The 55,617-nt window shown below is 40.1% G+C and overlaps 1 protein-coding gene across 1 annotated transcript; it reads right to left on the bottom strand.

Moving 5' to 3' along the window:
• Window positions 1-7,143: 7,143 nt before the first annotated feature.
• On the bottom strand, window positions 7,144-53,358 carry LOC131253381 (SEC12-like protein 1). The gene is made up of 10 exons (XM_058254344.1): window positions 53,094-53,358; window positions 52,526-52,620; window positions 41,572-41,704; window positions 31,478-31,569; window positions 28,115-28,214; window positions 27,927-27,999; window positions 27,721-27,841; window positions 17,567-17,686; window positions 7,800-7,867; window positions 7,144-7,713 (listed from the first exon to the last, which is right to left on the bottom strand). The coding sequence occupies exons 1-10, from the start codon at window positions 53,247-53,249 to the stop codon at window positions 7,532-7,534; spliced, it is 1,140 nt and encodes a 379-aa protein (XP_058110327.1). The 5' UTR covers window positions 53,250-53,358; the 3' UTR covers window positions 7,144-7,531.
• Window positions 53,359-55,617: the final 2,259 nt, after the last annotated feature.

Below are 55,617 nucleotides of genomic sequence, written 5' to 3'. Positions count from 1 at the left end.
AATCTGAAAAACATTCTCTCCACTTCTTTGGAGAGGATTCTAAAAAATTTTGGAAAATATATTTTGGAAAAAAGCAGCAAAATACAAAATAATACATATTCTTCTTCTTCTTCAGATAAAAAAGTAAAAAGAGAAAAAAATGGAGAAGTCTCATACCTCATACTTATTCTTAATTTTCTTTAAAGAAATCAAAATCAGAAAGAAAAAAAAAAATCTTGCCTCTTGGTTCTTCTTCTTCAATGGAAGATTGAAAGAGGAAGGGGGAGGGAAAAAGGAAAAACTCTTAGAGCAGAAACTATAGAACAAATAGAAAATGGAGGGCCCACATTTTTTCCTCGTTATACTTTTTTTCCCTCTTAAAATTACAACTTCACTCTATGCAAGACTAGGTCGACCCATCATTTTGACTTGACCGAGTCAACCAGGTGTCAGGTAGATTTGGGAAACGAGGCCCAGGTCACACACTGACCAGTGCCCTCCCGATTTTCCCAACCCATTGACAGTGTGAGTGACATGGCGAGTCCCGGGCCAACACCTGCTGGTTTGCAAACTAGGGTGTACTAATAAGTAAAAGGTTCAACTTCATTCCATCCTACTCATACAATAAAGACAATTTTGTCACCTTTCTAGGGCCCCGTCCAATAGTCCATGATTCCCAAAAGCACGTTTCTCTTGCACAACCTCCATTTGCTTTGACTAACCGAAATCCCTAGATTAGAGAAACTACTCTGATGCTGATTCCATGACATGAGAAAAGAAAAATCATTATTTTTTCATTTAAACAGTGTCATTACTAAAAGTGTTTAAAAAAAAAAAAAACATCTAGCTGTATTGTAGAAATGTGGAAAACCTTGAAACATATGATATGAAGGAAAAGCAGTGAAATAAAAGCAGAGCGGTCAAGTATTAAGTGTAAGAATTGTATGATAGATTAAGTGAAGGAGAGGAGAGAAAGGTATCTCAAACTAGCAAAGTTAAGGGAGAGGAAAATAGAAACATAAGCCACATTGTGCCTCGGGTGAGGATAAAAGTGCCTTGATGAAAGAAGGTGAGTTTGGGGAGCATGGTGTGCCTTAAAGGCCGTTACGTAAAGGTAATGGTGGCAATCCTTACACGTTAAGGGGTTGTGATGGCCGTAACACCTGTTATGAAAATAAAATGACTTGTAACCGCCGTTAATGGCATAAAGGCCATAACAGCCCCGTAATGGTCTGTTATGGGGCAGATACATGTTTTTCGGACTTTTTTTTAAATCAATATTACAAGGTAGATACATGTTTTTCGGGTTTTCTTTTCAATAAAAAAAGAGAATATAACGGCCATTACGGGGGCCATAACAGCTGTTACAACTCGTATCTTATTGGTATCGGTGGTGGCCGTTATAGCCACCGTTACCGTTACGGAACACCTTGCTGGGGAGATATGTCGGCTACTTTCATAGCGAACATAGCCTTAGTGATGATGAAGGAAAGGCTATGGGGACTGGTATATTCGTACAGAAGTGTGGAAGTTATTAGGCAAAATCGGATTAGATTAGTTAACTGATCTTTTCAATATGAATTTGGAGGGAAAGAAAATGCTACATAAATGGAGGAGAAGCATTGTGATACTCTTCTAGAAGAACAAAGGAGATGCACAAAGTTGCAAAAACTATCAGGGAATCAAAGGTACGAGTTACACTATGAAGCCCTAGGAGAGGGTGTTGGAGCAAAGAATAAGATATGAAAAAAGGGTAGTAGAGAATCCATTTGGCTTCATGCCAAGGAGATCAACAACAATAGAAACTATTTTCTACATAGACAATTGATGGAAAAGTTTAGAGAGGAGGAATTTACACATTGTTTTTATTGACATGGAGAATGCATATGGTAGATTACATAGGGTGATTATGCGGTGGGTTATGATTTATGAGTAGGAAGGGGGCCCTAGGAAGACATTCATCATCATCATCATCATCATCATCATCATAATCTATGCTTGACTCCAACTAATTGGGGATGGCTACACAAATCCTATTCCACCATTCCACTTATCAAAGACAATACCCTCATTCCTCAGTTAAACAATAGGTCATCAAATGTTTTCTTAGTGCGTCCACCCACAGCTTTTTGGGCTTTCCCCTTGCCCTTTTAGAGCCTTCAACTTGAACCAACTCCTAAACGGTGCAGTTTCTTGGGTCCTAGGATGATATCTATCATTAGAGATGTGTATAAGAGTGTTGATACAAGAGTGGAAACTTCTCATAGTGATGCAGGTGCATTAGTGGCAGTGGTGTGTCTCAATTGGGTTTGACATTAAGCTTGCACCTTTTCACACCCTCATAAGAGATGAATCAGCTGCTGCTATCTGGGATGAGTTCCCTTGATGCATGCTGTTTTCTAGAGACATGGTTCTTGTTGATTATATTAGAGAGGGTTTCAATGCAAAATTTTGGATTTGGGGAAGGCTTTAGAATCTGTAAGTTTTAAAATTATTATAATATGACAGTATCTGAGGTGCATGCATTGTTCAGGACGATTTTGGTCAGGTCTTTCTATGGGCTCCTTAGAGAAGAAGACTATGGAAGTCATGGGGGCCATGCCTTTCACTTCTGGTTTTATGGAGCCCCGCCCAAGGTTGCTGTGTTCACTTGGTTCGTTGGAAGGGAGTCCTCACAATAGATAATGTTCCAAAGCAATCTTTGCCTATTCTACATATGCATTGCTCATGCAAGCAAGATGGCGAGTCTATTGATAATTTATTCCTTTCCTGCACATTTTCTTCTAAAGTGTGGGACTTCTTTCTTGTGGATTTTGGGGTGAGTTGGGATATTGTGGGCTGTGTTTCAAGTCTTCTTTGGGCTTGGGGGAGGGGGTTCAAAAGGCTGGGATGCTTGGCACCTTTTTACCGCCCGTGTGGTGGACGATTTGGGGCGAGAGAAACAGAAGACGCTTCCGCAACACTTCTAGATCACTTGAGGCTGTGGTGGAGGAAGCAAAAATTGTTGTTTCAGAATGGACTGCTAGCTGTTAATTGTTCTTTTTTCTCCTTGGGCTGACTTTTGTGTGTCACAGTGTTTTTTTCTTGCTTTTCTTTGGATTCTATTCGTCTCACTGCTGCGGGATGGTTGCTTTAATAAAAAATTTCCTTATCATCCAAAAAAAAAACAAAACAAACAAACAGCCAACTGAAGGGGATATTGGTCTTGCTATATGATATGAGCAGAATGTTGGGCAATTAAGAGGCAACACAAGCAGAACATGATCATTGTTGAGACTCGGATGTTGAGGTGGATGTCTGAGAAAACTAGGAAGGATGGAATTAAGAATGACAAAGAGCAGGGGGAGATGGTTAACAAAGACCGAAAATTCTCCAGGAAGGGAATGTTGATTAGGGCGGCAGGGCCTCAAAAGAGGATGAGAAGTTCTAAAATGAGTTGGCACCTTTTTACCGCCGTCTTGCAATGATGCCTGGGCTTGGGCTTTCTTGGAATGATGCCTGCAAAATGCTACATGGGAGATGGCATTGGAAGACATTTGATTTGGCGCCCTCATGTTTGTAGGGATGGTGATGAATTCGCCAACTCTCTTGTCAAGGCAAGTGGAGGCAAAGTGTCTTTATTTCACTAGGACAAGGCAAAAAAGAAAATGCCTCTTGTCAAGCACGTTCTTGGCATGCGTTAACACATGTATGAGATTTGGATACGATCATCTGTACCACAGATGGGCCATACACTAAAAACCCACACCAGTTGGGTGATCTTAGGTGTTGAAGCATTTTGCCGTTTAAATGTTAACGACGTCAAATCGTACCTCCTTGCCATTGATGAAGCTGATAACTGCATTAGATCGAAAGGGCGGAAGCACTTCGTTACACTCTCTTAGAAGAGGGATTGACGTGGACAGTGCATATGAGACATACTTTGCAACTGCCCAATTGTAATCTTCAGGGATTGTCTGATCAGTGAAGAGGGTTTAGCCAGCCTATTTTCATTTTGGGGTTTCACTAGTCCATGGTAGGGGCCGACAGATGAACAGTCCAGATCACCTTCGCATCACATGTAGTTTCCCTTTTATTGTGATTTACAGAGGCTGTAGTAGATTTTGAACTTGGTTTGGCCCATAGTAACCCTGCTTAAAAATTCTTTGTAAAAAGATTATGAACTTTCTGTGATTTTTTAGGGGGGAAAAAAGAATGCTTCTTGAATAATTTGAAAATATTTGTGATCTTTACAATTTATATAGAAATAATATGCCAATTATTTTCAAGATTGTTCATGGCATATCCAGTACTTCTCTATTGTCAAACCATCACCACCATTCAGGTGATTCATACTATCATTCTGGCGGGCCTTAACTGTGAGAAGCCACAACCCTAAAATTACAATGGTTGTAATGTTATGAACGTCTTGCAAGTAGGGGTGAAGAGATGGACCTGCTAGACCTAGCTGTGCCCATCGGCCTGTGTTTGGGCTGAGGCTCACGCCCCATCCGAATGGGCCTGAGCATTAGGTCTTTGGACAGAATAAAACCTCACTCGAACTGGGCATTTTACGCTGTCCTGATAGAGAAGCCTCACCCAGTCCGGCTTATTCAAGATTATTAAACTGGCTACTTGGCTGCCTTGCAGAGATGATTAAAGCTTACAGGTAAAGCCAAATGGGTGTGCTGGGCTGGGCTTGGCCAGGGTTGGACAAGTCTCATATGGGCAGGTACAAAAAATGACTACATGTAAATGCATTGATCGAATGATGATTATGATTTTGCTCAGTTAATGCAATATTGATGATATGATCTGCTGAATGATCCACTGGATGGACAGTCTAGATTGCCATAGATGGTTGTGCTTAAGGAGGAGATTGGAGGAAAGGCTAGGAAAGTATACTGTAAGCGTGATACGAGTCTGTCTTCAAGAAAAGGCTCAATTGGAGTTGCACCAATCACGCTTTTTATCCATCATTACTTGTGTTTTTATACACTCAGGGAGAGATCGGGTGCGTCCATTTCCATCGTAACAGCCATTGATTTTGGTCTGGGGCCAAATGTTGCCTTGATCACACAATCCTGACCACCTAATAAATGATAATTTCGGCCTTGATTGAATGCAGACTGTTCTCTATTGTTGTTCCCATTTGCATGCTACTGGTCAAAGGGACATCCAAAGTGGGATTCTTGGACCTTTAAATATTGAACTTAACGAATGCAGGGTTTTGGATCTTACCTATGAGTCAATAGATGGTCCCTCTCACATGAGATGATCAACTGGTTCAGAAAGAACTCATGTTTCAGTTAAACCATTCATCAGATTAGCACAACATTAGATAGGGTGGACCTGAAATCTCAGAGATTTAAGAGTTCCAGAGTGGGATGACATGAGATTTTCCTTCAGCATCCTCCATACACAGCCCATTAAGAATCCAGATCACGCAACCGTATAGCCTCACCTGTAGAGGGATGCGGCTTCAGTGGATCCCTGACTGTGGGGCCCACATTGATGTATGTGACCTACATCCATGCCATCCATCCATTTTGACAGCTCATTTTAGGACATGATCCCTGAAATGAAGCAGATTCAAATCTCAGGTGAACTCACATCACAGGAAATAGTGGTGATAGAATACCCACCATTAAAAACTTCTTCATGGCATTGCCATTCAACCCTGATGAAGGGACCAAATATCAGCTTGATCCAAATCTCTTGGTGCAGTCCACCTGAGATTTGGATGTGCTTCATTTTTGGGATCATGCCCTAAAATGAGCTGTTAAAACAGATGGATGGCGTGGATGTAATGCACATATGTCATGGTGGGCCCCACAGTCAGACATCCACTTAAGCCATGTCCCTTGTAGAGAGGGATCATCAGGACACCACCTGTTGGCGCACGCAGCCCATGCAAGGGCCTACATTCAGCTATGCAGATCACAAACCATTCATTTCATGGGACCCAACTTTCTTTTAGTCGCTAAATGCAGCAATCCTGTTCATGAAATTCTGAAACCCCTTGACGCCCAAACAATCTGGCTTCTGAGAGAGTAACCTAATAACTCAGGCAGTGCTTACACTTGATACGCAAGCATGCACATGGGATGCATTGACTCAAGTTAAACCATCTAAATAGTGGAACCCACTGCCACTACTTCAGTCCCAAAATCAGATTGGTTGAACAATCCTAACCTATGATTTGTGAGCACTAATGGTTCATGATACATCTAAATCATGAACAATCCTAACCTATGCATTGACTCAAGTTAAACCGCAAAAAAAAATGATAATAAAAATAAAAAAAAAGAAAAAAAGAAAAAGAAAAAGGAAATAGGACCATTGGATAAGTCCAATTATTGGTTCATGATACATCTAAATCAGGAATCATAATTTGGACAGCTTTAAGTGCCTAAGTATCATTTATCACACATTCAATCACTGCCCGAGTATCAGAGTTTTTCTCAAATACTAAACCATGCACATACACTCAACTTCCGAAAATTTATGAACTGCTTCACAAATTTCAGTTTCACATTTTTCCAAGAACTCGAAAAGAAGAAGAAGAAGAAGAAGAAGAAGAAGAAAGCAGACTGATGCAAACAAACTGTTTTGCAAATGCCAGGGTTTTGAACATAAAGGGCCTGTTTTGACAAGATTTCCAAAATTATTTTTCAAGCATTGATGTGTTTGCCAAACAATGTTTAAACTACTTTGAATCGAACAGGACAGAAATACTCATGTGGATGCAACAAACATGTTTCTTTCCAATACAATTACTAAAGAGCACCATTTTGCCTTTAAAAAAAATGTTTTTGTTAGTTCTACAGTAGAATCCTGAAACTCACAAATTATTTTTCTCCACTCCTTAAAGGGCCACAAGGCAAGTGCACCCAGAGGGCTTTCTCTGTCAAGCATGCCCCCGTGTCGCATATTTGTAAGAGATCCACGACATTAAAGCTCGTCCCCTAATCATATGAAGCCACATGTTGAATATACTATATTTTCCTAAACTGACATTGTGGAGCCTATTGGATCAATCAACCAGGTTCTCACATTGGGCAATGTTGGTGCATGTGTCATAAAGAAAATCCTCCACATTGCCAGTGGATCCCCCAAATCATCAGGCAATTCTCTCTTAAGCTATATTGCATGTTCATTATATCATATAGGTAACAATCAATATCAGTCCAAATGCTACTAGGCTGGAGGATTAAACACAACATCAATAAGCACAGTTACTGATTTTTCTCACTTAAAATACACGACTAGCAACAGCTAATTGCGTTTTCAAAACTTAAAACAGGGAATGAGAACAACACACCTGAATAGCATTTTGTTTCAGTAAATTTGTTAAAAGGCCAAGGATGCCTTTGATAGAATGAAATGGGAGTTACAGCCATAGACGTCGACTGAATCTTCCATGTATGGCACCACCAGTCCTCCAGAATCCTGGGATTCTGTTAAGTTTTTTATGCCACTAATACCTTATTTTCTACTCCACATTGCAGCTTCACTTTTCCGTCAATATTGATAAGCATGACATGACATCAGCTGACAACACACAAAATGTTCACCACACACTCTGATCATCTGAGGCCTGGGGATCCCTGAAAATGGCCTTGTATGACGGTTTTGCGGGCTGATCTCTCCCAAGAGGGAAGTTCCAAAATGAATCGGACTTCTGGAAGAATATATAAAACAAGACGGCTGAGATCAAGAAAAGTCCCAGAAGCAACATGTATATCTGCCACTCTGCATAGAAGAGGGTGAATGTCAGCCTCAAAAATCTGTGAGTTAATGTGGATGCATTATGACGTGATAACTGAGGAAGAGACGACCTTTCCATTCTTTTAGGTCGAGTTTTGTCACCACTGCACCCCATTCACTTGAAGTGGAAAGTACAAACCTGCGAAATTTCACCACCAACATGGGCAAGAATAATCAGTGCTGATGATTCAGAGGGATTCAAAAGAATATTAGAAATGACCAGAAAATGGAGTGTCCTTGTTACATTGGTGTAGGAGATGGCATCTAGAGAAGGGAGTGTCCTTGTTACATAGAGTAACATCAAGTAGGACTCAATCAGGGGTGCAATGGGCTGGGCAAGGGCCAAGCCAGGGTTGGCACTAGCCTGCCCTAATCCCCTAAGTTTTTTCTGTGTCCTCCATCTAATAACCAGTGCCATCCTATAAACAGTTTGGATCATTGAAACATGCCCTGGTGAAACAAGTGTCACATGTATGGTAAATGGGATAGATCATAAATGCCATTAAACCATCCATTCCTATTGTACAACGGCAATCCACTTGGTGATTAGACTTGGCTAGACCATTCATCATTGGCTCTGTTAATGCACTGATTTGTGCACCTTATTCGTCAATCACGTGAGTCCATGTGTCATATAGTCGGTTGAGCCCTTGGAAGCTGAAGCCCAAAGACACAAGAGGACGTGGAGCATCAATGAGCAAAGAACAGATATATGAGATGTCTTGGTGACCCAAACCCTTAACCCAAAACAACTTAATAAGTAAACTTGTTATTGATCATTCCTTAGCCTTAACAGTCTTAATTGAACATGCTTAGATTGGCTTTAGAGGTCCTGAGTTGCTGAAAAAATTGTACAATTTCAGCAACTTTCGGTCCCATCGAATCCACCTTCGGTGCGATCGAAATCGGCTAAAACAGGTCAGCGTGCTGTGACAAAAATCTAGGGTAATTCGGCTGCAATCGAAGGCCACATTCGGTCCCACCTAAGATCATGTTCAGTGCGACTGAAAGTGCCAAAATCTATCTAGTGGCTTTTTTGTCTAATTCGGTCTAACCGAAGACTAGTCGTTTCTACTCGTTTTATGACCGTTGGAACCTGATTCTTTTATATAAAACATTCGGTCCTTGGGTATTTTGATGGTTTTTTGGTGAAATAGAAGCTTAGGTGATTCCATGATCATGTCCCTCATCCTAAGCCTCTAAGTCCATAAGATTTAAGTTATCTTCCTTATGATTCATCACTTGAAAAAGGATTCCAACCTCAATGAAGAAGATGAACTTGATCTCCACCTTATTTTAGAGATTAAACTTGAACCAATATTTAAATCATTTTCTAAATCCTCTAAAACACCCATCTAGGTGAATCCCTTAGGATTACAATATTCTCATTAATTGTAGGAGATTCACCCAACCTCCAATCACCGAGGTTACCTTAAAGGAGCATTACAAGCAAGGTGTTCGATGTTGAAGCTGAAGCATCGACAATGCATCAACATCATGATCGGGGGAGCAATTGAGGATCGGATTCAAGCATGGGAGAGCTGTGAAGAAGCGACTCAAGATTGACGCATCAACGGGGCTCAATTCGACAAGTAAGGCTGTCATTTGTAGAGTCATGTATACTCATTCCTTGTGTAAGATTAAGTTTCAGAGTTTAATTGTCAAACTCGATTAGGTTTTTATGTAGGACCTTGGTTCTTGTGTAAGACCTAAATCAAGTCCTTGTGCAGGCCACCAACACGGGTGTGTACGTGTAGGTTCTTGTGTAGGACCGAGGTTCGTGGCGACCCTATAGAAAAACACATAAGTCTCTGAGGGAGCCGATCCTCATGTAGGATTGTAAAGGTTAGGGTTGAACATGATTTAAAACCTCCAATAATAAAATCTGGTACATTCATGGGTTGAGTGCATCCACCGAAAGTGGAGTAGGGAAACCAAACCATTATGCATGCTTGTGTTTGTGATTGTATTTAAGCACTTGTTTAATTATGCTTATGTAATTGATTAGTGAATTATATGTATGCATGATTAGATGAATACTAGGAGTTGATAGGTAGCACATACCATACACACACGTACACTATCATGTTTATATACTAGTTGCTTGATTGCCACATCTATTGTAGTCTATGTGATTGGACCCTCTATTGGCTTAAAAGTCTTAGAGTTAATTGCCTTACTTAGCTTTAATTGGAGATTAGTTTAAGCAGGCAATTGTGTGTATATTTTATTTGGTTCCTAATCACCCCCCTCTAAGGACATAACCTTCATTCTATAGCTCCGCGCGCATAGCCCATGGGCCCACCATGCGCAATTTCAATAGCGGGCTAGCCCGGCCCAACTTGGACACTGAGCCTAGATTTTGGGCCTGGGCTAGGCCCTTAGGCCAAGTTTAGGGGCCTAAGACCTAGCACTATAGGTTGAGCCACCTAGGCCAGGCCTCCCAACCCATTGCCACCTCTAAACTCAATATATTCATGACACGATTATTAAAATCTGGACTTTGGAGTGGTATTACAAGCTTGGACCATAACAGGTTCGATGCATTGTTGTAATTACATCAAAGGGGCCAATTCAAGAAGTAGTTCGGTTGATTTGAAAAGTTTTCATGTCCGCGCACTTATGGATGGAAGAATAGATCTTTGTATTCACAACAACAGTATGTGTCGTAGGCATGACCTTTAGTTGGAAAGAAATGGGCCTTTGGGGAATATAAAACAATGAAAAATTGGACATGCATATGAATTTACCAAGGAGTCATTTGAAAGCCTGTAACTTTTCAAGTTGTAAACAACCTACTCCTAAAAATGAGTTTCAGGAGTAACTTGTTTACATATTGTCTTTTGGCTGTGAATTGTAAACTACTTGCAATTACAGGTAAACAGTTTTTTGTGTTTGGATAACCTGTGAAGTGTTTCCATTACAGGTAAGAAAGTGAACATCCACACCAAATCAGTGGTAAATCACTCAAAAATTTTCAAATCATATAAAAAGGCTTAACAAAAGATCCGCTATTGGGTTGAACCTATCTAGATAAATCTTTAAGCCGATCCTCAGGCTAAACCAATCATTAGGTAAGCCACAAAACTGGACTCGTAAATTCAAATGATACTGGCAGGGTGTGATGGACGATATGCAGGCACTTGGAAATTAAGTATTCAAATTAAACTGGCTAAATTATCATTCCTAGTTTAGATGTATCATGATTCATGACCCAAAAACAACAATTCTCTTTCCACAAATAAGTGTACATGAATGTGTCCCACCAGGCAGATACCCTTGATGAGAAACTGGGCTGATTCACTAATCAATTGGGCCACAATTTACAAAGATTAAGCATACTTTGAATCTGAAAATCGGATGGGTGGACATTTATTGGATGGTTCAAAATGTAAAATATTCAGTGATCATATTTCCAGAAACAAGTGTCCACGAATCAAAGGTTAGAATTGTTCAACCAATTTGATGTTGGGATTGTTCAAAGGTTACATGTACGATTTCTGAGTGCATGCTACCTTAGTATGACATAACTCCTCTTTTAAAGGTGGGTGTCCTATCCCAATTATTCCCTGTCGTGTGGCCAACCTAATTAATCAATCAGCCCTAAGAGGGCATCATAAGACTCACATAATGAACGGATTGGACCTCCTGTGCACGTCAAGATGGGCAGCAAATCTAAGTGCACATATATCAACCATTGCACTCTGCTTGGGTATCAAAAGGGGGAGCTTTGCTAAGTGAACACGTGATGGGGACATCTCGTGCACATGCACCCCCCCCCCCCCCCCACGCAAGGAGGAGGGCCCCACCGTCGATCTGGATCGATGACGACGTTCAAGGAGGGCCCCCCCTAGTTAGAAGACTGAGTTTTGGTTTGTTGGAGTGGGCCCGATAGTCAAATAAAGCCCATCATGGGTTCTTAGGATCGTGGCCCACTAGTCTGATTAGTCTCATATTTTAGGTTTTGCTTATTAATGTCATTTAGAATATCATGGACGGTTTAAATTACTTTAATTAGTTATTATTTGTGTTTACTTCATCGCCAAGTAATAGGTTACGCACATGGCGCGAGTTTTAGGGATATAGGGTTTTCTTATAAATAAGCACCCATTGTAGGCTTTTTTCTCAATGAAGATTAATAAAATTGCTGCGTTTTCTTACTCCTTTCCGAGTTATGAAAACTAACTACCGTTATCCTGATTCGCTCCCATCTTCTACCATCCACCCTTCTCATCTCCCACAATCATCTGCGCTACAAATCTGTCCTTTATTGCATCAATTTACCTCTCTTCAATAAGATTCCATAATCTGGCCCTGTAGGAGGGCTGAAACTTCGGCAGAGCACCACGCGCGGACCGGACCTTAGATTAGGCTGAAACTTGGAGGGCGTGTGGCCCAGCCCTGACCGACCAGACCCAAGAAGGCATTTTTTTGGGTTTGTGGGCCCCACGCACGTGCGGCCAACCATCGGCGCGTGTGCGTCAGACCCAACCTGCTGTCTACACGCGCGGGCTGGCTACAAGTTCTCTCTCCTCTCTTTCACTCCTCTCTCACTTGATTTCCCTAACCCTAACCCTAAATTGTCTTAAATCCCAAATTTTATGCCATTTTCTTCAACCCTAGGGTTCCCCGAATTGAACCTGTGAATCCCTTGGATTGGGGAAATATTTTTGTGCATGTGTGGATGAATTTACTCTCCTTTGAGCATTGTTTGGTTTATAATTTTACTTGATCCAGCCCTAGCATGTGTAGGCTTGGATCCGCATAGATTCCCCTTGTTGAGTGCTTGACGTTATGTGGGATGTGAAATTTTGTGCGATTGTCTCTGAATTAGTGTGATCTAAAGCCTGAAAATCTTGCACATCATATTTGAATTTCATGTCCTACATCAACACGTGTGCGCAATAAAGCTCATGTACAATCCAAACATGTGCCTGCATGGCACATAGATAGGAGTTCCAATTCATGGACCAAGTTGGTCCTACCTTGTAAATGTTTCCCCAAAAATAAATCAGGTCCTCTCAACATGTGCGCTCCAATATTGGCAACAGGTGTATGGGTTAGAAAACTTCAGCCATAAATTTATCTTGCAAACTATGGGCCACCTGACAAATTCATCAACCTGATTCATAGGCTAGGGCATCAATATAGTGGCGTGGTTCTAACAAATGGATTGGATCTTGGACCTATCAGGCCATGTTGTCACATGTGCGATGTCTACATGAGCTTCATGGCACACGTGTGTGCGCTTGGCATAGCTTGAAAAGGAAAGGAGCCTTTTCCGTTTTCTTCTCAATCGCTACATGGGAGACAGTGAGGAGCTCGATAGAAAGTCAGAAATAGCCTACGGTCGCCAGTGAGGGAGCGAGGGAGGGAGGGAGAGAGAGGATGTTGTTGCAACTCTTCTTTACAGCCGATCTTTAAAAAAAGACTATTGCTAAGTATTCCCAATGTATCGCCAATATTTATTGATTGTGGAAATTCTAGGTGTCGCTTGTATCGGCAATATTTTCAACTGTGTAAATTCCAAATGTCGCTTTGTATCGTCAACGTATCAGCGATATTTCGATAATATCGCCAAAAATCTGTTTATTAAGAAATTCTATTTTAAATTTTTTTATGGGTGCATAGTTGTATGATGAAACGCATGTTTCTATGTGTGTATAAGTATGCATACATGGATGGATGGATGGATGGATCATGGATGAATGTATGTGTGTGTGTTCGTGCGTGTGTGTGTATGCATGCATCCATTGATGGATGGATCATGCATGTGTGTTTATATGTATGTATGTGCATGCATGAATGGATGGTTCATGGTTGGATGGATGGATCCACCATTTCCCCCAATGTTTCCCTAAGTCAACAATACATGCTTTTAGGCCCCATCAAAGGGAAGTTATTATTTGATTCCTAAATATGCAAATATGCGTCTTTTTCGCTATTATTTGATTCTTAAATATGCGAATATGTGTATTTTAGTATCCCCTGAAGTATCATTGAAAAATTTCACCATTTCCCCCATGTTTCTCTAATGTTTTCTTGAGTCAGCGTTACATGCTTTTAGAACCCCATTAAAGAGAAATTTGTTATGTATGCGTTTGTTTTCAATTATTTGATTCCTAATATGCAAATATGTGTATTTCAACATCTCCTAAAGTTTTATTAAGAAATTCCACCATTTCCTTGTGTTTTCTCAATGTCTCTTAATTAGCTATACATATTTGGGCATCAGCCATAATATCGCGATATCGATACATGTTTCCATATCCCTATCAACAATACATGTAACCATACCGATACTATTAACACTGCCACAAGTGAAATCTTTCCTTTTTCAAATGTTCACAAATGGGGCTTTTTCCTTACAACTTGCAACCAAGGTATTCAATAATGATAATAGTGGCTTGCTACCATTATGATATGGGTTAGTAACAGGTGTTACGATACGGGTCTGTGATGGCCGCTACAATATGAGTCTGTAACGGCCATTATGGGAAAAAAATTACAATGGCCTCGTAACGCATAACGATGCCCAACGTTATCGTCACATAGCAGCCGTAATGACCGTTACGCAACCATTTTTGGATACCATGCTCGTAACTCACAGGTGAAATTTGTCATCTAAACACTACCTATGAGTTACGTGTAAACCCTTTACAATTAACACAACTTACAACGCATCCAAATGACCCCTACGAGTATAACATATTAAATAACAAATAGCTGTCAGGTAGTCACTTTATTAAACTCAACAATAATTGTAGAAATAACCTCTTTCTGAAAAACTCATCATTATCTAAGCCTTATCCCAAATAATTGGGGTTGGCTACATGTCCTGTCATTCCCCTTTTGGTGTGTGTGTGTGTGTGTGTGAAACCAATACAACCGCTGGTTCTTTAGTATACAATGTTTCATTGGATGTCCAAGAACAATTGCCTTCAATCTCAAGCACCAAAATCAAAAGTAATCAATTGGAATGTCCCAAAACTATGAGTGTTATCACATAGATGCTGCTTCAAATCTTCATCTTTCTTGCTTCTATTTTGCCTCTTAAATACTACATTCTAACCATTTACCATTGGAAGGCCTTTAGCAAGACAGAACACAAATGGTTCCTACATAAATACATCTCATGAACCAAGAATTTTCTTTACACACCAAAATCCTCAATTTCCCTTCTCACCACCATTACTCAACGCATGGACCTTCAAAATCCAAGAAAACAAGGGGTCGTATTCCTTCATGAGACTCTTCAGGCCTGAAATGCTTAGGGCGTGTTTGGCGCATGGAATTAAGAGGCATTAGCTGGGATGGAATTTACAGGGTGTAATTACCACTGTGGGCAGATTGTTGTGGAATTGGTGGAATACCACCTAATTCCATTCCATGTTTGGAACGGAGGAGAATCCCACCCAAACCATCGATTCTAATGGTTACCGTGCTTGGAAATGCAATTCGTCAGTGGATTACTGAAACCCTTGTGTTTGGGTGGGGATGTGTGAACAAAACACCAACCCACACGATGAACAGTGGGTTCGTCTTTGACCCAGCCACATCTCTAGAGTCCGGTGGTCGGACGTGGATTGCCTACTGAAGCTGTTGGTAGCCCGCGATTGCTGGATAATGCTCTGTAGGGAAGAGGGAATGACGTTGAGGCAGAATCCAATCACATAGGCAGAGGCGGCGATTCGAGTGTTAGCACAGAGCAGTACCCTCTGAAACCATAGTGACAAACACTTGCAGTGAGACGAGAGAGAAATGAGATAGCCAATCTCCTCGAATGAAGAAATCCCAAAATCCCTTTCTCAATACAACATGATTCTAGTCCTCTTGGACTTCAAACGCCCAAACACATCTTCGTTTCTCGACGAGAGAACTTTCTTAGTGGGAGATGGCAGAGGGACCTCTCCAGGAACTTTCTCAATGGGAGATGGCAGAGGGAACTCTCCAGGAACGAGAGAGACGACGGCCTTCCGTATCCAGTGGAAATGGAGGCATATCCTGTAGTGGACTGTGGCAATCCCTCTTTTGTCGGTCGCTATTCCTTGGTGGATGGGAAAAGGAGTCGGCACAAAATCCTAGGTGAAAGGTGTTTTAATCCCTCGTCCCAAACGCAAGGTTGGCTAGATTTTCGAAACCTATCCCATCAAATCCACTCTAATACAATTTAATCCCACACGCCAAACACCCCCTTATGGATAAGGGCCCATTTGGTCAACAATCCTCCCTTTAAAATAATAATAATAATAATAAAAACCATATCCATGGAACTGATATCATGGGGTATCAATTCTTGAAAATTTATTTCCTCTTAAAATAATGTTTGATTGACCTCTTTGTTTTATTGTTTTTTCTAAACTGTGTTGTTTGGGAGGACAACATTTGTTCTAGGGAACAGATTCACCGCTTCCACGTCATTCTGAATACGTGGCACACATGATCATCTGAGAGTGGGCCCATTGTTTTGTGATCCAATCGTTGACTTGATGGATCTCATCAGATTTGAGGATCATTAACCTTCAATATTTGGAGTTCTCTCAATTGAATGAGGGTTGTTGTACTTTGTCTATACATTTGTTGGCCACCAATATAGAATTAAGAGTGTCCAATCTGGAAGATATCATATACATCCCTAATATACAGCAAGATACATTTGATCAACGGTATGGACCACTGAAAATGAGCCCCGCATGCTAATCCTATAATCACTAGATGTTTAATCACCAGAATAACCTCGTATCACCTTTCTACGATGACACACAACTTACACGATCTCAAGAACATCTTGTCAGAGAGAAACATGGCTAACAGAACTTTTCTTTTTTAAAGTAAAAAAACAGGTCATGTGCTATTTACTTGGGACAGGATTAAGGGGCTGATTCATTCTGAAAGAATGAGTTCATTTACCAAACACACTAATAGTGCTTGCTAGTTCTGCAAAAATGGGCAGAAAGCCTTGAAAATAAAAATAGTAGCAGTAATTGTAAGGTGCCAACTAGAAAGGCCCTAAAATGTCAAGAAACCCTTTTTTTTTCTTTCTTTCTTTCCTATTTTTCTTCCTTTTACTTTCTTGAGTTTTTCTTTTTCTAATGTCCATTGATAAAATCTGCAAGTACAGGCATTATTCCTACATGCTAGACTCGATGGCATAGTTGATATACAACACAATGGAACTTTGTCCCTGCATTTCTTTCGGGTACAGATTCTATGGTGTACTGCTCACAATGCCAGTCAGACTGAAAAATGTCAGCGATTCCAGATTCAGCACAGAGCAGTCCTAATTTAGCATTGAAAATGTATCCGTGGCACTTTGGAGATTTGGCACGGAATTTGAGTCTAGTGAAGGTCTGAAATTGAGCAAAGCACTTGACAATAAATACCTTGTCAGGATTTTGACTCATACTGTGAACTAAGTCCACCTAAGATTTACATATCAATCAAGTTTGAGAAGTACCCTGGAGCAATCTGTAGTTGCATTTTTGAAATCTTCAGTCTTCAAATTCAGCAAGCCACAATTCCACACATGATGACATGAATGTTTTCATGGTAGCCTAGGATTTTCTGTTCCTGATGCTTTAAAATGTATAACTTGCAGCCAATCAGAGAGAATAATCTACAATCGTTGACTAAAATGGACAATTTATGATTATATGTCAATTGTTTCCTTCTTTAAATTTTCTTCAAATATTCTCGTTCTGAATTTGTTAACTTCTAAAATATCATCAACATCTGTAATCCCTATTGAAAATGATTTTCATATTTAAAGAATAAAATAAATAGCAATAAGGTAGACAACTATTCCTACAACTGGAAGTATGTCTAGAATGCAAGTTACCTTTCACTGGGACAGAACTCTGTTGATGAAATGCATGTACCAAGATGAAGATTCTTGCTCAAGTGGCAAATCTCCATCTTCTTTACTTCAACCACACACAGATCACCATCGTTGCTTCCACTGCATAAGTAAGTTTAGCTGTCACATTCATGGCATGTTCACAAGTCAAATGCGCTACGTATTACATGCAAAGCAAAAATATGAAATCTTGTCCATGTTCCTAGCTCAAAAACACTGTTCCATGACAATTTGACAAGATAAGAGTAAAGATTCCATTCCATGCTTGTCAACAATTCAGCAGCATAAACTGCACTAATGGATGTATAAAATGATTAACTAGAACAAGATACAATGAATGAACTTTGTGCCAAAACCCCTAAAAAAACCCTACTAAATTTCATCCATTTAGAGAATTGCCCGGTTGATTTCCCAGTTCATTACCTGGTAGTCCACCACCACCAGCAACAGCAACACCAACAGCAGCAGTAACAACAACAACAACAATGATGATGATAATATCATCATCATCATCATTATCATTGTTATTGTAGTTGTTTTTTTTTATCCCACGAATTTATCAATAGGGAGGAAGAGAAATCCTCACAAATTACAAACAAAACCAAAAGGAATGAAAATAAGGAACAGATTGAAAGGGAGAGAGAGTCAAAGCCCAAGAAATGACGTTCAACTTAGCTTTCCTGAAGATCTCTTTGGGGGATTTCTGGCGATTGCAGAAGCACCTCGCATTGCGTTTAGTCCAAATCGACCACATAACTGCCACAAAAGATAATCTCAAGAGAATTCTCCCTCTATGACATATCCCACCCCCATGCCATGATGAGAGACGAGCTTCTATAGATCCCGGCATCACCCAACAACATTGAAGCAGATCTAGAAAGCAGTCCCAAATCGCTCTCGCGAAGGAGCAATAAATAAATAGGTGGTCCATGGATTCTACACTCTGCAAACACATATGCATGCATTGGGGATGATCATATGCCTCTTTTGAAGGTTATCCACCGAGCACCCTATTCTTCCCCACTAACCAAGCGAAAGCCACTACCCTTGGAGGGCCTTTATAGAGCCAAACCACCTCCACTAGGTCCCCCATGGCCCTCCCACCTGAAACCAAGATAGCTTCATGGAATGACCAAATTAAGAATCTTCCATTCTTCTCCCATTTCCACACCCATGTATCTAGGGCATTAGGGCCTGTTTGGTTCATCGTATTAGAACATATTAGATGGGATAGACTTTCTAATCCCACGTTTTAAGCCGAAACTTGTGTTTGGTCAGGTAGTCCTTTGGTGATAGTTTGAAGCTTTGGAAACCGTGCCAAAGCATTGAGGATTGAAGAGGGATCTGCTGTATCTATTTGGATTTGCAATATTCACCGCCATATCCATCGGCAAACATTTAGAGAGAATTTCGATGACGTGTTGCATGGTATGTCACCATGACGAATGTGTTATATCCACACCGTCCATCCATTTTACGAGATCATTTTAGGCCTTGGACCAAAAAAAGAGATAGATCCAATGCTCAAGTGGACCACACCTCAAAAGGTAGTGGGGATTGAATGTTTACCATTGAAAACGTCTTGGGAGCCACGAAAGGTTTGTATCAATCTGATATTTGCTTTTAACCCTTCATCCAGGTCTATGTGACCTCATGAACAGGTTGGATGACAAATAAACATCATGGTGGGCCTATTAAGGTTTCAGCGGTAGGAATCATTGCTCCCGCTGCTTTTTGTGGTGTGGTCCACTTAAGCTTTGGATTTGCCTCATTTTTGTGCTCATGATCTAAACTGATCTAACCAAATTGACAGACGGTGTAGATATAACACATATATCATGGTGGGGTTCATAGAACTTGGTGATGTAAACACACCACAAAAGTTGGTGGTGTGCGACACTCCATGCAATCCGCTTCCAAAAACTATCTCTACAAATGTAACATCCAAACATGTATTCTTAATATCTCTGGATCATTGTGCCGAAACTATACATTCCAAACATGGAGATGAGGTTTGGTGTGTTACTCCTAATCCACCGAAAATACGCGACACCCCATAATCATTACATTGTGACAATTCCATCCCACCTAATCCCATGCACCAAACACCCCCTTAAGGGATATCCACTTCGAGTAAAAAAGCTCCAAAAGCCTGATCATATCCTTTGACTCATTGTTTGAAAGTTCCTTCAACACAAAGGATCCCAAACCACATGACCCCCACCCTTTCAAAGCAAGCATAATCATGAGCCTCTCCTTATCTAGTGAAATATTAGCTAGACTAGGAAATAGCTCACGAAGACATCTATTAGTACAAGTGTCCGACCAAAAGTTTATGCAAGATCCATCACCTACTGAGAAAGAAGCACCTCTCTTGAATTTGCCAACCATTCTAGATATCGCTTTCCAAGCCGCGGAGGCTCTATACCGAGATGATTCCTTTGTAAACCATCCCCCTTGCACTTTCCCATATTTCAACTCTATCACCCCTTCCCAACAACAACATCCTCCAATTCGAATCTCCACAACATTTACCTAAGAGGGCCATATTCATTACTTTAAGATTTCTTATCCTAGCTCCTCCCTCCGAGTTGGTTTGCATTTGTCACTTCACTACATTAAGTGGATTTTTCACTTGTCATGTGAACCTTGCCATAGGAAATTGTGACATATTCTATCAATTCCGTCCAACATATTGATGGGACGTTGGAATAGAGATATGCAATAGATCAACATATTGGACAAAGCCACCTTTGTCAACATAATTAATTCTGCCTCACAATGAAAGGTATCTTCTCTTCCAACTTGAAAGCTTGTTTTTTATTCTCTCACTAACCTTGTCCGATAAATAATTTGTCAGCTTTCCGATGCACAAGGGTGTTAAATTTGCTCAATGACCCTCAATTGAGTGGTCCTTTTCTTATATAGAAATCATTTTCCCTACTTACAATATATCCCTTAATTACAGCATAACATCAACATTTATATCCCCTAATTATAACCCTTAATTACAGCATAACAGCAGCATCTATATCCCCTAATTACAGCCCTTAATTACAGCATAACAGCAGCATCTATATCCCCTAATTACAACCCTTAATTACAGCATAACAGCAGCATCTATATCCCCTAATTACAGCCCTTAATTACAGCATAACAGCAGCATCTATATCCCCTAATTACAGCATAATATCTCTTAATTACAGCAGCATCTATATCCCCTAATTACAACCCTTGATTACAGCATAACAACAGCATCTATATCCCCTAATTACAGCCCTTAATTACGGCAATATATGGAACAACAATATATGGTAGGTTTGTTGTCTATCCTACTAACATCCCCCCTCAAATTGATGTTGGTCGATTAAGAAGCATTAATTTGCCAACAAGAAATTGATGACGTAGTCGTGTCATAGCTTTGGTGAAGACATCCGCTATCTGAAGGTCGCTTGAGACATGTGGAAGAGAGATAACCCGAGTATCAACAGCTTCCCGAATAGAATACCAGTCCACCTCGATATGTTTGGTACGCTTGTGATAGACGGGATTGGTAGCGATCTGAATAGCACTCGTATTATCAGCATGAAGAGGAGTGAAAGTAGACTAAGGAAAACCTATTTCAACAAGTAAGCCACGGAGCCACGTAATCTCCGAGCAGGCTGCCGACATGGCATGGTACTCGGACTCGGTCGAAGATTTGGAAACACGATCCGGTTTCTTACTCTTCCAAGAGATAAGTGAATCACCAAGAAACATATACCACCCGATGACATACCGGCAAGTATCAGGACATTCTGCCCAATTAGTATCACTAAAAGCCACAAGGCGAAGATGAGTACTAGTAGAGAAGAACAAGCCACGGTGAGAGAAACCCCAGAGATATCGAATAATTCGACGGACTGTGGCAAGATGAAGGTGGCGAGGAGATTGCAGAAATTGACTGACTTGCTGGACAACAAAGGAGATGTCAGGCCGTGTAATAGTGAGATAATTGAGACTACCAACTAACGATACCAACAGAACGATACCAACAGAAGTCGTACGAACAAACAACGAAGAATCATACTGGCTTTGGATGAAAGAAAATTGAAGTAAGGTAGCCCGGAACTTATCAAAACAAGCCCGGGAAGCCTGTTTCAAACCATACAGAGAGCGCTTTAGCTTACACACATTCGACGTTGATGACGAGCAGAGGCTAGAAGGAGGTGTCATGTAAACATCTTCCTATAAATCACCGTGAAGAAATGCGTTCTTCACATCCATTTGGCAAAGGGACCATCCCTGAGAGGCTGCGATGGCGATAATAGTACGCACAGTGGTTATTTTAGCGACAGGAGCAAAAGTCTCCTCATAATCAACCCCATACTCCTAACAGTTATCAAGGGCAACCAAACGAGCCTTATAACGGTCCACAGACCCATCAGACCGAAGTTTCAAAGAAAAAACCCACTTACACCAGATTAGCTTGACATGAGAAGGACAAGGGACCATGTCCCAAGTCTGATTTTCTTGAAGAGCTTGAAGTTCTTCTTGCATAGCCTTTCTTCAACACTCATGTTTATCAGCTTGTGAGTAGGAATTAGGAATCGACACAGTTGATAAGGTAGCCGTGAATGAGGTACAAGGGAAACCATACCTATCTGGTTGATGAGAAGTACGACAAGATTGCCGAGGAGGATGCAAAACGGGATCAGGTGGCAGATCAGACACAGGAAGGGGTAGAGTTGGTCGACGGCGTTCATACACAAAACAAGGCTTGAAGCGATCAGGAGGGCACATCAAATCATCAAAGTGAGGAAGAATAGAAACTGCAGGAGATGATGTAATAGAACTAGGAAAGAAATATTGATGTTCAAAGAAAACGACATTACGAGATATATAAAATTTATTGGAAAAAGCATCATAGCACACATCCTTTTTGAGATAAGTTAATCCCAAAAAGACACATTGCACAGATTGCGCAGAGAGTTTGTGACGTTGATGCGGAGGTAGATGCACAAAATAGACACAGCCAAAAGTGTGTAAGTCAAGAAAGCTAGGGTGTTGTTTATGCAGATGATAGTATGGAGAGTCGAAATTTAGTACTTTAGAAGGCAACCTATTAATCAAATATACTGCTGTAGCTAAAGCTTCAACTCAAAATTTAGGAAGAACAGAAGATGCAAGTAACAAGGTCCTAGCAACATCTAACAAACGTCAATTTTTGTGCTCAGCCACGCCATTCTGTTGAGGCGTATAAGGACACGAGTAGTGAGAAACAATTCCTTTGTGACGAAGAAACTCAAGAAATTCAGGAGACATATATTCTCCACCAGAATCAGATCGTAAAGTCTTGATGCTAGTGGTAAATTGATTTTCAACATATGCTAGAAACGATTTGAAAACAGCAAAGACTTCAAACTTATAGCGCAAAAAATATACCCAAGTATGCCGACTATGGTCATCTATGAATGTCACAAAATATTTATAATGAGCATGAGAAATGACAGGAGTAATGCTCCATACATCACTATAAACAAGGTCAAAGCAATTCTTTGCCCTACTCCCCGAAGAAGGGAAGGGGAGAATCTTACTTTTTCTGATTTTACACGTAGAACAATCAAAAGACAAAGCATGAGGTAAAGAAGAATATTTTTTTTTCCAACGAACCAGAATTCAGCAAATGAGATAAAACAACATTGTTTGGATGGCCTAAACGTTTGTGCCATACTTCACAATTATTGGAGACAGTAGTACAAGCCAAAGAAATGATACTACGAATGGAAAAGTATAATGGAAACAGTCTCCCAACTTTAGGCCCCTTCGCTATTATCCTCCCTGACACCGGATCCTGCACATGACAACCATCACGAGAAAACTGAATATTATAATTATCATCCACTAGTTGTCCAACCGAGATAAGACTCATAGAAAGCCCAGGTGATACAAAAATATTAGTAAGTGATGGTGCGATATCACTAACCCCAGTAATCGGTAAACGATGGCTATTAGCAACTTGATATTAGAAGAACCAGTGTACTTACAAACATTGCTAAGCATATTAGGAGAACTGGTCATGTGATTGGATGCAGCGGAGTCAACAAGCCAAGATTGAGAGGGTATAGTATGTATGGTACCCTTACCTTGCAACCCCAAAGCGGAAAATGCCGATACAATCATTTGCTGCACCATTTCTGGTGTAAGGGCAGGTGTAGCAGCAGTGGAAGATGACACTGGAGTGAGATTTTGAGTGCTGGTTACCCCATCCGAAGTGTGGCCAGTAGCAGTAGCATGATAAGCATTCACAGGTCGATTTTGAGGACGTGTTGGGCATTCATTGATGATGTGCCCCTTCTGTTTACAGTAGCTGCAGAACTTTTTAGCACAATGGGCAGCAATATGCCCATAATCTTTGCAACTGTAGCACTGAACTGTACTTATGTCTCGAACCCTCCCTTTGCCTTGAGCAGCGTATGCGACAACATTCTCTTGCAGAAGCGAAGATTGAGTAAGAAGATGTTGTTCCTCTCGAAGAAGTGCTCCAAAACACACGTCAAGAGATGGTGAAGGATCCCTGTGCATCAAGTTGGAGCGAATAGACTCGAATTCTGGCCTTAGTTTCATTAAAAACTGGTCTCTTTTGCTAACTTCATGAACTGCTTGAACAGCAGAGAGAGACTCGGCCGACACGTCGGCATACACAATGTCGGAAAACTTAGCCCAAAGATTCTGAAAACCACAGAAATATTCCTGAACAGAGAGTGTACCTTGGGAATAGGCAGCAAGATCAGTTTCCAACTGAAATCGCCAGGCGGAATGATCGTGATGATAGACCTTTTTCAAGTACTCCCACATTGATTTAGCTATCTTGTGCGGCCTTAAATTGAGCATAAGCAGTGGATCAATAGACCCAAGAATCCAAGTCATCACGCGAGCATCTTTCACCTTCCATTGAACCAACGTCGTAGGATCGGTAGGTGCTGGATCACTCCCATCAACATGTCCCCACAACTCCTTTCCCATGACAAAAAGTTGAAACTGAAACTCCCAGACAGCAAAATTCTTCCTAGTAAACTGAGTTTGAAAGACTTCTGAGTTGGAGTTGTTAGCCATAACTAGATTCTCTCGAAATGCACAAAAAAAAAAAAAAAAAAACTGCAAACCAGAACTTGCACCCAAGAACCTTGAAAACCAGAGCCTAGAACCACAAAAATTAGACCAAATACAAGGTTGCAGAGAGTGGCTCTGATACCATGTCAGATTTGCTCAATGACCCTCAATTGAGTGGTCCTTTTCTTATATAGAAATCATTTTCCCTACTTACAATATATCGCTTAATTACAGCATAACAGCAGCATCTATATCCCCTAATTACAGCCCTTAATTATAGCATAACACTAGCATCTATATCCCCTAATTACAGCCCTTAATTACAGCATAACAGCAACATCTATATCCCCTAATTACAGCCCTTAATTACAGCATAACAGTAGCATCTATATCCCCTAATTACAGCCCTTAATTACAGCAATATATGGAACAACAATATATGGTAGGTTTATTGTCTATCCTACTAACAAAGGGGAGGCATAGATATGTTGATGGAAAATTACTTGCTTTGTATCTAAAGATTTTTGCAAGGTGTTTGACCTGTTCAAGTGGCATTCTTATCCCCAATATTTCACTTTTGTGAATGTTTACCTTGAAAATAAAAATGACTTCAAAGTGTTAGACGATTTTCCTAAAATTAAGAACCTAAACCTCATCACCATCACAAAAGAGGTTGTCGTCTACAAATTGAAGGTTAGAATTATGAAAGTCAACAATTTCCACCCTAAAGCCGTTGGCAAGCCCTGCTAAGCTTCCCTTTTCCAGCATTCTACTAAGCATCTTCGCCACCACCACAGACAAAAATGGAGAGAGCGGATCTCCTTGGTGACGGCCCCTCGAGCTTTTGAAGAATCCTTTTGGAGCTCCATTAACCAACATTGAAAACTTGACCAAACGAACACATTCCCGCATCCAGATTGTACATTTTGAACCACATCCCAATCTTGCAAGCATATAGTTCAAATAAAGTAATTATTTTGAACCACAACTCCTTTGCTTAGGTGTTAGGTCTATTTCTATTGGTTATTAGAATTAGGATTTCCTTTTCTCATTGGTTGTTAGTATTTGAAATCTTTTCCTGTTGGTTGTTTACTTCTAGAGTTTATTTTGATTGGTGAAAGAGAAGTGGTAAGTTCCTATTGGTTGTATTTATTAGTAAAAAGGCCCTCTCATGGAAAAGGTCATAGTCGTTATTGCTTCTCAAATAAAATTATTATTTTGTACATGTTTGAGTGTTTGTGAGATTGTAATTCTCCTACTCAAGCCGCTCGTGGAGGATTGATTTCCGAGTTTTTGGTTCCCTGTTGCTCTGTTGCTTGCAGGGTGTCGAAATTCTGCTCGATCAACGTGATTTGTTGCCAATGAATTTATTAAAAAGATGATGCGATCCCTAACTGGCATGTGAAAGAATATGAAACCTCTTTTGGCATGGAGAGATGAATGAAAAGATGATCGACTAACTCTACCACTTCTCCAAAAATCATGCACAGTGGGGAAAGCCATGTTGCACTTTTCAAGTTATCCAAAGTCAAGATTTTGTTTGCCATGGCTCTCTAAGCAAGAACTTTGATTCTTGGGGGGCACATGAGCCATCCAAAGTTTGGGACAAAGGGGAGACCTATGCTCCTTTGAAGTCAGCATCGAGTAAAAAGACTTGGCTGAGAATTAACCATTCGGTGATTACCTCCAAATTTTCCTATTGAAGTCAACAAAGAGTAAAAAGACTTGGCTGAGCCTGAGAATTAATCATTTGGTGACCACCTCCAAATTTTCCTATCCTCGGCTGATTTTATTTATTTTTAGGATATCCACCTCTGAAATATCAATACACACATCGAGTAATCTACCAAGTAAGTTCACATAAAGAGCCAATTATTCACCAAATAGATTTCTTTGCAAACTAATGTTCCGAACCACTTCGCCTCCTACCAATTCATACTGGTCCTGAACTTTTTCTTCCTTCTGCATGCGAAAAAAGAGTCCAATGAGATAACTCTGTTGGCATGCTGCCCATCATCTTACCAAAATTGGACTTTGACAGCCTTTCCAATCACAACCATATACCTTTGACAATTTCCATTCTGACTCCGATTGAGATGTCCCCGTTGGACCCTTTCCCATTGATTTTTAAGTTTAGCTTCATTGTTGTTTTTGCATAATCCAATCATTCGATTAATTATCATAAATTGTTAGATCTCTCTAACCCTTACTCAATTGTGCAACGCTTTTGCTTCTTTAATTCTCCTTTTGTGATCCAAGCTGCTTTTGAGGCTATTTGAGGTTCTCAAATTGCATCAAATTGCTATTAGAGCAAATCAACGTGGAGTCCCATCATCAAGCACTTCCATTAATGTAGGGCATTGGCTGAAAATTGCGAACAAATCTTTGATTTCAAAAAAAAAAAAAAAAAACCATGACTGTGACAGCAAGGATCATCTATTCGTCAAAGCATTAAGTAAATCTCTGACTCAGAATGAAAGGTGAAGCATGATGAAGATAATTGTCCCAACCATGGGAGATATCAAGACTTGTACTCTGTTGTACAAGAAAGATTAGAGATGGATTAGGATTTTTCAGAACGCTTCTTCCATGACTATCCACAGAATGAAGAATTGACTGTCAATAGAAACATGAAAACAGAATACAGAACCTGTGACTGTACACGAATGCATAAATAAAAAAAACACTAACCTTCACTTGACTGCATATGAATGCATAATTGTCAGAGGACTACGCTACTATGGTTATACATAATAAAACAAGACTTCATCTCTTAACAGCAAGAAGGCTTGGAATTTGGGCATTCATAGCTGGACGATACAACTTATGTAACATTGGCAATATGCTCCTCATTAATAATGTGCATTGCAGAATAAACTAACCACTATTTCAAATACCCAAAGGTTGCTACATAATGCTTTAAACCCCAATGCTGACTATATTAAGATTTCAATAGACAGGGCAGATAGACTTGCCTCTCCACTTGGTTAATCAATTGAGAAAAATAAACAATTATCAACAGAAATGATGATTAGAGTACTTACTATGCAAGATATTTCCCATCCATGCTGGTGGACAGAATTGAGATAGGTTTTCTCAATAGCTTCTTATGCCCAATTTTATTCCATGTACTAATATCCCATACTGCAGTAACCATTCTGCCACCTGCTTCATTGAGATTCCACATTCAGAAAATAGAATATAGCTGGAAAGAAGGAAAAGCAGAATCTGTTTACAAAACATGGTAGACCTTCTCGAACGGTACAAAATAGAAATGGTTTAGTCCCATCCCTAGAAAATCGACAACATTCAATCTTCTCATCCTGTAAAAAAGATAAAATATGCCAAACCCATAAATATAAAACCACACAAAACCATCATAGAAGATAACATAAATTATACCGAGCCACGAGTTGATGAAGATAAAATAATTTATACCGAGCCATGAGTTAATGAAGTCAATGGGACACCTTCATCTATCTTCCATATCCGTGCAGAACCATCCGTTGACGTTGAAGCTAAGAATTCTGAGTCTAAGCTGGCAGATAACCCAATTTAGTGAAACATCAATTGGACATGCTTATGGTAGGTGCAAAGTTAAGTAGATGGCTAAACCAAAAATATGCACGAATGTGTTTGCATGTTTCATGTATCCAAGTGGTAGGGAGGTTTGTATGGATCATACATTTTAATTTATTCCGTTTGGCTCAAATAGCCAAAACATTTTATAATAATGAAGGAGAAAATACAGGTAAAGGTGCTGAAATGTACCAGGTTTATTGACAAATATTATGCTACTTGAAACAAAGCAATCTTTTCCTTGAATGTTCAGAACAATAAAATTGAGAAAATTGCAGATATTTTTGAAAGATATCCAGAAAAAAGATTGTATCACGATGATATCGAGATATCTTCCCTATAATATCCTTTCTGTTGTCATTCAAAACCAGCAAACCTTTTTACTTTCTTGAGACCATGGTATTCCAAATCGGTTACGTGACGGCCATAACGGCCGTTACGTAACGGTAACGGTCATAACCGTTACGCATTACGGGGTCGAAACGGCCGTACCGGCCATTATAGAAAAGCGTGCGGTAACGGCCCCGTAACGTCCGTAACGGTCCAGGAAGTACATTTTTCATAAAACAAAAAATGGCCGTAACGGCCAATACGGGGGCTGTAACGGCCATTACGGCTTGTATCATAACGGTAACGGTGGTGGCCGTTACGGCCACCGTTACCGTTACGGAACACCTTGCTTGAGACCTCATGTTTCCTAACCCTCCTATTGTCTCACTCATGATATCCCTCTCCTCATTTTTAAACCTGATTTGTTCTCTACGTTTTCTGTTTTCTGCATTTTAAATTATTTTTATTTTCCATGAGACATTGCAGTATCTCCCCCAAGAAACCTCAAAATTTTTAATATATCCCAAAAAATTACCGTGATGAGAAATTACAACAAGGAGACCTGGCACTTTGTCGCAGAGTCCATGCTAATTGCATTAGTCAGAATGCCATGATTTAATTTCTACGTTTTTCTTATTTCCGGCCATTTTTTATTGGTATTGCTCAATGCCTTAGGGGCATTTCATTATAAATAATCATAAAAAATACCTCCTAATCAAATGTGAAAGCTAAGCTTGTGAAACCCTCTTTTGCGAAAAAGGCAGTTTCCCATTTTTTATCATTTTTAAAGAAATATATAGACATCCTCTCTCTCTCTCTCTCTCTCTCTCTCTCTCTCTCTCTCCCTTCTTCCTATTAGTTGATATGTGAGATCTAGGTCTTGCAACAATAAGATCTGGACTTGCTTCAAATGGTCCCTTGGTTACAAGTTACAAGTTACAATACTAGAGACCCTCCCCAATACAGTTTGGTGCATGGTATTGGGTGGGATAGAATTGCATTTGGTCCCATGCAAATTCCATAGGGCATTTGGAAATGATGGGAAGGATTGGATTAATCCTGATATCATATCATCTAGACCCAATAGTAGATATTGTAGGATTTATGGTAGATTTTGAAATCCATTGAATCTATGGGCCCCACATTGATACATGTATTTTATCCATGTCATCCATCCATATGTGCCCTTTACACGTGACATTCAAGTTGCATATGTGTACAGGTGACTGACAACAATTGTGAAATGTGGTCCGTTGATTACAATTCCATCGTCCACCAAACGCAGGCTTCACTTTCTTTTCTTTTTTTCTTTTTTTTTTCTTTTTTTTTTATTATTATTATTATTTTTTTTTTTTAAGGATAAACGCAGGATTCACTTAATAATGTGTATTTCCCTAGGGAAGGATTTGATCCCAAATGTGGGATTGGACGGTCAAAATACCATGGTATTTTTAGACATGTAATCATTGTGCAATAATGGTGTTAATTCTATCTAATGCAATTCCATACCACTTAATCCTGTGATCCAAACAAGCCCTAAAAGCGCACACTTTACGAGTTACCATCCACCAAATTTGAAACATGAAGGAAAATAAAAACAAACAAAAAAAGTTACTGAAAAAAAAAAAACATGAAATCTATCATCAAAGTATATGTTTAGAAGGATTAGAATACTTAATGTTTCCTTTTGGTATCTGATTAATTGGAAATACACATAAAGCAAGATAACAAAGCGACAAAAGATGTAAACCTTAAAAACATGGAGGAAAGGTCACTGATCTTTTCCAACAAAATAAAAGGTTTGCGAGGATTATTTTCACTTATAATTCATTTTATAGTGCATAATTAATTAGATATCTATCTCAAGGGGGAGTTTATTGAGTTTCTAACAGGAAAAAAAGGCAAAGAAAAATGACAAGAAACTTACCAATAATAGTTATTTTTATCTATTTCTTGAAAAACAAAAGTCAAGCTTGACTAAGTTTCAATTTATTGTTTTTACCTACCTATATCCAGTGTTTGACTAATTAGAACCTAGGGTTTTCAATAAACAATGTAGAATAAAAAATAAGGGAAATGATAAAAACTCAGATATTCCGGCAGAGTGCGATGACTGATAGGCAGGCACTCAGAAATCACGCACTTGGCATGCAAGTAACTCAAATTAAAGCTTCCAAATTGTGAGACCAGTATAGATAACTAAGAATCCAAAAATTATAATGATTTTGATTATGTAATCTGCGGATCAGTGGACATAATGGACGGTCAAAATGAAAAATAGGCAACTGTCCAAATTCACAAACAAGTGTCTGCAAATCCGAGGTTATGAATGTCAACAAATCTGGTTTTGGGGTAATGACCCATCTACACTCTACAGTGGTTCCTACAATTTGGACAGTTTAGTTTGAGTTAATGTATGCAACATGTACAATTTCCAAGTTCCAGAGTGTAAACAATCACACTCTACCAGAGTATCAAATAACTCTCCTAATGGAATATAATAGCTATCTGCAGGCTGTTAGAGAATGCTGTAGCTATCCCGGTCAACTCTCAATAAGCAACATAACGTCTCCTATTGGCAAACTGTACTGCCAAACTTGTTGGATCCAATCAAACTGAGTTGAACCATCTGGTCCAGTGAATGCAAAGCATAACATATTGTATAACATCGTGAACCAGGTGCATAACAGACAGAATAATCAAGTAATGACAATGATTGCTTGCTTAGGTGGGTTTGCGAGAGGCATTCTGAGCCAAAGAACAGTCTGCACATGGTTTGCAAACGATATGCATGTATGTTTATGCAGGTGCATGGATTATATGCATATAAATATGCATTATTTTATATGTACAAGCTTAGGAGTGGAAGGGATTTAATATTTCATGGCCTACCTAATATCCAAATCTCGGAAGGACTTGTGAGCTCTTGGCTCATCCAAAAGGATGCGCAGACTTGGCCACTCAAAAACTCTAAGATGCCCATCCTATACATAACAAAAACCCTCGTTAGTAAAATAAAATTCATGCTTGCATATTAATAAACCCATAGAGAAATTTTTAGTTACACCATCATCTATTATCATCAAAATTACGAAAATAGCCTTTAAAAGAATAATCATGATTTTTGAGATGTAAGAATATTCATGATAGATCATGAGGTTAGGATTTTTTTATTTTTATTTTTGAAAGATATGAGGTTAGGAATAAATTCTTGGTTGAAGAATGGAGTTTGTTAAGATGTAAATGTTGTAAATAAGTATTATGAGTAAATCTCTTAGTTGATAAAAACAAATATGAAGCAAAGTGATTGCCTCAAAAATAGCACGTTGCATGCCTTCTGCAGTTTACATGTATGCTCACTGATGCTAAATGAAATGCAAAAATGAACATATATGTCATGAGATCATAACTATCAAAACACTATAATCATCATCATCATAATCTAAGCCTTATCCCAACCAGTGTTCGAATTATCTTGGACATTATCGAAATATCTCCGATATTATCTTTATCTCCAGCTTAGCGATACCGATAACGCTGGTAGTATCAGAAATTCTAGGTATTAGCAATGTATCACTAAGTATCGCTAATGTAATTGTCAATATTTTTAACTATGTAAATTCTAAGTGTCGCTTGTATTGCCAATGCATTATTATCGCCAATGTATCACCAATATTTTTGACTACGTAAATTCTAGGTAATGCTTGTATCATAAGTGTATCGACGATATTTCAATGATATCGCCAACATATTGTTATTATCAAAATTTTGTTTAATAGAAAAAAAAATTATTTCAATTTTTTTCATGGGCATATGGTTTTATGTAGTGTTCAATTTGTCATTGATAATATTAATAATATCTCGATATTATCGATATCACAACATGTGAGTTATTGAGACCATAATCTTTTGTTTCCTTTCCAATTTTTGATGAGTTTTTGGTGAAATATTATGTGTTGTTGATATTTTGCAATATTAATGGATGTTTGGATGGTTAAATAGGCCAGAGGGGATGGTTGGACTGATTTCTTACAATAGCACGTGCTTTTAAGGCCCCATTAAATGGAAACTTGTTATGTATGTAGTCTTTATAATTATTATTATTATGAATTTTATTTTATTTTTTATTTCTAAAGATGCAAATATGTACATTTTAACATTTCCTTAAGTTTCGCTAAAAATTCCACCATTTTCCCCATGTTTCCCCGCATTTCCGGTTATTAGCAATATTATCGGCAATATCGATATTGTTTCTGTATCCCTGACCAACGAAACTTGTAGTGATACTGATACTTCAAACATTGATCCCAACTAATGGGTCGGCTACATGAATCATATTTTGCCATTCCAATATCAAGGACCATATTCTCAGTTAAACCGTAGGTCATCAAATCTTTCCTTACTACCTGCATCCATGTCCTTTCTGGCCTTCCCCTTCCCCTTTTAGAGCCTTCAACTTGAACCAATTTACTCTAATGCAGGGGCATTTTCACATCGAGCTCGAGTGGGGTAGCCCGTGGGATGCGGGGACACTCAGGGTGGGTGACCCATGTGATTTGGGGCCCATGGGGGAGATCTTGTGTTCGAGACTCCTCATTGGGGGTGATTAATTCGTATTTCACACCGGGCTCGAGTGGGGTAGCCCGTAGGATGCGGGGACACACTCGGGTGGTTGGCCCATGTGATTTGAGTCCCACGAAGGGGGTTCGGCCGAGGTCCTAACCCATGCGATGTGAGGCCTGTGCTATGAGATAAAGGGATTAATTCGCCATACTCTAACAGTTCGAGCTTTTAGAGTAAGTGGTTAATTGTCTTGCATCAAATTGGTAACAGAGCGGGAGGTCTCGTGTTTGAGACTCTTCACCAGAGGTGATTAATGCAGGGGCATTTTCATACCGGGCTCGAGTGGGGTAGCTCATGGGATGCGGGGACACACTCGGGGTGGGTGACCCATGTTATTCGGGGCCCACGGGGGAGATCTTGTGTTCAAGACTCCTCACCGGGGGTGATTAATGCGCATTTCACACCGGACTCGAGTGGGGTAGCCCGTGGGATGCGGGGACACACTTAGGGTGGGCGGCCCATGTGATTTGGGGCCCACGAAGGGGGTTCAGCCGAGGTCCTAACCCATGCGATTTGGGGCCTGGGCTATGAGATAAAGGGATTAATTCGCCATACTCTAACAGTTCGAGCTTTTAGAGCAAGTGGTTAATTGTCCTGCATCATACTCCTAACCAGTATAGTTCTTGTTCTCCATTGCGCATGGATAAACCTTTTAAGATTAATTTTGTTTTTTACCATCTAAGACTACTTGCGCTCATCTTATTACCTATTGGTGCTACTCCGAAGTTCTCTAGAACGCAGTCATTTCTAATTCTATACTTCCTAGTCTTTCCACTCATCCATCTCAACATCCTCATTTCAGCTACACCATCCTGTGAATACATTGTTCCTCAACTAGCCAACATTCTGTGCAATGTAGCATGACTAGTCTTATAGCTATCCTATAAAATCTTCATTTTAGTTTGATTGGTATGTGGCAATCTGATGCGGACACAAGTGCATTCAAGGTGTACCAACGAAGAAAGCGCCAACCACAAGTGTTGTCCTTGTGGATAGGCGACTATTGAGGAGCTGAAGACCTTTCACATGTGATTGGACATATAGAAGACCCCACTTAGGGAAGACACATGTGAAGGAAGATTGGAGAAAGAAGACCAAGCGCCCAAACTTTCCCATACTTATGTTATTTGCGCGTTTTTGACTTAGTTAGGGGTCTTTTAGTAATTTTATGTCTTTATTTGCTTATCCTAGGGGTATTTTAGTAATTTTATGTCTTTATTTGCTTATTTAAGTGGATTAAAGCCCTAAACTCGAATTTTAACTATTGATTAATGAAAAGCAAACCCTTTGGTTGCCTCCTTCCTCTCTTCTCTCTAATGGTGCTTCTTCTCTTCCCTTGATCTTCTTCTTCTAATTTCTTCTTGTGCTCCTCCAACTTCTTCAAGGTAATAATTTTCTTCCTTCTATTTTCCAGTTTTGGCTAATCCTTCTTCGATCAAAATCTTGAGAACCGATCGAAACCCTAAACCCCCAAATTCTCAAATCCCTAATCCGAGAAACTTCCTGGTTCTTCGGACTAGTGATCTTCGTTGATCGATTGGATGTGACCATGCAAGATCGGAGGTCTCATCCCTCGCCGGATCCAACCTAAGTAGTAATTGAATTCCACAATCCATGGTTGCGATGGCCCGCTCCATTGCATGTTTCCTTTATGATTTTCTTAGTTATGATGATTACTATTAGAATTTTAGATCATTTATTCCTTTTATTTCCGTTGTTTAATTGTGTCCATGAGCATGCATCATAATTAGGGTTGTCCTGCGTCAAATTTGGTATCAAAGCCTAGGCTTGCATGGTTTTTGTCTAGATCGAGTTATCAAATTAGGGTTTTGATTTTTAGGTTTAACTTAGGAAAGTTTTCAATTTTAGAAACTTTCCAATTTTAGAAAGTTCCTAATATGGAAAATTTCCAGATTTGAGTTGTTTCCTGTTTCAACTTAATTGTGGCAGTTCATAGTAGTTTTGCATTCATCGCATTCATCTTGAAAGTCATAACACCTAGTAGTCTAGTTAGGTAGAGTTTGGTTCAAGTCTTCATTGTATGCCCACGAGAAGAGGTAGAGGTTTCGGACTTCAACCTACCATGAATAACGAGCAGTTATCTGAGCAACTTGCTCAATTGATACAAAAGATAACCGCCCTAAAAGTGGGTCAAAGGCGTGAGTTTGCCCGCCTTGAGAACCAAATTACCACTACCATGACTAAGGTGGAGCAACTAGAGGCGTCCCAAAAGGAAAACCCCGCTGTAGGTGAAGATGCGTACTCCCAAGTGAAAGGAATCATTGAAGAACGTGCTACTACACGTGGTGGTAGTGAGGATAGATATCGTGGTAACGGTCGTGGTCTGGTGCGAGAGGCACGAGCCACATGTGGTCATCAAGACCGCTATGATCCAGATGAGCGTGCGATGAAGAGTGTGAGAGTTGAGGCCCCGAGTTTTGATGGGCGTTTGGATCCCAAGGCATTCCTTAACTGGGTTGCTGACATGGACCACTACTTTGAGTGGTATAGCATGTCGGAAAACCGTCAAATGCGGTTTGCTAAGATGAAACTTGTGGGTCAAGCCAAGCTCTTCTGGACCAACACTGAGCGTAGGATAGAGAGAGTTGGTAGAGCCCCTATCACACATTGGTATGAGATGAAAGAGAAGTTGAAGGAGAAGTACCTTCCTCTCTCATACCGTCAGAAGCTCCTTGACCAATGACAATCCTTACGCCAAGGGTCAATGCCTGCCGCTGACTACATCGCTAAATTTGAAGAGTATGTGATGCGATGTGATATCCGAGAAGACCCTCTAGTAACGCTCTCGCGTTTCAAGACGGGCCTTTGTGCGGATCTTCAGCGCGAGCTTATTACTCGGCCCTTAACGGACTTAGATGAAGCATATCAAGTCGTGCAGGAGTTAGAGCAATATCTGAAGGCTCCTGTCGTTCGTCGTTTTGAGTCCCGAGACTCCAGTGCTAGATCTAGTTCCCAAGGAACTAGACCTAATATTGGTAGTCAACCTAAGGCGAGTTAGAGCAATATCTGAAGGCTCCTGTCGTTCGTCGTTTTGAGTCCCGAGACTCCAGTGCTAGATCTAGTTCCCAAGGAACTAGACCTAATATTGGTAGTCAACCTAGGGCACAGGCGACCATTCCGCCTAAGCCTAGGGAGGACAAGGGTAAAGGGGTTCTTGGTGCCGGTCCTAGTAACATGAGCCAAGTGAGGTGCTATGAGTGTGGCAACCTTGGCCACATGTCTAATCAGTGTCCTATGAAGAGCCGTGGGAGAGCCTTAGTTATAGGCGAGTCCCACGAGGGTGGAGATGACCAGGGTGATTATGAAGTTGAAAAGCATCATCCTGAAGGAGGACTTACTGATGAAGAAGAAGCGGATGGAAAAGGAACGCTTGCAGTAGTTAGGCATGTGTTAGCTCAGTCTAGAAGTAGTGCTGACTGGCGTCAAAACACTATCTTCTACACTATTGCCAAGTGTGGTGAAAAGAATTGTAAGGTGATAGTGGACAGTGGAAGTTGTCAGAATGTGATTTCCACTAACACCTTAGATCGCTTAAAACTGAAATCCACACCTCATCCAGACCCGTATAAAGTTTCTTGGGTTGACAAGACATCCCTACCTGTCACCCAGCAGTGTCTAGTCCCCATCGAGTTTGGGTCATACAAAGAGTCTCTGTGGTGTGATGTTTTACCTATGGATGTAGGACATGTTATCCTAGGTAGACCGTGGCTATTCGATAATGATGTCACGATCTTTGGCCGTTCAAATGCGTGTACTTTTATGTATAATGGTACTTTTATGTATAATGGTAAAAATATCAAACTTAATCCCATGCCACCTGAGAATACACTAGGGAAGAAGAAGGATGAGAAGGCAAGTGAGCCTAGAGAAGTGGGGAAATCCAAACCTAAGTCTTTACATATAATCAGCGCAAGAGAGTTTGAAAAAAAGGCTAAGGAGGATTCTATGGTGTATGCCCTTGTGGCTAGAGAAATTACACCTGAGGTTCCATCAGAGTTGCCCCGTGAGGTGAACTCGGTCCTAAAGGAATACAGTGATGTATTTTCTGAAGACTTACCGAATGAGTTGCCACCTATGAGGGACATACAATATGCCATTGATCTTGTCCCAGGGTCTACTCTACCGAACCTTCCTCACTACAGGATGAACCCTGCAACGCATGCAGAGTTGAGGAAGCAAGTTGATGAGCTTCTGCAAAAGGGTTTCATCCAAGAGAGTATGAGCTCGTGTGCCGTGCCTGCATTGTTGACACCAAAGAGAGACGGCACGTGGCGCATGTGTGTGGACAGCCGTGCCATAAACAAAATTACTGTCAAGTATAGGTTCCCTATACCTAGACTTGATGATATGCTTGACATGATGGCCAAGTCCACTATATTTTCTAAGATAGACCTCAAGAGTGGATATCACTAAATCCGTATACGCCCAGGAGATGAGTGGAAGACAGCGTTTAAGACGAAAGATGGGCTGTATGAGTGGTTGGTCATGCCCTTCGGCTTGACTAACGCACCCAGTATTTTCATGCGGGTGATAACACAAGCTTTGAGGCCGTTCATGAAAAAATTCCTAGTGGTGTACTTTGACGATATTCTTATTTATAGTACCACTAAGGAATCACACTTTGAACATTTAAAGAAAGTTTGTAGTGTCCTTAGGAAGGAAAAGTTGTACGCTAATCTTAAGAAATGTGCATTCATGTCTAGCCAAGTTGTGTTTTTAGGATTTATAGTGTCATCTAAAAGGATGCGCGCAGACCCTGAAAAAGTTAGGGCCATAGTTGAGTGGCCAGAACCAAGTAACATTCATGAGGTGAGAAGTTTTCATGGCCTAGCAATTTTTTATTGTCGGTTCATTGGGGGTTTTAGCACGATCATGGCTCCCATTACCGAGTGCATGAAAAAGGTAGAGTTCGTGTGGTCTAAAGTCGCCGTCAAGGCTTTTAAAGAAATTAAGGGCAAGATTGTGGAAGCTCCTGTCATGCGTCTACCTGACTTTTCTAAAGTCTTTGTAGTAGCGTGCGATGCGTCTGGTGTCGGTATAGGTGGAGTGTTGAGTCAAGAAGGACACCCAGTGGCCTATTTTAGTGAGAAACTGAATGAGGCAAAACAAAAATACTCCACTTACGACAAAGAATTTTATGCGGTAGTGCAATCCCTGAGACATTGGCGACACTACCTCCTACCGCAAGAATTTGTTTTGTTTTCTGACCATGAGGCTTTGAGATATTTGCATTCTCAGAAGAAACTCAACCCGAGGCATGCCAAGTGGGTAGCGTTTCTTCAGGAATATTCGTTTGTTTTGAAACACAAGGCCGGGGTTGAAAACAAACCAGCGGATGCTCTTAGTAGGAGAGTGGCGTTGCTCAACTCCTTGAGTGTAGAGGTAGTCGTATTTGAGCAACTGAAAGATGAATACCCCATATGTCCTGATTTTGGGGGTACTTACGCGTCGCTCTCTAGTGACCAACATATTATGGGTGAATATGTTCTTAAAGATGACTTTCTTTTCAAGGGAGACAGACTTTGTATTCCCCGTATGTCCCTTCGTGAATTCCTCATCTGGGAGCTTCATTCAGGAGGGATAGCTGGCCATTTTGGTCGTGATAAGAGCATTGCCCTCGTGGAAGATCATTTCTATTGGCCAAGCCTCAAGCGAGACGTAGCCAAAGTTTTAGGACAGTGTCGAACATATCAGCTGGCAAAGCAAAGAAAGCAAAATACCGGACTGTACACGCCATTGCCAGTGCCACATGCTCCGTGACAGGACATTAGTATGGACTTCGTGATCGGGCTTCCCAAGACTATAAAAAAGCACGATTCCGTTTTTGTCATTATGGACCGTTTTTCTAAAATGGCGCATTTCCTCCCATGTTCGAAGACGTCAGATGCATCTCATGTTGCTCGTGTCTTTTTTGATGGTGTGGTGCGTCTCCATGGGTTACCTAAAACCATAGTGTTTGATCGTGATGTTCGATTTACTAGCTATTTTTGGAAGACACTGGCACATTATGGGAACTCGTTTGCAATTTTCTACTGCTTACCACCCACAAACAGATGGTCAAACTGAAGTGTAAACCGTAGCCTTGGAAATCTTCTATGTTGTCTAGTGGGTGAACATGTTAAGACTTAGGACCTAATTTTACCAACTGTTGAACTTGCTTATAATGGGTTAATTAATAGATCTACAGGGTTGAGTCCTTTTGAAATTGTAAGTGGGTATAAACCTAGAATGCCCATAGATCTCTTACCTATGTCTGTTACCCAAAGGTCTTCTGAGTTAGTCGATGCATTCACACGCCATATTCATGATTTGCATACACACATTAGACAGCGGTTAAATAAGAGCAATGATGATTATAAAGTTTCAGCTGATTCTCATCGTAGAATGCAAGAATTTCAAGAAGGAGACTGTAATGGTGCGAATAAGGTCAGAGCGATTCTCTCAAGAATCTGCAAAGAAATTACAAGTGCGTAGTGCTGGACCATTCAAGATATTACAAAAGGTTGGGTCCAACGCGTATCGGGTTGACCTTCCACCTGAATTGAGCATTAATCCAACTTTTAATGTGGAAGATCTAGTCCGTGCCCATACTCTCATTGTTGATACATCGTCCCTTTCATGGCCTTTTTCTGAGTTTGCTACCCAACCCCTTCCACCCTCTCCTCCACCCATTACCCATAAAGAAGCAATTGAGGAAATCTTGGATGACGAGATAGTATCCACGAGAGATGGGGGTTTCCAAAGGTATCTTGTCAAGTGGAAGAACAAACCATTGTCTGAATCTACATGGCTGTCGGGCGACGCATTGCAGGGTATTGATCCAGATCTACTCGAGCGCTACAAAAGTTTCAACTCGTCGGAGTCTAGTTTTTCTCACCCGAGGGGAATTGATGCGGACACAAGCGCATTCAAGGTGTACCAACGAAGAAAGCGCCACCCACAAGTGTCATCCTTGTAGATAGGCGACTATTGAGGAGCTGAAGACCTTTCACATGTGATTAGACATATAGAAGACCCCACTTAGGGAAGACACATGTGAAGGAAGATTGGAGAAAGAAGACCAAGCGCCCAAACTTTCCCATACTTATGTTATTTGCGCGTTTTTGACTTAGGGGTCTTTTAGTAATTTTATGTCTTTATTTGCTTATTTAAGTGGGTTAAAGCCCTAAACTCGAATTTTAACTATTGATTAATGAAAAGCAAACCCTTTGGTTGCCTCCTTCCTCTCTTCTCTCTAATGGTGCTTCTTCTCTTCCCTTGATCTTCTTCTTCTAATTTCTTCTTGTGCTCCTCCAACTTCTTCAAGGTAATAATTTTCTTCCTTCTATTTTTCAGTTTTGGCTAATCCTTCTTCGATCAAAATCTTGAGAACTGATTGAAACCCTAAATCCCCAAATTCTCAAATCCCCAATCCGAGAAACTTCTTGGTTCTCGGGACTAGTGATCTTCGTTGATCGATTGGGTGTGACCATACAAGATCGGGAGGTCTCATCCCTCGCCGGATCCAACCTAAGTAGTAATTGAATTCCATAATCCATGGTTGTGGTGATGGCCCGCTCCATTGCATGTTTCCTTTATGATTTTCTCAGTTATGATGATTACTATTAGAATTTTAGATCATTTATTCCTTTTATTTCCATTGTTTAATTGTGTCCATAAGCATGCATCATAATTAGGGCTGTCCTGCATCACAATCACATAAAACTTCAAGGGTACATCTCCACTTTATCCACTATGTGCTAATTTAGTGAGCAACATCCTTCTCAATTTCTTTATTCTCGTGAATTATCAACTCAGGATACTGAAAATGGTCAGTTTGAGGTACTTTATAACTAATTCCTCTTTTCCACTCCTATTATTACTAAAATTGCATTCGCTATCCTCTGTTTAGTTCAACTCATTTTAAAAACTTTAGATTCTAAAGCATCACTCCATAGTTCTAACTTTGCATTTACCCCCGTCTTGTCAATCAAAACTATGTCATTTGCAAACAGTATACACCACAGGACCTCTTTGCATAAATGCCTCGTCAATTCGTCCGTAACAAATGCAAAAAGGTATGAGCTCAATGCCGACCATAGGTACATAAGCCTACAGTAATTGGAAAATCACTTGCCTCTCCACTAGTGGTCCTCATATTTGTTACTGCTCTCTTGCACATATCTTTAATCATGTGAATATATCCACCTAAAACTCCCTTCTTTCTTAACACCCACCAGATTATTTCTATAGGTACCCAATCGAATGCTTTCTCTAAGTACAACTATCACAAGACTAGATAATTTAAATACTAGAAATCAAACATTGACATTAGAAGTACATATTGTAGGAAGTGTTCTTACCTGCCCACCGGTGGCAAATCGAGAACCATCAGCGCTAAAAACCAGGCATTTCTGCAGACCAGCATCTTGAAGAGGGGGAAGATCCTTGGTCAACATTTTTAGATTTTCTTCTTGGCCATACAGCTCAAGCAATCTGCATGTTCAAGAAAATGCCTAACTGAATGTGTACTTTAATAAATCAATAGTGATAACTCATTACCATGCAACAAGGTAACTGAATAACCTGCTCAAAGCTATAAAACAGGACAAACGGGACAGAAAATTTGTTTGTTGACAATAACAAAAAGTGGCGCTACCTTGTAGGATACTATTATTTCAATCAACTACAAAAATAAAATCATGCGGGAATATCTAAAATAAAATAATGCTGTAAAACATGACTAGATAAACCTTATGCTTACTAGGAGTGCCAAAAGAAAAGTATTAACAATGGGTTGATTGGTGCAAATAGTTATGTGATGCAGTATGCAGTAAGGCAATACTACAAGAAACAAAAGCTTTGTATTTAGCTACTTGCAGATGATTTAAGATTCTACTAGGGTTTGCCATTCAGGGGGAGGAGCACGAGTGACCAATGTATTCAATAACGGTAATAGTGGTTGTAACACCCAGTGTAATCACCATTACAATACGGGCCATAACGGTCGTTACAACTAATTTAAAATAAAATAAAATAAAAAACTTGTATTGGCCCCACAACGGCCGTTACGGGCCATTTTTCTGTAATGGCTGTTACGGAACTGTTTTTAATACCTTGAGCATGACTGATAAGGAAGTTAGAGAAGGGTAGTTGAGAGAGAGAGAATGTGAGGCATATAGAAGATCAATGTCGGCTCACCCTCATCCCAGTTATTTGGGTTAGTTTTTCTTTTTGGTTATTTGGTATCGGCTTTAATAATCCCATTCTACCAATGATATATGAAATATGAATTATCATGATTTCTTGGCAAAAGTGCTATGAGCAGGCTATTTCTCCATATTTGTCCTTCTCTAAGAGAGCTCATACCACAATGTGGTGGAGGCACAGATTTGTTTTCAGTTATGGAGTTTGACAAACTCACAAAAATTTCCCTTCCAATAGGGGAAAAATGGAGGCAGAATACAATACCTTCTTCATTTAGAGGGTATGTTCATATAAGGGTCTATTTTGGTACTTTTTGGTGTTCATGGATATCCAGCCAACGGAGCTACATTTTCTATTTTTTCTTTTTTTGAAAGACAGTAATTTTATTAAGAAGAGGCCGAAGCCTAAAGAATTACAACTCAGAGGAAACCAAAAATTTTCACCTAATACATCTAACACCATTGCCCATTCCATTACATTTAATTTTGCCCTATCAAACACCTCTGATACCCTCCCACACAAATTCCTGAAGCAACAACCATTCCTTTCCACCAAAATAAACCACAGATCGACCAACAATGCTTGTCTCCAAATTGCCTTGCCGACTTTACCCACACAACCTCCACGCCACACTAGCAAAAAACTCTCCATTGAAATCGGCAAAACACCATGACACCCCAAAGAGATTCAAAAAATTATCCCAATTCCTTTCACAAATGGGTAGTGGATAAAAGGTTGAACTGCCGACTCCTCGCTTTGAAAGCACATTACGTTTTCACCATGCTATTTCCACAAATTTCACACTACTCTTCTTTAGAGTTCCATTTTCATGAAAAGGTTAGGGATAGGCCTAAATTCTTAGTGATAGTTTAGGTATGCTCACTGCAGAGAATTGAGGGTTATTCTAGCTTATTAGTAATTACTATAAAATCATAAATAGATGGTATTTTCTCACTTAAGTGTTAGAAATAAAATAATAAACTAATTTATAAGAGAAATTTGTGTAGATTTGGGGTAAGAATAGGAAATAAATAAAGAAGGAATCATTTTATATAGTACCCGGATGCTTATGTATTAGGCTTGTTATACTGAAACTCATCTCTCATTCATGTCACAATATCTTTATACTATAAAAATTGTCGACTTCAATAATTTCACAAAATTTGTATTCTATAAAGATTAGAAGAAATACCTTTTTCAATAAAACTAAATAAAATAGGTCAAATATTTCAACTAAAAATTCATCATCACCATCCCTAAGCCTTATCCCAACTAATTGCAATCAACTACATGAATCTTTTTCCATCATTCCACTCTATCAAGGACCATAACTCTAGTTAGACCATAAATTATCAGGTCTTTTCTTACTACCTCCACCCACATCCTTTTGGGCCTTCCCCTTGCCCTTTTAGAGCCTTCAACTTGTACCAACTCATTACTTCTAACCAGTTTAGTTCCTACTCTCCATTGCACATGACTAGACCATCCAAGTCTGTCTACTTTCCCCCATCTTATTAGCTATTGGTGCTACTCATAAGTTCCCTCAAATGCATTCATTTCTAATTCTATCCTTGTCTTAACACTCATCCATCTCAATATCCTCATTTCAGCTACACTCTTCCTGTGAATATGTTGTTCCTTAACTGCTCAACATTCTATCCAACAAAGCATGGCTGGTCGTATAGTTATCCCATACAACGTTCCTTTTAGTTTGAGTGGTACACGACGATCACATAGTACTCCAAAGGCACATCTCCATTTCTTCCACCCAGCTTGAATTTATGGGCAACATCCTTCCCAATCTCTCCCTCATGAATTATAGGCCCAAGATATTGTTAGTGGTCATTTTCAAAAACTCCGTGGTCAATAATTTAATTAATTTCTCGTTCTCACTCCTAATGTTAGTAAAATTGCACTCCATACACTTTATTTTAGTTCAAGTAATTTTAAATCCTTCAAATTCTAAAGCACCCCTCCATAAATCTAGCTTTTGTGTTTACGCCCTCCCTCATCTTGTCAATCAAAACTATGTTATCTGCATACAAAATACACCATGGGATATCTTCCTACAAATGCCTCATTAACTTGTCCATAACCAATGCGAAAGGTATGGGCTCAGTGCCGACCCCTGGTGCAAACCTATAATCATTGGGAACTCACCTGTCTCTCCACTAGTGGTTCTCACATTTGTTACTACTCCCCCATGCATATCCTTAATCATGTCAACGAATCCTCTTGAAACCCCTTTCTTTCCCAACACCCACCAAATAAACTCTCTAAGGACTCTATTGTAAGCTTTTTCTAAGTAAATGAAGCACATGTGGAGATCCGAGATCCTTCCTCCTCTTGCTATATTTCTCCATCAATTGTCTACATAGAAAAATATATTCAGTGGTAGACCTCCCTAGCATGAAACCAAACTGATTTTTTGATATGCCTTAGTCTTTACTCAATCACTCTTTCCCAAAGTTTCATAGTATGGCTCATCAGTTTAATCCCACGGTAGTTAGTGCAACTTTGTCTCCTTTGTTCTTATAAATTGGTACCACATTACTTTTCCACCATTTGCTTGGCATCTTCTTTGATCTTACAATCTTATTGAATAGCTTTGTCAACCAAAATAACCTAGCATCTCCCACACATTTCCAAACCTCTATTGGCATACCATCTAGTCCTAGGGCCTTTCCTATTTTCATCTTTCTCAAAGTTTCATTCACTTCAGATATCCTAATCCCTTGAAAGTAACTATGGACTCTGACATCATTTGACTTTATGGTTTCCTTCTATCCATATGCTCTCAAAATGATTGTCATTTAACAAGTTTTGAAAATAGTTTCTCCACCTTTCATTGATTTCATTGCCCTTGACTAGTATCCTCCGGTTATCGCACTTGATAAATCTAACATGATATATGTGTTGGAGTGATAAAGTCCCTTGATATACACTGATACACCACACTCTGACAGCTTAAGCTTTTAGAGTAAATGGTTATTTGACATGGTATCAAAGCGAAAGGTCCTATGTTCGAATCTCGAGAGCAACAAATATGCCTTGCTAATATATTATTCTCCCACGGGGGTCAGGAAAATCAGGTCCGGCCCAGGGACCGAGAAATCAAGCCCGGCCTATTTATGGTGTGAGTGTCCCTCCACCCTTATCAGTATGTTCCCGTGCGGAGTTCCCACCTCGCATGTGTAGGGGGGTGTTGGAGTGATAAAGTCCCTTAATATACATTGATACACCACACTCTGACAGCTTAAGCTTTTAGAGTACATGGTTATGTAATAATATGCCCCTAATTTTCCCCACTCTTCCTCTCTCACATTTTTCCAAGTTTGAAGACATCTTTCTCACCTTCTCTTGTTCCCAATCTATTGTAAAAGATCATCTTAAGCCTTTACTTTAGCCTCACTTACTACTTTCTTAACAATCTTTTGGGCATTTTTATATTGTTCAAGATTTTCATTGTTTCTAGCCCATTACCAAGCTTTGAAACATGAACATTTCTCATTAATAGATTTTTTACATTGTTAATAGATTTATTTTTATAATTTCAAGTAAAAATTATAAAACTAAATACGAATAGCACATTACCAAAGGGGCAGTGATGACTGTATCCTTGAAATGGAGTGCATCTCTGAATTTGTGTCTTATTAGTACCCATAACTGGGAATTGCACATCATGTTGTGTAGGTTGAAATTGTGTTCAAGCTGGCTCCAAATTTGGGTCAGAATATAGTTATGGATCCTCAAGTCCCTAGGTTGGACATTTTGAATTCTCTGATTCTCTCTCATTTTACCTTTGCTTGAATCTTTTTTATTACAAAATTCCATCCACTTTAGGCGGCTGTTCCATTCACACATTGCACAGGTTCTCACTATGATTCAGAGAAGTTTTTGCAATGAAGAAGCCATTTGAATGGGGCATATCTTGATCTCAAGTTAGAATGGATTTTTATTTTATTTTATTTTTTTCTTTTGCCAATTCATGATCCTAATGATTCAAGTTAGGAGAATTATTTGGTCAGAGTAAAAAGCTCTACACATGGAGCACGGAATCTTCCACTTACCATGGTTAGTGAGGGAAGACATTAGTGTGATGTAATTGTCTTTCAGGTAAAACAAAGGGGATAATGTGGAAAAGCTTGCTGAATTTTGTTGGGATCATCTTACCCCATTGATAGTTGTTCCACACTTGGCCCATTAGTCGAGTAAGCAACCAATGACAACGCTTCAACAATTTGTTTCTCTGCTGAATAGGAGGTTGAAGTGAGAGACTATAGGTTTGAGGATCCCTCAACATTCTTACTGATGTGACAATAGCTGAGTTTGAGACAGTTCCACTATTTACCACACTCCTCTTCCTTGGTTCTATTTCATTCTATAAGAGTCTATTGCTAACAAGAACTGCCTATAGTGCATGCCTACCACGGCATCTATATTCATTAGTTCTATGAGGCACGTCTTGTTGCCTTTTTTTTTTTTTTGAGAGAGAGAGAGAGATGCTTCTTGTTGCCATTAAAAGCAAAACAAATGTTGAGGTGCCCCTTGTAGTCCCCTCATTCCTTAGACAACAACCATGTGATAGGCAATTTGCTCAAACATTTGGAACTTCATTACAACAATACCATCAAAAGGTACTTTATGCCTCTATTCCGGTGCCCGAAAACGGTTCTGAATAAGTTAGAAGGTGAGAAGGGACTTCCTCTAGCAAGGCGCCAAGTCTAAAAGAAATTCCACTTGATTAGGTGGGATGTTTGGGTTGGAGGAAGACCCCTGAAAGAAGATTTCCCAAATTTAGCTATGCCCCTCTCCGGTGGCAAACATTCCTGTGGCAAGGTGCTTTTCCTTGTTGGCCGATCATTTGATTCCTTTCCACTCTTCCAAGGTGTGGGACTGGTTCTTCAACATCTTCAGAATCTCATGGGTCCCGCCAAGTTCCATTTCCATTATTGAGTTCTTTCTAGCATGAAGTGCTCTTTTTTTTTTCTTTTTTTTTTTTTTGTTTTTTCTTTCCGGGGGGGGGGAGGCTATTTGGTGGGAAATGAATAACAGATAATTTCAAAACTGTCATGGTCCATCATGCAAGGGCTAAGGTGGATATTATGAGTTGGGTATCTTCTATGGATTCTCATTCTATTGATAGATGTAATCTCGAACCCATGTGTTGGGCATGGTTGCTATAATTAGTTTTCCTTGTTGAATAAAATATTCTCATTACCTTTCAAAAATTAAAAAAATTAAAATAAAATAAAATAAAGAAACCTTGAAGAATGATTTCAAAGCCAAGCAAGCAATCCATGCCCATTACATCACTCATGAGAATCAATAGACCCACTCTCTTAACCAAATATACATCCTCGAACCCCTACATGCATGCACCTCAAAGTCACTTATTCATGTTGTATCAAGCCTTGAATGTTTTCCATATAGGGCCTCCTCTAGCCAGGTTGGTGTGTGGTATGACCCACTTTCTCTAGAGGCTCTTTCTTAGATCAAGTATCACTTTGCAGCTTCAAGTATTTCAAGTACATAGGGATACAAGTGGATCAGGTTGGGCTGGATCGAGGTGAGTTGCTAACCCAACTTGTTTAAAAATCATCGAGTCTAGATTTCAACCCCAGACCTGATCCATCAATGTCAACATGGGTCATGGCCAAGTGCAAGTCACGATGAAAATGATGAACAATTGCAAGAATAAATTTGAAAGGGCCCGATCGAGATCTAACAACTGTAAGCAACAAGTCAAGTAATTTTTAGAAGCCAACAAATATAGGGCTTAACCTTGGTTGTTTTGTAGCAAAATATAGAAGGGAAGGCAAGCTTCGGAGACTCATTGATGTTGGCAAATAGAAGGAAGAGATAAAATCAAGGTATTCAATAACGGTAATAATGGCCATAATGGTCACCACCATCATTACTGTTGTGATACGGGTTGTTACGGCCTGTAATGCAAGGTATTCCGTATCGGTAATGGTGGCCGTAACGGTCACCACTATTACTGATGCAGGTATCGACCATAACAGCTGATATGGAGGCATAACGACCGTTACGACCCCCGTAACAGTTGAAAATTTCCTTTTGCCTAAAAAATTCTGAAAAAAAAAATATCTAGAAAATTCAGAATAATGCAAATATTCCAAATACATATTCATTTTTAAAAAACATGTTTATGGTAGTGTAACGATCCACTCTTTAGTGAGAGTGTTGTATCGGGTTGTCTAGTTAATTTTGTGAACATGATTAATATGTATCTAATGTTTACAATCACAATCAAGCATTAGAACTGGAAAATATGTATAAATACTACTTTTTCAATCTTTTTTTTTTTTTTTTTTTTTTTTAAAAGGCCATTGAAGCTTTTATTATCTCAAATCACTTCAATCTACGGTTTTAATCTTAAAAATTATAGTAAGAGTGGTCGAAATTTGTTGTAAAATGATTTATGAGAGTTTTTGGAATGAGAAAAGTGAGAGAAAAAAAGAGAGGATAAAAATGGATTTAAATAGGGGAAAAAGTGGTTGTTTTTCGACCGTTGTTGGGGTAATGATTGTTATGCCCCATAACGGACTTTACGGCCACTGTAACAGCCAATACAGTCCCAAAAAAAAAAGGCCCCATTTCACCCCCGTATCGGCCTTTACATGAGTATCGTAACGGATACGGAACACCTTGTTGCGATGGCCATTATTGAAATCAAAGGGTTAGAATGAGGATTAAACTAGGCCACACATCTTTCCTAGCTAATAGACAGATCCTCGATCGTGCTTTGTTGGCGCATGAAAGCATTGATTAGCGTCTTAACTCTTTAGTCCGACGAGCCTAACCTTGTTTGTAAGCTTGATATTGAAAAAGCATTTGATCATATGAATTGGAGTTATTTGGACTATGTTTTGGGTCACTTGGGTTTCAATTCCCAATGGTGTGGTTGGATGCAATCTTGTATTTCATTAGTTTTCTTCTCAATTCTGGTAAATGGTTCTCCCAAGGGATTCTTCCAGTCTTCTTGAGGGCTCATACAAGGAGACCCTCTCTCCCCTCTCCTTTTTCGTAATTGCCTCAGAAGGCCTCGGCATGACGCTGAGGAAAGGGGAGTCGGTTGCTTTGTTTAGTGGCTTCAAGGTGGCTACTTCAAGCCCCTCGGCTAGTCATATCAAATTTGCGGATGACACCCTTCTCTTCTGTGAAGCCTCTATGTCTCGGCTCACAATATGAGGAAAGTAATTCGATGCTTTGAGGCCATCTCGGTCTCAGGTCTTAAGATCAATCTTTTCAAAAGTGAACTTCTCAACATTAACCTCCCTCCTTATCATCTATTGTACTTCCCCGAGATTTTTTTGTTATAGGGCAAGTTCTTTCTCTTCCACTTACCACGGGCTACCTCTTTGTCTTGGCAGCCTGCCAAGCACCTACAGGATGTCATCATTGAAAGAATTGAGAGGAAATTAGCTCCTTAGAAATGTCATTACCTATCCCTTGGAGGGCACCCTCATAAAAGCGGCATTATCTAATCTTCCCACTTATTTCTTCTCCTTGTTCTGATGCCCCAAAGTCATCTTGCTCAAGCTGGAAAGGATCATAAGAGATTTTCTCTGGAATGGCACTTCGGAAAGACATAAATTTCACCTCCCGAGTAGGTCCGAAGTCTGCATGCCCTATGTTGAAGGGGGTGTTAGCATCCACCCCCCAGCTTATATTAATTCAGCCTTCTTGGGAAATGGGTCGGAAGATTGAGTGTGAACTTTGGGAAATGGTGAAGAGATATTCTAGCTTGAAAATATGGTATTGCAAAGGGAGTCTGGTTCCTAAATCCAACGTACCTCTGTAGCGCCTCGATGATCCAGAAGGGTATTATGGTTGTGAAGCCTGTCTGATTGCATCTCCTTTGTCCTTGGAGATGGGAATTGAATTTGCTTCTGGTTAGATCATTAGATCCCTCTAGTCCCTGTTCCCTAATCTGGCCAGAGTTGCTTACTTTTCCAGTGTCGACTTAAGTGCCTGTTGCCCTCCCTGCAAAAGACCTCTCTCGGATTCTAAAGTTCAAGAATTTTTTAACTTGTTGAAGCTTCTTCAAGGGGTCAGTCCTCCCGAAGTGGCGGATTCATTATCTTGGTCTCTCTCTCCATCGGGTACTTTCACCTCCAACTCCCTATTCTTTCACATCTGAGGCAATCCTCAGCAAGCTAAGGCCTTTCCCTCCTTCTAGGTTTATGGGGGTCCTTCGAAGGTCTCTACTTTTGTCTAGGTCCTTGCTAAGGGCAGAATTCTCAACATGGACAACTTGCAACGGTGCAGCATGTCCCTTTTAATGATTTGCCTTCTTTGCAAAGACAATGAAGAATCGATCTCCCATGTTTTCCTTCGTTGCTCCTTTGCCAGTGATGTCTGGTCTGCCATTGTATCAAGATTCCAATGCTCTTGAGTCGTGCCCTGCTCCATAGTTGGGCTATTATTCGCTTGGCACAGTGGGGAGTGGGCAAAGATCACAAGTCTCTTTGGCGTCTCGCGGTGTTGGCTGTCCTTTGGGAAGTTTGGAAAGAAAGGAACAACAGATCTTTCGGGACTCCTCCCAATCTAGGGTTGTGGATCTAATCTTTCGAGACATCTCAGATTGGTGGTTCAGCTGCAGCTCTTCAGATAGCAGCGTCCTTTCCTCTGTTTTCTATCCTTCTAGCTAGCCCTCCTTTCTAGTATTTCTCTTTGAGTTGAATAGTTTTTAGGCTTCTTCTTTTCCTTTGTTTCTAGTTTTATTCTTTTTGTTTTTGTTCAGTTTTGCCTTTTCCTTTTCTACTGGCCTTGGCCTTGTTTTTGTTTTCTTCGGGTTCCCTTTGGATCCCTTGAATAATCTGCAATCTTCAAAAAATCAAAGGGTTAGAAATTTCGAACTTGGGAGATTTTTGCATCATCCCACATTCATGATTGGAGCCATTAGGTCAACAATCTGGATCACCTAACCATGGGCCCCACTTGCAGAGCTGGCAGATCATGTCACCATTCACATTCTGATGCATCAGGACTAATAAGTGGAAACTACCCAAAATTGAAATCATGTGGAGCCAACTCAACTTTCTAGAAACCCAAAAATTCTAGAATTAGGATTTAACTAGACCAAGTGACACAAAGCTCCTAGTTTTCCTAGATTTCTGATCTGGAATTTCAGGTCAATTGTCGCTTCTAACATCCCCCAACTGGGTGATCAGCCCGTCCACAATGAAGGCTACCAAATCCCATGTACAATTAAGACCCAATGGACAAACATTCAGAGAGTGAACCCCATGTACAATCTAGGCCCGGTAGACTACAATTCAGAGAACTTACACGGGTTAAGCCTCCATTTTCCTGATTCATAGACTTAAAAGTAAAACGAAAGGAGATATCATACAATGCTCAAACTGAAAGGTAGTAAGAACCATTTGCGTTTTCAGTTTGTCTCTGTTTGAAAATTTAAAAAAGAAATCGATTTGGCTCATGCTGGTTTACAACTCAAATCAGATTTCATCAAGACCCAAGAAAAAAAAAAATCAATTTGGTCAAGTCCACTCAAGGCTCAGTTGACTTGACCGACGTGATTAGATTCTATTAGACTAGATAAAACTCACAAGAGTTAACTCAATTGACTGCCAAGTCTGAGTCAACTCAACTTTAACAAGTTGTAAAACTATGGTCAGTAATTTCTACATGTGGGGGGCACATAGGACCCATGGTTTAGTAACCAAAACAGTTGAAATTATGAACCCAGTGATGGATGGCCAATGAATCAAATAAGTCCCTTGAATTGGAAGAACCCAACCCTTCAAGAAGTGGAAAACCAATAGATGATTAAGAGAAAAAACATACGGAAACCATTCAAATTCAACCAAGAATAAAGGCAAAATATTATACAGCTAGAATCCTCTACTCTCGCGGATTTCTGACACATAGTGCATCCCCAAAAGTTGCATCATAACAACTGTTTGGATCATCAAACCACAGGTCCCACTTGCACAATATTAAAAACCAAACAATACAGTACAATTCTTTTGGTTTTACAGGAGCATTGTACAATACTCAGAGAGAGAGAGAGAGAGAGAGAGAGAGAGAGAGAGAGAGAGAGGGGTTGTGGTCACTTACATGCAACCATTGGTGGAGGAGCATACAATGTCATCTCCAGACGGATGGACTGCAACTCCGACCACATCTTGATTGTCTTCAAATGCGTATTTCGCCTTATTAAAAAAATGCAAACGAAATGAATTGCATTTCAATAGGATGAGAAATCAAAGAAAGAGATGAAGAGAAATGAACATATACAGCAGCTGTATCCTAAGTTATGAATAGCCTCTCTTTTTCCTGCCACTGCCAGCATGTCATGTGTGTAGAATATCCTATCCGTAGAAAAATTCCGCTGCACCATGATGATCAGTTGATATAAAAATCGGACCGATCCAAACAAACAGCAGGGCACAAAGTCAATATCAATGGACAGCCGATGGTACGACTTGTGCACTTGTGTGGCCCACCCAATGAGTGAATCAGCTTGATTTTCGTACTAGATAATCATCATGGTGAAGCTGATCTATTTTACGGGTAGGATGCTCCGTATGTGTGAAAGGTCGGCTGTATCATAAGTTACAATACATCTGCCTGTATATGATCATTTCTTAGAAATTGAGAAAAAGAGAAGAGAGAGGGTTTTAACCTTGGGAGAGGAGGAGAGAGATGTGGTCTTGGAATCGAAAGAGAAGATTTCGATTCCGCTCTTTTTCTTCCCCAGCACCACCAGATGCCGGTTTTCTGGCCGTCGGATCCACGACGCGCACGTGATCGAACCCTGGTGCAATCCACCGCCGTCCATCGATCGGCTGATGATGGAGCCCAGAGAGAGAGAGAGAGAGAGAGAGAGAGAAGTCCTCTCTCACTTTTTTGGTCGTTATAGGCCTTTTAAGGAAGAAGAAGATTTGGGCTCCATTTTAATTTGTATTTCTCCCTTTTAAAGAGGTTTTCCTAAGCCGACGCGGGGGTAGAGCCGGGCCGGACGCGGGTTTCCTGCGAAAGCCTTTCGCAGGAAGTTCCTGCGCAAGGATGCTGCGTGGGACCCACCGAGATGTTTGTGTAAAATCCATCCCGTCCATTCGTTTTGAGAGATCATTTTAGGATGTGATACCAAAAAATAGATTTATATAGAACTCATATGGGCCACACGAGAGGAAACATTGGGTATTCAGTGAGAACCGTTGAATCATTATTTTGGCCCTAAAAGTTCTATATCTAGCTATATTTTTGGTGTTTTCACTTCATCACATTCGGAATAACATTATAAACGGTTTGGATAGTGTATAAACATTAAGATGGAGTCTAGGAAGGTTTCAACGGTGGGAATTTCTTTCCCCAATTTTCCCTCTGGTGTGACCCACTTGAGTTTTGTATCCACCTAATTTTTAGTCCCACGTCTTAAAATGAGCTCTCAAAACCGATGGACGGAATGAATTTCTATCATACATTGCAGTGGGCCCCACCCAATATACTTGCGCAAGAACTTCCTTTCACAGGAAACCCGGCCGGACACGGCTTCCTGCGAAAGCCTTTCGCACGAAGTTCCTGTGCAAGGATGCTGCGTGGGACCCACTGAGATGTTTGTGTGAGAGATCGGAGCTTTCCATGAAGTGGGACATACTTTTATGAATCATGGCCTAATACTCAGGCCGTTCATTTCTTAGGTTCCCAGTAAGTGTACATCGCAATGTATGCGGCCCATGGTGATGTTTTCATGGCATCCAAACCGTCAATCATGTCATCCTCAATATTTTTTCCTTATCTTACAAAAATCATTGAAATACAAAAGTTAGATGGGCACACCTCATAAAATCATGCCGAAAACCTTTAAAATCATGTGGTGTGATCCACCTGAGTTTGCAAATGAACTCATTTTTGGGATAAACATTTATCTTGGTAAGTTTCATTTTATTAATGGAATGGATGTAAAATAAAAACACATTGCGTTCCATACAATCTGGAAGGTTTTTAATGGCAAGTATCCCATCCCAACTGTTCCCGTTACTGTGGCCCACAAAAGTTTTGGATCGGCCTGATTTTTTACTTGAAATATAAAAATGTGGAGTCTCACATGATGGACGGATTGGATACCATCCCATATCACGTCGGGCCCCACATATCGCATTGTAAGTAAAGCTTAACCTCAGCAACGAATCCGGCCTAAAAAAATTAGTAATGATTATTTAGCCGTCCGATTGTGTGGTGTACGCCTCTTTGTTCCACCAAGAGAAGTTAACGGCCTGGCTCTGGATCCGGGTAATCTAACCCGTTGATGAAAAGGTACACGTGTGCTTGCGTGTAGATAAGGGCTAGACAGACAGCACCGATGGATCTCATACAAGTTAGCTATATCTAGGGTAGAGATACGAGGCTTTCCTTCGTATACATGGCTTGTAATTCAAATCCAAACCGCACAAAGGGAAGGACCCACTGCAGATGGATTATAATCCAAAATTAATATACTAAACCAAGAGTAATTGGTTCATTGATGGACATTTAGTCTAAGGTACGAATGGAAGTACTAAGCGGTCAAAAATCAACAAAAGACTGTCCACTAATCTTTGGTCAGGCTTGTCAAATCAATCTGATTTTGGGTAATTTTCCAATCTACAGTAGGATCCACTGTTTGAACGGTTTGAATTTGATTTACGTGCCACGTGTACATACAGTGGGGCGCGGATTAGGCACTACCCCCGCCTGTTCCGAGCTCGGGACAGGCGTATGGATTTTATCCACACCGTCCATCCATTTTTTCATATCATTTTATATATGAAAAAAATGAAGGAATTTGATTTACGTGCCTCTCTTGTACGAGGTGTTGACAACCAAAAAAGAAAACTAACTGCGATGAAATCAATGAAAAAAACAGATACGATGAAACCGAAAAAACGAATGAAGCGAATATTCGAAAAGATGCCGTACGTATTAATCAAATCGGTTTCCCACATCGCGCCGGCCGTTGGTTGATTTCATGTGATTATCTAGACCGTTAATCTATAACATCGGGCCCAGATTGGCAAAAAATTTTGATAGTCTTCAGTGATCTCGCCGTCTATACAAACAATGGTTTAGATCACTCGTGGTAGGGGCGAGCAGCTTGGGGAGCAGCCTTAGCATCCGCACTGGAGCCGATTCCGTACTGAGTAAACTATGTGGGTCTTAAATGTGAT

The sequence above is a fragment of the Magnolia sinica genome, chromosome 1, assembly GCF_029962835.1.
Source record: "Magnolia sinica isolate HGM2019 chromosome 1, MsV1, whole genome shotgun sequence".
In the NCBI taxonomy this organism is placed as follows: domain Eukaryota; kingdom Viridiplantae; phylum Streptophyta; class Magnoliopsida; order Magnoliales; family Magnoliaceae; genus Magnolia; species Magnolia sinica.
Note: the sequence above shows the minus strand (reverse complement) of the source record. Positions and strands in the feature narration are given on the sequence as shown.

What these genes read in the sequence shown, in the direction of transcription:
- LOC131253381 (XM_058254344.1), bottom strand. Translation starts at nt 53,249, where the DNA reads ATGGACGGCGGTGGATTGCACCAGGGTTCGATCACGTGCGCGTCGTGG. An exon ending in TTCCGAGATTTGGATATTAG is followed by an intron (nt 28,215 to 31,477) that starts GTAGGCCATGAA and finishes GTTATCTGCCAG; the next exon opens with CTTAGACTCAGAATTCTTAG. An exon ending in GAGTTCTGTCCCAGTGAAAG is followed by an intron (nt 7,868 to 17,566) that starts GTAACTTGCATT and finishes GAAATTTCGCAG; the next exon opens with GTTTGTACTTTCCACTTCAA.